General features: G+C 36.4%; 4 protein-coding genes and 2 pseudogenes across 8 annotated transcripts; 5 read left to right on the top strand and 1 right to left on the bottom strand.

Moving 5' to 3' along the window:
* Positions 1 to 4,704: 4,704 nt before the first annotated feature.
* Positions 4,705 to 5,575, bottom strand: LOC144295166 (olfactory receptor 51A4-like; annotated as a pseudogene).
* Positions 5,576 to 15,163: 9,588 nt separating this feature from the next.
* Positions 15,164 to 27,047, top strand: MMP26 (matrix metallopeptidase 26). 5 transcript variants are annotated; one of them, XM_077866765.1, is made up of 7 exons: positions 15,164 to 15,300; positions 22,344 to 22,415; positions 24,465 to 24,685; positions 25,226 to 25,374; positions 25,967 to 26,092; positions 26,592 to 26,753; positions 26,832 to 27,047. In XM_077866765.1, the coding sequence occupies exons 3-7, from the start codon at positions 24,582 to 24,584 to the stop codon at positions 26,930 to 26,932; spliced, it is 642 nt and encodes a 213-aa protein (XP_077722891.1). In that variant the 5' UTR covers positions 15,164 to 15,300; positions 22,344 to 22,415; positions 24,465 to 24,581; the 3' UTR covers positions 26,933 to 27,047. The 5 variants fall into 5 exon arrangements, with proteins under 5 accessions (XP_077722891.1, XP_077722892.1, XP_077722889.1 ...); XM_077866766.1 differs by lacking the exon at positions 22,344 to 22,415 and having other exon boundaries at positions 15,171 to 15,300; XM_077866763.1 differs by lacking the exons at positions 15,164 to 15,300; positions 22,344 to 22,415 and adding an exon at positions 22,699 to 22,937 and having other exon boundaries at positions 24,480 to 24,685.
* Positions 27,048 to 33,791: 6,744 nt separating this feature from the next.
* On the top strand, positions 33,792 to 35,541 carry LOC144294803 (olfactory receptor 51L1). Its single transcript, XM_077866760.1, has one exon. It carries the CDS (start codon positions 34,290 to 34,292, stop codon positions 35,250 to 35,252), a length of 963 nt encoding a protein of 320 aa, XP_077722886.1. The 5' UTR covers positions 33,792 to 34,289; the 3' UTR covers positions 35,253 to 35,541.
* An 11,983-nt stretch (positions 35,542 to 47,524) lies between these two features.
* On the top strand, positions 47,525 to 48,469 carry LOC144295436 (olfactory receptor 51G2-like). The gene has a single exon (XM_077867837.1). The coding sequence runs from the start codon at positions 47,528 to 47,530 to the stop codon at positions 48,467 to 48,469; it is 942 nt and encodes a 313-aa protein (XP_077723963.1). The 5' UTR covers positions 47,525 to 47,527.
* A 9,715-nt stretch (positions 48,470 to 58,184) lies between these two features.
* Positions 58,185 to 59,126, top strand: LOC144295165 (olfactory receptor 51A7-like). The gene has a single exon (XM_077867617.1). It carries the CDS (start codon positions 58,185 to 58,187, stop codon positions 59,124 to 59,126), a length of 942 nt encoding a protein of 313 aa, XP_077723743.1.
* A 6,427-nt stretch (positions 59,127 to 65,553) lies between these two features.
* LOC144295164 (olfactory receptor 51A4-like) lies at positions 65,554 to 68,801 on the top strand (annotated as a pseudogene).
* Positions 68,802 to 72,089: the final 3,288 nt, after the last annotated feature.

The following is a 72,089-nucleotide window of genomic DNA, read 5'->3' as shown; positions in this document are numbered from 1 at the left end:
TCTACCCCTCCCTCACCATTCACACATGTGTGCTCTCTCCCCCCCCAAAAAAAATAATGATAATAATAATGTAATAACGCTATATAGTGACAGATGGTGACTACACTTACTGTGGTAAACACTGAGTAATGGATAGAAATGTCAAATTATTATGTTGTTGTACAGCAATTTTTTTTTAAGGATAGTCCTGCCTTTAAGTTTGAAGACTGTTTTAAGAAATATAGAATCAAAGAAGGACACCACTTAATACAATTGCATTTGTAGTCATTTAAGAATATTAACTTTTTAAAAACAGTATTATTTTAAAAAATGGGGCTATCAAGGCTTAATACCCACAACTAAAAGAATGGAGGTAGACTTGTATCTCACATCTTATGCAAAAACTATCTCAAAATACAGTATAGAGCTAAAACAAACAAACAAAAAAATTGCTAAAACCGTAAGAGTCTTAGAAGGATACTTAAGTGGTAAGTTTTTGTCACATGTGGTTGTGTGCTCTGTGATATCATTGTTACTCCTTGTCCTCCCTCTGGCTTCACAGGATCTCATATAAGCAGATATCATTTGATTATACTGACATAACTAAATGAATGAAAAGTTATACCCTCAATTTGGGGGCCATTATATACAAATTAAATGATTAAATGAAATTTGTGAAAAGTCACCTTCACATCATTACTTAAGATCTGTAAACTCATAGTTTTTTGTTAGAATCATAAGACTGCTTTCTATTCATCATGAGAGAGAAAATGTAAAACAGATATTTAAACCTATGAAGAAGCATGCTGAATTAGGACAGACTATGGAAAAATAGCTCCTCATGGTCTTAATCATCTTCTTACCAATGCCCTCTGCAAACTCAGAGGTCTCATATTTATGCACAGCAATAACTCGACCATTCGGCAAACATGCCACCTCAGAGCCAGCCAGGTTCAAGTACCTGGCTTTAAATTTCTCTCTGTGCTCGGTCATTGATTCTGGCCTAGCACTTGATTGAATGCTATCATTTAGGAGTCTGGACTTCTACTATGCATTACAGAATTGTTGGACTTTTTTAGAGGGTTAGGGTAATGGCATCCATCCTAATCACTCAGCAAACACACATAAATACTATGTGAATTTTTTTGCTTGAGCTGGTGCAAAGGCAAGTGGTAGCTATGAACATCAGGAAGCTTACCCGTAAGTTGGTAAGTCATTGGACCCACATGTCAGAGTAAAGAAGAAATGGAGGTGGCATGCAGTCACCAGAATTTCACTGCTATATAGGCACCACAGTCTAGCCTGTCCTGCAGAGTCTAGTCCTGCCTCCTGCTGCTTTCCTATTGGCCCAGAAAACACTGGGGATTCCAGCTCATCAGGGGGTACACAGAGAAAAAGAAAACTCCCTGTAGGTGAAACCTCAAAGGCGACTGGACCCCAGGAGAGTCATCCAACCCCCCTGTAAATGAGAATTAATCTTTTGAGCAAAACACCCCTTAAGCCTCCTCTGCTTCTTCTGGCAGAGTATACTGCTGTCTTCAAAGATCAAGGGCATCATGTGAATAATCAGAACAGCTGCAGAGTGTAGGATAACTATGCCTTTTATATGTCTGTCTCCTCCAGTGAACTTTATTCCCTTAAACTTATATGTGTTTCCTTCTACAAACTGATAAGGTTTTGAAAATTTAATTTTCATTTAGCATTTTCAAAGATGGTAGTTTTCAACTGCACTCAGGCTTCACTGTGGAATTCTATAAATGTAGAGATTTCTAGTCCTACTCCAGATTCACCGAATCCCTTTCCTTGATATTCATGAGATAGTGTTGATGTTACCTTGGTATATTATGTATATTATTTTCCATGATTATTATGTTATATATCTGTATTGTTTTCATTGTAAAAACTTTGTTTATTGATTTATATACAATAGATATAACATTCACTGTCCTTATGTATAGGCTATACCATCATCCTTAGAGACATTTTTTTAATTTATTTTTTTATTTTTTTGAGACTTTTTTAATACTTTTGTTTTTATAATAACTTTATTATCTTGTTTTGCTTTTCATGGAAACAACCAAATTTACTTGTCAGTTTTATTATATGTATTATGAACTCTCATCACATAAGTAAAATTAACAGTGGCCATTTTAAAATAAATGTAACACTCTTACATTAGCTTAAATATCTTAAAACAATACATAGTTTTTGTTGGATGCATTCCTAAAAGCTCTGCAATTAGCAACAGGCCAGAGTTTTGTCTTCAGTAGAGAAGGACCCAGCCAAAGCTTGTGGAAAAGGCATTAACCAAATACTTCAAACTTCAAAGAACAGACTCTTGGGAAACTTTCAGACTATTCCAGTAGGTCTAGTGGCAGTTTCCAGGAATCTTTTCAAATCAGTAGATGATAGCTTCATGAGACTGTTAACCAAGATCCAAGAGAACAAGAATTAACTGCATAGGACTGAACGAACTGATGGATAACATCCTATTATGTTTGTTTGGAATATTGTTGATATTGCTTATGTTCTATTTTCTAGATATAGAGGAGGATTTTTCTTTCTCTTAAGCTATTTCCAACCAATAAGAAATCAGTAGACTCTGCTTTTATAAAATGAAATGAAACATTTTGAGGTTGTAGCTGATTGTCATTGAATCTTCAGGGTTCAGAAACTTTCATTGACATGTCAAGTCATTTCTTTTCATGACAATGTGTATTTGCATAGGTGCAATAAGAACCTATTCTCTTTTTACCTAGGATAACTTTGAAGACTTGTTTATGCAACCAAGGACTTCACTAGAATGTCATACTTAAAAATGTTGCTCATTTAATCAAGTATGACTAGTGACTTTTAAATAACTATAATTGACTGTATAAAATCGGTGCTGACAAAGCCCTCTCAAGTAAATTAGTCTTTTACTTGACATATAGGCATAGAACTTAAAGCTGGTAAGGAAGGTCACTTCTATGACAGACCAGGATCCTGGGATGTTTTGGGGAGTCCAAGAAAAGAAACTATTGCCTAAGGGATGTCTGGGTGGCTTAGTGGTTGAGTGGAGCCTGGTTTGGCTCAGGTTATGATACCAGAATCCTGGGATCGAGTTTCACATCAGATTGCATGGGGAGCCTGTTTCTCCCTCTGCCTAGGTCTCTGGCTCTTTCTCTGTGTCTCTCATGAATAAATAAATAAAATCTTTAAAAAAAGGAAAAAAAAAAAGAAAATATTGCCCAAGAGTAGATACTCAATGGAGTAGTTTGATGAAGACAATTTTTTGGTTGTAGTTCCCTATCCTAGATATAGAATATGATAGCAGCTTTTGAACATCCAATATGATTCTATGTAGAAATCTCCAGCCCTGCAAACTTAAGAAGACCTATTTGGTATGTTACCATTCTTTCTGCATCTGTGTAAATAGTGGGATAAAATCAAATGAAAGCCTTATTTTGTGACAAAGAATCATCTCACTTTGAAATTATACTTTATTTTAAATGGGAGAGATTATATATAGTGCTTCAGTGGAAAGCTACATTGTCTAGAGCACATTCTTATGGGTTATCTGATTCTGATTATGTGGACTTAGGTGTTTTCAATGCCTTTGAGCTATTTTCCAACTCTGCAAGTTGTAGATAAATACCAACAGCAACCAAAGTATTTCATGTAGGTAGACCCACAAATAAATTCTGTCTGGTAGAAGATCAATAGACATGTGTCTCACAAAGTGGAAGAAACTATTTGTACTCATTTGCAAATTAATGTCAATATTCCTATCTATAAATGAAATTTTTATATGGGGGCCTCTTTGAACTGGTTGTATCATTTGCCTGGTACTTTCATTAAAAGAGAGTTAAATCTGGGGTACCTGGGTGAGTCAGTTAGTTGAGAATCTGACTGCTGATCTCAGTTCAGGTCTTGATCTCAGGATCATGAGTTCAAGTCTTACTTTGGGCTCCATGCTGGGTGTGGAGCCTACCAAAAAAAAATAATTAAATTAAAATTTTAATGGGTATTCATTTATGTCTTTACGAGAGCTATAATTTTATCTTTTTTTAAAATTAGTCTTTTTTCTTTTTAAAGATTTTATTTATCTATTCATGAGACACACACAGAGAGAGGCAGAGACACAGGCAGAGGGAGAAGCAGGCTCCCTGCAGGGAGCCCGATGTGGGACTCAATCCTGGAACTCCGGGATCACACCCTGAGCCTAAGGCAGGTGCTCAATCCCTGAGCCACCCAGGCATCAATGAAAATTAGTCTTTTTTAAAAAAATTGTTTTTATTTATTCACAGGAGACACAGAGAAATGAGAGCATAAGCATATTTCATAAAGTGGAAATTATGAGTTAAAGAGGGCTATTTTAAATGAAGAGGCAATCCTCTGTCACTTCTGATCACTATGCATATAAATGTATCCTGTTAATTCTGAAATGAATGTATAGAGTATTAGTTTAAGTATAATGTTAATGGCAAGCATATGTTGTGCTCATAAGGCTGGTTAAAGCAAGCTGGGTGAAAATGGAAACTTAGAATAGATGTATGTTTACATATGAGCCCTAATCCTAAATCCTAAACGAACATATTTGCAAGGCTGATTCTTTAATCTTAATAAACGTGTTGAAAGATGATATTGTAAAGCAATTAATATACGGTCTGATTCCTTAATGATTTGTTCTTCTTGTTCTGTGTCATTTGCTGATTGGGTTTTCAATGTGATTAAACATTCCTGTTAGCTGTGTTTCTGACACAGCTTCCTTAAAACTATACTTTTTATCTGTTGGCTTTTCACACAGTATATAATGGGGTTCATCAATGGAGGTACCAACAGGAAAACATCAGCCATGAGGATCTTGATGACTGGGGAACTGTGTTTGGCAAACCAGTAGATAACAGCTAGAGAGAATATGGGCACATAGAATATGAGCACAGCACAGATGTGAGAAACACAGGTGTCGAGGACTTTGAGCCTTTGCTCCTGTGTTGCTATGCTCAATCCTACTTTCAGTATCATAATGTAGGACACGAAAATAAATGTTAAGTCTAGGATGCCTGTGACAGCCACAAATAAGCCATAGATGACATTTACTTGTTGTCAGAGCAGGCCAGCTTTATGATACCCTGATGGAGGCAATAGGAATGGGAAAGGAGGTTCTTCTTAGAGTTTCTTAGATGTTTTACAGTGAAAGGGAAAGGGAGAATCAACAAAGCATTTTTGAAAGAAAAAGCAATGCTGGTGACTGGCACTGGTCAGAGGTGTATCTCAGAGGGTGGCAGATGGCAATAAAGCAATTGAAGGGCATGATGAGACGAATTGATTACTCCATAGCTGAGAGTCTGTGAATACTTGGGCAAAGCAAGCATCAGAAGAAATTCTTGGAGCATTGAACAAGATTATCCTTAGCATGGTAGCGAGAGAAGAGATGGACAGTCCTAGGTCAGAGAGAGCCAACATAGAAAGAAAGTAATTCATGGATGCATGCAGAGATGACTGATTTTATGAAAAACAGAATGGTACAGTTCCCGAGGATGGCAACGAGGTACATGAAGCAAATGATGATGGAGACCCAAATGTTGGCATGATCCAGCCCTGGGATCCGAAACAAGAAGAAGGTAGAGATTTTAATTTCAGGGGTGTTGAAGGTGGACGTGCCAGGTAAATGAGAGAATCAAGATGAAAGAGGCTGGGGAGAGGCTTCTGGCAGTGCTGCAAATATACTAGTTCAGACACTTGACTCTACCTATTGCAATCATTGAGGTCTTGTTAGTCTAAGTGATATTCATGTAATTCTTAGATATAAACCTTAATGGAGAAATATAGGAAGAGTAGTCATCAATATCCAACTGAAAACAAAAACTGAGAGAAAAGGAAAACAAATTTATATCAAAATTGAATCTTACTAACAGATATTAGGTTATAACAGGTATAAGTTCTATACAAGGACTGATTGATAAATTAAGATAATTTTATAGCTGCTTCTTTTCCCATTTGAGAATTTGATACTTTCACTTTTAAATATAAACATTATAACTTAAATACTGTTAAAATTTTAATTACTTTACGTAAAATTCAGAGACTAATATATCTTTACACAATGTCTTCTAATGTAGACATGGATTTTTTTTTTCCTTTCTTCAAGTCTTCTCTTATGTCTCTCAGACATATTTGGTCATTTTCTCCAGAAAGATTTTACATCTTTTGTAAAAAAAAAAAAAAAATTAGAATCCTTATGCAATTGTTGCAATAATTTATAGGATCATTTATTCTCTCTTATTTTTCTATTTTTTGTGATGATTACTGGTCATGTAGAATACTGCAGATTTTTGTTGTGGAAGCCTGTGATAAGCCTGTCTTTGCTGGTCATTCTATTTTTTTTTATCTTCCCTTCCTACCTTATATGTCTGAGTGCCTCCTCATCTTCTTTTGCCCCCTAACTGTGTATACACTTCTGTAAAGAAATCCCTCAGCAAACACTCCTCAATTGACTTCCTCATGTGCTTCTGTTTCTTGCTGGCACATGATCTTTCATTTCTTTTATTTAGGAATTTCATCTCTTCTAGTCTTTTTTCTTCACTTGAGAGACAGAGAAAGAGAGAGAACGAGTATGTGGGGAGGAGTCAGGGAGAAGTAGATGCAGCACTGAGCATGAAGCCCAAGGAAGGGCTCAATCCCAGGACTTGAGCTGAAGGCAGATGCTTAACCAACTGTACCACTCATGTGCCCTTCCTCCTCTAGTCTTTAGGCTGTTCTTTTTGTCACTGATGTTCTGCAGTGCAACATGCAGTACACAGGTGGAGATTTACAATTAACTTATTTTGCTAGTAATTTAGTATTTTCAACCTAAAAAGTCATGTATTTTTTCAATTTTGAATTCCTTCTGCCATTATAACTTTCAACATTGATATATTGCTTATATATAAGCAATGTTGATCTTATATATGATCTTATATCTTTGTTGATATATAAACAATATATATCATTGCATATTGAAACTTCTCAATCTAACTTCCTAGTTAGATTGCTTCATATCTTCAAACTCTTTATTTGTTTTTGTTGCATTTTGATGCATTCTTTAATACTACTTTCTTACTTACTAATTCTATTTTCTTCGGTGTCTTTAGATCTGGACTATGTAGGCCATTTCTTAGTACCTTCATTCTTATCCTTATATACATCTTCAACTAGTTTGTCACAATAATTCTGTTGCCATGATGAAGAATTTTTAAAAGCTCATGTTTCCTTTTTTCTTAACTATTTATTTTCTACAATTCATGTCTCCTACAATTTCAAACTCAGGTCACTATAATCCACCCCCAGTTTTTTCCAGGCTGCTGTTACTTCTTGAACTTTCATTGCCTTCAGAATGGAGTTACTGGACTGAACCCCACATCCAACTTCTTATATTTATTTCCTTCTGCCCAAACTACTTCCATCTCTGGGTTGTCTGTAAACATTTTAGTGACATTTATTCCCCTTAAAAAGAGGTGTTTAGGAGACAATTAGAAAGAAATGCTTAGGAAGTTTTGAATTATATAATAAATTATATATATATATATATATATATATATATATATATATATATATTTTTTTTTTTTTTTTTTTAAAGGAAAAATCCTGGCAAGTGTTTGGATATTGTTCACTTTAGAGTTTGGCAAGCTCTCATACAAGTTGACAGTAAGGCAATGAATAGAATGCAGTTTGGGTGACTAATACTATTGTGATATCCATCTGCCTAAATATTCATCCAATTGTGTTGACACAACTGGAGGGCTACTGAAATGTTGCTACTAGTGGAGGGCTATGCCTTAGACTTAGCGTCTTCAAGTTCCCCAAACTTGCTTCTAACACTAATCTGATGCAATGAAATGCCAGGACACCTGCACCCGATGTTTATAGCAGCAGTGTCCACAATAGCTAAACTATGGAAGGAACCTCGGTGTCCATCGAAAGATGAATGGATAAAGAACATGTGGTCTATGTATACAATGGAATATTACTCCATTAGAAACAACAAATACCCACCATTTGCTTCGACATGGATGGAACTGGAGAGTATTACGCTGAGTGAAGTAAGTCAATCAGAGTAGGACAATCGTTATATGGTTTCACTCATACAGGGAATATAAAAATAGTGAAAGGGATTATAGGGGAAAGGAGAGAAAATGAGTGGGAAAAATCAGAGAGGGTGACAAAACATGAGAGACTCCTAACTCTGGGAAATGAACAAGGGGTAGTGGAAGGAGAGGTGGGTGGGGGATGGGGTGACTAGGTGATGGGCACTGAGCGGGGCACTTGACCAGATGAGCACTGGGTGTTATACTATATGTTGGCAAATTGAACACCAATAAAACATAAATTTATATATAAAAAAACACTAATCTGAAAGGAGTAAGACAAATATTTAATGAAAAGCTGAAGTTTTAGTCCAATAGGGGTTGTGCAAAATTTTCTTGTTTGGTCTGTGCAACCACACAGTAAATGCAGTTATTAAATTATTCCCTCCAGGACAGATGGCATCAAAGCATATTTACTGTCAAATTTGCTGAGCTAAATGGGATGTTTGAGAAATGTTGCTTTGCTGCTGCCTGGAGCCCCTCTTCTGCTTGTCTTGTCTTTTAACTCACCCACTTCTGTTTTTACTTCATCAGCCTTACTTATCAATGTCTCCACCTCATTCCAAGCACTTCTTCCTTGATTGTATGGAGATTTACTCCTCTTTCAGGTTCCTCCTGGATAGTATCTAGCAGTTTCTAGCCTGTTGTTGCTTCTTAAACTTTCATTGCTTTCTAAATGGATTTTCGAACTAAATCCCACCTCCAACTTCCTATATTTATTTTCCTCTGCCCAAACTACTTCCATCTCTGGATTGTCCCTAAACATTTTAGTGACATTTATTCCTCTTAAAAATGAGATGTTTAGGAGACAGAAAGAAATGCCTAGGAAGTTTGGATTATATAATAGATTATATTGTGTTTCTCCCAAACTTCATAGGTTGTCAATAACTTGGCATTATTTTTGACATATAGTTCTCATAATGTAATAAAAAAAACTTGTTTACTGATAAATCAAGAAAAATGGAGTATGAAAGTTTTTAACAAGCATGTTATTTATTCTTCACTATCAACCTCTACTTCTCCAAAACTAATATATACATACATACGTATATATCTTTAGAAAATTATATATATATACACACACATATATTTTATATATGTATAAAGATATATACATATCTTTATGCTATTCCTCTCTGGAAGGGCTATTTTATTTGCTTTTTTATTTATTCATTCATGAGAGACACAGAGAGAGGGACAAAGACATAGGCAGAGGGAGAAGCAGGATCCTCCCAGGGAGCACCATGTGGGGCTCAATCCCGGATCCCGGGATCATGCCCAGAGCCAAAGGCAGACACAACCACTGAGCCACCCAGGCGACCCTATTTTATTTGCTTTAAAGTGTTACACTTTTAGAGTCTACAGGAGAGTAAAACACTGTACGAAAAAGTTTCCAGTATGTAGTTTCCAACCCAATTCTGTACTTTGTAAAAACATTAAAAAATGCAGTTTAAGTAATAGACACAGAATGTCCTTAAAGGATGTAGTTGAAGTAAAGTTTACTATTTATATGGAAGTTGTTTAAATATGGTTGTTTATCATTCTCTTTAAGTTAAAGGTAGAGTGATGTTTAATGTAGTCAGGATGGTGTCATCCAGAACGCTTCAGGTGTTGAGCATATGCAGAGACTGAAGTAGGCATTAAGCAACAAAGTCATGATAGCTTTACCAGGCGAAAAGGTACACATCTTAATGTTATTGACTGATAAGATCATGAAGGTTATCAGGTATTTACCAAGGTGTTGGCCATTGCATTTATACTGTGGAGGCCGAGAAAAATCAAGGCCATTCCACCTCAAGTTTAGCATTAGCACAAGTACAGCCATCTTAGGCCCCTGTGAATAAGAGCTGAACTTTATAGGAAAAACAGCAGAATGTCCTCAATGTCCTCGGCAGGGAATCCCATATCAGAAAGACAACAGAGCCCACACCTGTGGTAGAAAGTCCCATATTAGAATGAGAACAGAGCTCAATGCCCTTGAAAGCCCCATATCAAAATGTAAACAGAACTTGAGAAATTCTTCCATCCCTTCTGAAAATCCCCTAGACCAGCCTATAAAAAACCCAGCTGTAACCCACTTCGGGGTCCAACTCTCTGCTCTGTTGTGTCCGGTATACTTGGACCCAAGCTCGAGCTTGCTAATAAACGCTCATGCGCTTGCATTGGTGTCAGCTCCTTGGTGGTTTCTTGGATTCGCAATCTTGGGCACAACAATATTTTTAGTTTAAAAAAGAGATGAATGCAGGATGAAGCCACCCCAATCCAGTTGTTAAGGTTGATCAGGTAGTAAGGGTTGATCATGACAGTAGGATTCTAGTCCTTCTTCCTGGATATCTTTTAGCATAACAAAAGCCTCTGGGGATGAGAACTCAAATTATCCAGAAGGACTAAAAAGACCCACAAGTAAGTCCTTAAATGAATGAATGCAAGGAATGTTTAGCTAAATTCCCATTATGCATATGAATTAACCATTTATGTTCAATGCCCAAGGAGACCTTCCCTAGGCAGCTTCACCCATTGCATCAAGCAGAATTGATTCCTTTGTCACCTGAAATTTTGGAGTGTGTATGTGGTTCCTCTGGAGGAGTGCCACATTTTGTTTTCCAAGACCATTATGTTTTTCCCTATAATTTGTTTCTCATATTCAGTTTTGCTACTGCTGACAAATACAATTTTTACCTTAACAAATGATGTTAGTCTTCTTATTCAAGAGCATTTGATTTTATTTTTAGAGGCCAGTCTAGCATACTCTTTTAAAAAATTTTCATTAGTTTGTGAGAATGCTTTTTATATTAAAGAATATAGCCTTCTACTGTGATGTGTGTGCAAATAATTTTTCATCTTATGTCACTTGTATTTGTCTTTGTTAGTGATAGTATCACAAGGTAGGTTCTCTCTGAATCACTGAGGTGAATATTTGTGTCCAGAGTTTATTTGGAGAGTAATCTCAGATTAAAGACCTGTAGGGAAAGAATGAAAGAGAACTAATGGACAAAAAAGTTGAGCTCCATGCAATTTTAACAAAGACTACACCATCTTTGGGAATCACTACTTCTAATCCTGAAGAGTCCAAAGTTGTGAGGACAGAAGGCAAAAAACCCCGTGTCTGTCCCACATTTTCTTTTTTGGGAGGAGGTTGTCAAAGGCTTTGGTTTCAAGGTGTATATTGAATATATTAGAACATCTCCAGCAAAAACAAAACATGAGTATGGAAAACATAAAAAAGAAAAGAAAAAACAGAAAAAAACAAAAAACTTAATCCAGGAGGTCATATATTATCAGTTTAATGGGAGGTTTTTGATTAAGCGTTCTCAGGATTATGAATTTAAACAAAATTAAGCTATTGTGAAATTTTAAAATATTAGTAGTGATAAAGATAGAATAAGTGATTTTAAAGAAAGATGTATGAACATCTTAAATTTGACTGCAGAGCAAATAAAATTAGATGTGGGTAAAAAAATTGCAATAGTTTGACAGAATTTAGAAGACAAAGGAACTGATGTTTTCTAAGTACTTAGGTGTAATTAATTTAACCTAAGACCTTACTTGAGGATGGTTTCCAATAAACAAACCAATAAGGAAAGAATACAGGAGCCCTATTAAACAGTGCAAAACCATAAGGTAATTAAAGTAAGTCCCAGGAGTTCACTTGTGCAGTAAACTAGACGGTTTTAAGTCTAGTTTGGAAAAAGACCGGGGAGAGCTCTAATAGGGCAATATTTAGAGGAATAGGTGGAAGCCTAGGAATTGTACTATGTTTGCAAATTTAGAATAATGTAAGAAGGTGAATAAGGCAAAATAATTCAAACATTAAAATTAATTAAAAAACTGAAGAAAATTTAAGTCACTATGCAAATGGGTATGCAATAATTACATACTATCTATATTCCTATAGTCATAAAATTAAAACTATTTGTACATCTTCAACTTTTAAGGATAAAGTATGAAAGGTTTTTCTGTGGTGACAAAACAAAATTAACAATTTGGAAGTAAAAATATAGTCAGTGGAAGGAAACTTTGTGGATACAAATATCCTCATTTTTATTAGGTCAGAAGTCAAGATATATGCTTATATTTCTTTGAATAACAAAACAACCATAAGCATATCATTTAACTGTTTAGCATAGTCAATAAAGAATTCAAAATAATGATACAAACATATGAAGAAGAATAGGAACTTCTGGTTTCTGGCTCCATAGGTAGGAAGCTTGGAAATTGCTTTTCCTTCCTAAAGTGACTGAAAAATCAACAACTTTTGTAGAAGAACTAAGAGGTGAGAACAAACCCCTGCACCCAAGATTGCAGAGATGGAAAAATGAATACGGGGAGTCACGGTTTACTGGAATAGAGATTCATTAGCAGAAACCACTTTGGGAACTATTGCTGGGTTAGCAAAACCTGAAGTACTAAAGACTAGACTTGAGATAAGTGAAATGGAAAATGGAAAAATAATTTTATTTATTTATTTTTATTTTTTAAAAGATTTTATTTATTTATTCATTCATGAGAGAGAGAGAGAGAGAGAGAGAGGCAGAGATACAGGCAGAGGGAAAAGCAGGCTCCTTGCAGGGAGCCTGATGTGGGACTCGATCCAGGTCTCTGAAGGAGATACTAAACCGCTGAGTCACCGGGGCTGCCCAAAAAATAATTTTATAATTAACAAAACAAAGAATTGCTTTTTAAAAAATATAAACAAAATTGATAAACCCTTGGCTAGACTAAGAAAAAAGAGAGAAGCCTAAAATCAAATCAATGTCAGACACTAAGCCACAGACTGAAGAAGCTCAGAGTACATCTAGCAGGATAAATATTTTTTAAAAAATACACTTAGGCTTATCATTTTCAAATTACAGGAAATTAAAGACTTTTTAAAAATTGTAAAAGAATTCAAAGGGACAAAACATCCTACCTATATGGGAACAGAGATAAGAATTATATCTGACTCAGAAATTATCTGCTAACTTTGGGCTTTTTTTTTTTTTTTATTTGTTTGGTTGGTTGGTTGGTTGGTTGGTTTTATTTTTTTTTGTTGTTGTTGTTTTTTTTGCTTTGTTATCGTTTGCTTGTTTTTCTGGTTCCTTGGGTTATAAGGTTAGGTTATTTATTTGACAGCTTTCTTCTTTTTTAATATAGGTGTTTATTTCTACAAACTTACTGCTTAGCACTTCTTTTATTGAATTCCATATGTTATGTATGTTATATATGTTTTTGTTTCCTTTTGGAGATATTTTGTAACTTTTTAAATTTATTCTTTTACCTAATAATTGTTTAAGAGTGTCCTTAACTTCCATGTATTTGTGAATTTTTCTGTTCTTTCTGTTATTGATTTCTAGTTTCACTGTGTTTAGAAAAGATACTTGGAATGATTTTTATCTTCCTAAATTTGTTAAGATTTTTTTGTGACTTAGCATGTGATCTCTTGAAGAATGTGACATGTGCACATGAGAAGAAAGAGTTGGGTGGAATGCTCTGTATTTATCTATTAGGTCCTTTTTTTCTATTATGGCATTTACTTCTCCTGTTTCTTTATTGACCTTTTATCCACTGCAGTGGGTAGGGTATTGAAGCCTCCTTTTATTCCTATATTACTGTCAATTTTTTCCCTTCAAATCTATCAATATTTGTTTTATATATTTAGGTGATTTATGGTGCTTTATATTTATGTAATTGTTATATCTTCCTGTTGAACTGAATCTTTTATTATTATATGATAACCTTTTATGTTTCTTATGATAATCTGGAAGTAAAAATCTATTTTGTCCGATGTAAGTATAGCCATCTCTGCCCTCTTTTAGTTAGCATTCACAAGAAGTATCTTTCAACACTACTTCATATTCTGTGGAGGCCGAGGAAAATTAAGGCCATCCCACCTAAATTTTAGCATTAGCACAAGTACAGCCATCTTAGGCCCCTGTGAATAAGAGCTGAACTTTATGGGAAAAACTGTAGAATGTCCTCAATGTCCTCGGCAGGTAATCCCATATCAGAAAGACAACAGAGTTCAGAATTGCCCTCGGGCAGAGAATCCCATATCAGAAAGACAACAGAGCCCACACTTGTGGTAGAAAGTCCCATATTAGAATGATTACAGAGCTCAATGCCCTTGAAAGCCCCATATCAAAATGTAAACAGAACTTGAGAAATCCCTCCATCCCTTCTGAAAATCCCCTAGACCAGCCTATAAAAAACCCAGCAGTAACCCACTTCGGGGTCCAAGTCCCTGCTCTGCTGTGTCCGGCACACTTGGACCCAAGCTCGAGCTTGCTAATAAACCCTCGTGCGCTTGCATCGCTGTTGGCTCCTTAGTGGTTTCTCGGATTCGCAATCTAGGGCACAACAATTCATCATATATGTGTCCTTAAATCTAATGTGTGTCTCTTATAGATAGCATACATTTGGATATTGCTTATCGATTCAACCACTTTGTAGCATTTGGTTGAGGAATTTAGTCCACTTACATTTAGTAAGGTAAGGATTTACTCTTTCCATTTTTAATTGTTTTCTGTCAGTTTAATATTTTTTAATTTCTCTTTATTTTTTGTGTATCTACCGTATGGTGTGTGTGTGTGTGCACACGCGCGCGCGTGTGTATTTATCATGGGGCTTACACCTAGCAGGCATAGATACAGCAGTCTGTTTTAAGCTGATAACTGTTTAATTAACTGTTTAATCATATTTCTATAACCTACATTTACTTTTCCCTGTGTATTTTATGTAATTGATGCCAATTTTTTATTCTTTCTACATTAGCTCTCCATTAGCAAATTTCTGTGGCTATAGTTATTCCTACTATTTTTGTCTTTAAATTTATATACTAGTGTGAAAAGTGATTTGCACCTTGTCATTACAATATTCTATTTCTCTTTATCTTAAGCAGTGAGATTTTTATTTTCATATATAAGATTAGTGAGATTTTTTACTTTTTACTTTGTTTAATGTCTTTTTTTTCAAACTGCAGAACTTTTTTAAGTTCTTCTACTTGAACTTCAACTTGAATAACTTGTTTTTCAAGTTTAAGTTCTTCAACCTGAACAACTTGAAATGATTCTTATAAGGCAAGTCTAGGTGACAAATACCCTCAGTTCTTGTTGGGAAAGTCTTTATCTCTCATTCTTAAAAGACAGATTGCTGGACAAAGCATTCTAGCTTGCAGCTTTGCTTTGTCTCTCTCAGTACTTAGAATATAACCTCCTATTCTCTCCTAGACTGCAAGGTGAGAAATCTACTGATAGATTTACAGGGGCTCTCTTGTATAATAATTCACTGTTTTCCTGCTGTTTTAAAATTTACTTTGTGTTTGACTTTTGATAATTTAATTATATATCTCAGTATAAACTTCTTTGGGTTTAACATACTTATGTTTCCTTGGGATTCATGAATGTCAGTAACCTTTTTAGATTTGAGAAGTTCAGCCATTATACCTTTAAATAAGTTTTCTGCCTCTTTCTTTCCTTCTAGGACTTCCATAATATGTATATTAGTTCTCTTCATGGTATTGTATAACTCTTTCAGAACTTCTTCACCATTTTCATCTTTCTTTTCTTCGTTAGTCTAATTGCATAATTTCAAATAATCTTTCTTTGAGTATCCTCAACTTTCTTTTGTTTATCAAGTTTGCTGTTGAAATTCTTTATTGAATTTTCAGCTCAGTAATTGTATTCTTCAGCCACAGGGTTTCTTTTTGATTCTTTTCTTATGGTTTCTATTTCTTTAGTGAATTTCTTTTTGTTCTGGTATTGTTTTCCTGGTTTTGTTTAGTTGTCTGTGTTCTATCATTGCTCATTGAGTTTCTTTAAGATGATTATTTTTTAATTTCTTATCAAGCAATTCATGAGTCTCCATTTCTTTATGGTTGGTTACTGGTGTTTTATTATTTTCTGATGTTGATGACGTTTTCTTGATTCTTCATGATCCTTATAGCCTTGCATTGGTGTCTGTATATTTTAAGGGGCTGTCACCTCCTCCAGTCCTTACAGACTAGTTTGGGCAGGTAAAGGCCTTCTCCTGCCAGGTCCCTGGACATATAGGACTGCCTCTGGGATTTGGGTTGAGTGGGGCTGGAGCCAGATCACAGGCTGCTTCTGAGTCCAGTCATGCTTAAGGTGGTGAGCCTTTTACTAGTTGTGTGGACAGGCATAATTCCTCCTAGATCCCCACCCAGTCAGGGCTGCCTGAGACTATGGTTGAACGAGGTTGGAGCCAGGCCATGGAGCTGCCTCAGGATCAGTGGTCAGTTGGTTTGGTGAAGCATGTACAATTTTTATAACACATACATAAGTGTGTGATATAGGTAAAAATTGCAGGTTTTGCCAATTAAAGCTCTCTAACTCTGAATAAATTGCTTAACTGTCTTGAGTTTGAATTCCCTAATCAATAAAATAGGATTAAATGAGATAATTCATATAAATAGCTTGTGATACTTAACAATCAGTACAAGCTAGGTGCTCTTATTATTATTTTTTTAACAATTATTATTATACTTATCTGAATAAACACTGATAATTTAAATGTATATTTATAAAATGTAAATAGTATAAATATTTTACATGACTTTTTTTTTAAGTTTTTTTATTTATTTATGATAGTCACAGAGAGAGAGAGAGAGAGAGAGAGAGAGAGAAAGGGAGGCAGAGAGAGAAGCAGGCTCCATGCACCGGGAGCCCGATGTGGGATTCGATCCCAGGTCTCCAGGATCGCGCTCTGGGCCAAAGGCAGGCGCTAAACCGCTGCGCCACCCAGGGATCCCTTTTACATGACTTTTAAAGCCCTGTATAATGTTTCCTATTTCTCTCTATATTCTTATATCCATGAAAGAGGTTTGATCAGTATAAATCTACACTCCAACCAAAAGGATTTGACATAATACCCTGAGTTCCTATAATACTTTTTATTTTTAATTTAATTATTTAATTTAATTTATTTTTTTTTCCTACAATACTTTTTAAATACAAGACCTAAGCTATTCCTCTATTCCTTCTGACCATCTTACCTTTCCATCACAAATGACATGGTATTCACAGACAGAAAAGATAAATGTGAATGCAAAATAGTTTTGGGATAGAAAACATACATTGATAATAGTTAAATAACATGATGATAAACATTTTTGTTGCTCTATTTTGCCATAGGGATACTGATAACTCTTTAGAGCTTGTACAATCCCCTTGTTCCCATCTCTGATTGTCCCCTATGTTCTCTACTAGTAATTCTTTTCTCAGTCTAAGTCCAAAGTCTAGTTCTGTTGTGGAAACATTTCTTCTACATCAAGATGAATAAGATAATGAGTTGCTCTTTCCCAAAAGAGTTGCCAGGTCATAACAAAGGCAACAATTTCCCAGCTCTGGAAAACGCCCTCTATCCCCCTACCCTACCTCATTCCCTTAATCACAGAAATGGAAGTCATGCATTCCCATACTTTCAAAATGCTTTTACTCCTCACACTAAGATGGTGTACCCAGAAGGAGTTGGAAAACAATCCGTACTTTTCTGAGAAAAGTTTTGGGCATAAGCCAGATTTTTCAGCTCCAGGCATCAGATGCTATTGGAATGATGAATAATAGGATGAAAGTATGGGTAGGAAGGGGAGGAGAAATGGGTTTCTGTTTCTCATAGCTTCTAGTTTTAAAAATAAAATGTAAAATCTACCATTCATTCTCAAAGCTTTCTGGTTGAATTCACAGGTTCTACACTCCTTATATTTTCAAAATCTCTTACCTTCTAACTAGTCAAAAAGTATGATCCTTAGATAAGCACCATTGGCATTAGCTAAGAGCTTGTTAAAATTAAAAATATTAGGACCTCATTGATTGATAAATGGATAAAGAAGGTGGAGTTTATGTGTATACACACACACACACGCATGCACACACACACTGGACTATTACTCAGCCATGAAAAAAAAAGAATAAAATCTTGCCATTTGCAACAACATGGATGGAGCTAGAGAGAATAATCCTAAGTGAAATAAGTCAGTCAGAGAAAGACAAATATCATATGATTTCATTCATATGTGGAATTTAAGAAACACAACAAATGAGCAAAGGGAGAAAGAGAGAGAGGCAAACCAAGAAACAGACACTTAACTATAGAGAACAAACTTTTGGTTACCAGAAGGGAGGTTAGGGGGAAGATGGATTAAATAGGTGATGGGGATTAAGGAGTGCACTTGTCTTGATGAAGACCAGGTGATGTATGGAATTGTTGACTCACTATATTATATCCTTGAAACTATTATAAAACTGTAAACTAATCGGAATTAAAATAAAAACTTACAAACATATTAGGACCATCTAAGACCTAGTTAATCAGAATCTTTATCTTTAACAACATTTTCAAATGGTCCATATTTATGTCACATTTTGAGAAACACTGCTATACTTCCTTGTCTTTGGCTGAATTGTTAATAAGTCACTCATTTGCTTTCTTAGGTAAGTGAGGCCTCAGCATCCAGCACTCATTTACTTGAGTACTGGGTCAGTCTTACAGATGGCTACTCATCTGAGTCTGCCCTGTCAGATTGTATGTTACACACTGGGCATGCCAGAAACAGCATTGCAATGACATGTAGCACAAGTGAGGGAATGATCTCTCCAAAATTGGCATTCCACTTCAGTGATTAACTGTTCTGCCTTCAGAGTAAGGTTCTCTCTCTCTCTCTCTTTTTAGAACTTCCATACATCACTTTGAGAATTATGACTGCTCAAATGATGGTCAAATGATGAGAAGGCCTTACTTCCTTAACTCTAAGAAGAAAGTAATAAAACTCCTACTTCAAAAGTGGTTGCATCAATGAAGCAAGATAGTACATGCTTGACATAGCATATGTGCTCAATAAATTATTGTAATTTTTATCTGCCCTAGGTCAAGAAACTTGAGTTATGTGCTCCCATTTACTGCTAGCAAAACAGATACAACTTACTTCTAATCTCATTAGTAGCTATGAGTTTCTTTCACTGAACACATTTATTCATCTAACAAACAGTAAGTTCCTTCTAGGTTCCAAAGATTGTGCTACATACATCAATGCAAATTGGGAAAGTCCATCCTTAATGAATCTATGGTGTAGTTTAATGATCTAAACACAGGAGGATTCCATTTATTAAGAATTCTACACCAGAATTTTAAGAACAAGTCAGAGTAACTGAAGAACTACCTTTTATGGGGGACTCTAATCATGTCCTATCAAGGGTTGGAGAGGACTTGACTTCTCACTTCTTGGAGATGGAGAAGCCAAACTCTGGGGGACAGGAAAGTAATGAAAAACGAGGGCTGAAGAACATATAAGGAATATATGGAGGAGCATTTTGGGAATTGATGAGTGGGAGGGATTAAAAAAGAGGTATTTCAGAGAACTGAGGAGACATAAGAGATTCAAAAAGTTTTGTGCTTCTTTTTTCAGTGTTGCAATGTATTTTGGAAAACTAGTAATTTTTGACAGTTAGGCATTATTTCCATCATTGTGACTCCCCTGAGCTTTGGCCCCAAGGTTGTGAATTTATTCTGGTTGAAGAAACGAGTCTGTGTTGATTGTATAATGATGGATATCTGCCAGTAAAGAAAAGCTGCATGTCCATTCGATAGAATTTGCTTTAGAGTTAACCATATAGAGATGCAAACCTTATGAATTTTACTATTTCTATGGAGAGGTTTGTATTATTTCCTAAACTATAGTTTATTCATCTTGGAAATGAAGATTAAGACTTATGTCACTGGGAGCTTTCAGTGAACAGTCATATTTTACAATTTGAAAGAGGCCATAAGAAATAATCTGTCTTTACTTTATACCTACCTAACAATAAACACCTCTGGTCCATAGACAGTCTTAACTCCACCTTGCCTTTCCAGATTTAGAGTATTCTCTTTTCCAAATTTACCACAAATATCTTCAATCTTATTAATTCTTATATTGGATTATTCATTATTTTTACTCATATCTTTAGAATATAGCTTCCTTTTTTTAGAATGTAAACTAGTTTTAACATTTCCACATTAAAAAAATCAACATAATTATATATGTCCTCATATAACCACAGATATTGCCATTTATAATATAGTCCTGTATCATTCATTTCTCTTATTTATTTAAAAAATAATTATTTTTTAAGATTTTATTTATTTATTTATTTAAGAGGGAGAGAGAGAGAGAGAAAGAGAGAGAAAGAGAGAGAACAAGCAGGGGGAAGGACAGAGGGAGAAGCAGAATCCCTGCTGAGCAGAGAGCCCCAGGCAGGACTCTATCCCAGGACCCTGAGATCGACCTGAGCCAAAGGCAGACACTTAGCCAACTGAGCTAAGGCACCCCAGGCACCTCAATAATACTTATTTTTAGGAAGGTATAATTAGCATGTGCACAGATAACTAAATATACTTTAGCAAGTTTGAAAAGTGAATCCACCTGTATTACCCAGATTCTAGTTAAGAAATAGGTGTCATCACTTGAGAAAGTTCCCTTGTATGTGTGTTTTACCATCAATCCTCCCTCCCTTCCACAAAAGAAATCTCTGCTCAGCTTTTCCTCCATAAATTAGTTTTGCCTTTTCTTGAACTTCACATAAATGTAGCTATAATCACACATCTTTAGCTCAAGGTAATGTTTTTGATGTTGCCTGTTTTGTTACATGTGTCAGTAATTGGTTTCCTGTTGTTCCTGGGTAGTGGTCTGCTATCTATGTATCCAACTGTCTATTATCTATCTATCTATCTATCTATCTATCTATCTATCTATCTATCATCTATTTATTTATTATCTATCTATCATCTATTATCTATGTACCTATCTTCTATCTACCTATTATCAATCAATCAATTGATTATCTGTCATCTATATATAATTTTGTTCACCCTTGTTGATGGAACATTTCAGTGTTGAATTTGAAACTAACTTTATTCCTTAACTGCATGATATTAGTATGTTATCTCTTATTTTCAAGTCCCATCTTTTACCTATAAAATTGTAGTAATCCTCATCAAAAGCATAAAATATAGACTTATTTTATAATAGATACTCAATAATTGTTTTATAAGTTCTTATATGATCCTCAACTTCCATCCTTAAAACCCGTTATTTGATTTTTGTTTTAACTGTAGGCCCAAGGCCCAGAACTCTGGCTTCTATCACATTTTGCCATCAAGTTAACATTTAATGAAATTGTGGACCTGGTCTTATGCCAAGATCATGGTTGGCACAGTCCTCACACCTCTCTCTCACCACTCCTCAGTGCCAAATATTTCCAAGGCAGAGAAACCTCAATCAAATATGGTATCTTTCCTAGCCATGAAGAAGATAGGGATGGGGATATGGAGCAGAAGGCTATAATCCTACAAAGGAGCATCAATGGAAGTTTCATTACCCTAGAAGGGCATGTTTTCAGGCCACAGGAGAAGGCAAACCAATTTGATTTATTGAGCCTGCGTTTGCAGGGACAATGACTGGATAATATCACGTTTAGGGAGTAGACACTCCCCATAAGAAGAAAGAAATTTGATTAAAATCAGCTGCCTGAAGGAATTGATATAGAGGTAGGGACCTAGAGTTTTGGAGGTGAACACCTCTACTTGCCCAATCCATTCTCTATCCTATTTGCAGAACCATTTTGTCCCTTTGGTTTATCTGGGGAAACTGTCAGGAATAGGAGGGAGAGAGGTGCAATCCTTGGAGGAGCAAGTATAGCAGGAATTCCTGTGATTGTCAAAGGATGAGCTCCTGAGGCCAAGAAATGGAAACGCATCCATTCACTTTGTCTTCCTCATTGGAAGCAGTTTCAGGTCTGGGCACTCAGAAGGTACTCCATAGAGCGTGGTGTTTGAATCATTCTCTCCGTGTCTCCAGGCCTTTGTTTCTGCTTCAATTTTTTTTTTTTTTTTTTTTTTTTGTGTGTGTGTGTGTGTGTGAATGTAATAGTAATTGTAAAACAGCTTTTATCAATTGTGGTTTACTGTTACCAAGCTCAGTGCTAAGTTTCTGTAATATTTTTAGTTTCCTTAATTTACAGATAAAAAGACAGGAGCTTCACAGTATTAAATAACTTGTTAAAGCAGATCAGCTTGTAGGTAGAAGAGTTAATATTCATACTCATATTTGTGGATTTCAAAGGCTATCAATAGAAATGTTTTGCTGTGTTTGTAAATCTCTGAGTTGGTCTCAATTTATTATTAATTGAATTATTTTCTTAAACGTATTTTTAGCAACTTTATCATTCTGTGTGTTCCTATAACTCTTCTATATCGGTCTCAGAGATTTTTCATATTCTGATCTAGATTTTCACTACAGTGGACACTACCATCTTCCACAATTTCACAATCTTCTCTCTCTTCAGCTTCTGGAGCAAGGTAATATTTGTCTGTGACTAGTAAAGAAATTATTCTATGTGTAAAGCTGTAATAAATTGTTCTTTTGTTTCCTGTTTCTTGGAGGTTTTTTTTCCTCCCTTTTAAATGTCAATGTCCCCTATAACCTGATATATGTCAGTATTTCCTCTGCCAGGGCTGTGACCAGGTATCCCGAGGGCCATCAAGCATGAAATGAATGGGAAAATAAATCCTATGGCTGCTGTCGTCATGCTGACCACTATGCCTTCAGTTCAGAAAGGACAATGACAACACTAACCAGAAAGGACAATGACAACACTAACCAGTGCAAAGAAAGGGCAGACTAGTATCATGAGTCACTGGATGTGGCTGGCATGGCTATAAAGGCTCCATGATCAATGTTAGGTACATGAATTCAGGCAAGGGGAGAAATGAGCATTCGCCATGCAGGCTGCCATCTTAAAGGTTACTGTTTTCCTGCCTTGGTGCCTGGCCTTTCCAGTGCCCCCTGCTACAGACCTTAAAGGACTGGACTTTGTTAAGGTAGGTGTGTTAACTGGACCATCTTATCACATTATTACTATTATGGACTCTTCTTCCATTATGTGTTATATCTAAACAGTTACCACATGGTAGAAACTCATACATTAAAATTACATATTAAACCATTTTTCATTTTCTTCAAACTATAAGTGTTTTTTCTTCTGATTTTAGAAATAATGAAATCATTTTTAGGCCCCTAAAGTACTGTGCTTATGGTGCCTAGTAGATAGTTTAACTGCAGTGCTCTCCTCCCTGACTCTTAGCCTTCTGGAATGGCATAGAATGAACACCCAGGGTCTCTATTTCTGAGTCTGGCAGGTGGTGAACAACCAGGAAAAGTGATTTAAATGGACTAATAAATTTGTCCTTCCTATGGACTGAGAAACTTCCCAAATTGTCTATTACACACTTTCAAATTCCTCAAGAAACCATGAATATGTTTCAGACCTTTTCAGCATCAAAATAACTGAAACTGCCATTAGTTGTGTGTTTCATAATTACTCAGGAACTGAGTAAAATTTACTGCTCATACTTAGCCCAGAAAAATGTGCTACATCATGTGCCTCTGAGTGCCCAGCCAATTCCACAATAAAATAAAGGCATAAAAATGCAATTTTTTACAAAAATGCAGAAATTAATCGTGAGTTCATATCAAGCACCAGCATAAGAACTGTGGTGTAGGTCAGGTAAAAATAGACATAAATACTGCTCTGAAAATACTGGAGTTCAAACATAGATACACATATAGCCTGACTAGAATATAAGGTCCCTTTTTCACCAGAAGTTGAAATTCAGTACCAGATGGTAAGAAAGTCAATAGAACTTGAATGAGTCAATGAACCACAGGGAGTGGCTAATGAATGAGCTTTAAAAGAATAGTTTAATGGAATGGAATGCATAAATGCAAATAAATGGGGTATGTAGAAACAGATGTTATGTCGTGGGAATCATTCATTCTGTCCTGACTGAAGACACCTCAATGGGTCAGAAAAACCAGATGTGGGCAGTCCTGGTGGTGCAGGGGTTTAGCGCCGCCTGAAGCCCAGGGTGTGATCCTGGAGACCTGGGATCGAGTCCCACGTAGGGCTCCCTGCATGGAGCCTGCTTCTCCCTCTGCTGTGTGTGTCTCTGTCTCTGTCTCTGTCTCTGTCTCTCTCTCTCTCTCTCTCTCTGTGTGTGTCTCTCTCTCATGAATAAATAAAATCTTAAAAAAAAAAAAAAAAGACCAGATGCCATCTTCCCTAGGCAAGTCTCACCTAATATCTTACGACCGTTCTTGGGCCTCTCTATCCTGACACTGGATGCTTTGTTTCTGAAGAATTTTTAACAGGCTCTCTAGGTTTTCTTTTATTGTCTCCCCATGACAGGAGAATCAGGGATACTTGCCATCATTCAACTGACAACAAGAGGTTGAGGAAGGCCAGAGACACAAAGCCCCATCCTTCCCAGAACCTCAAATAAGGCTCTGCCCCAGGTGCAAGTCTGTCCTTATCCTAAGTACACATCACTTCCCTGTCTCTCACCCAGAACTATTTCCATCAGCTTTTCCTGACCAAGAGGGAGTTGCCACTCTTCACCCAAGAGGACAAGATACAGCGCCTGAAGCAGTTCCATCTGAACGAGACAGTCCTACAGGATGAGCAGATGCTGGTTGTGTCACGTCAGCCCCACTGTGGAGGAAATGATGGGGCTAAGGACTCCACTTTCCCAGGAAGTTCTATGTGGGATAAGCACACTCTGACCTACAGGTGTTTGTTGTTAGGGCCTGGAGCAATGAGTGCTTCCTGGAGGCACTTCTACTGACTTCTGCCTAGTTAAATCCTTTTTTTGGAAATGTGTGTTTGTGGAGGGGACGGTGTTTATAGCACAGGATTTTCATATATTTTTTGCTCCTTCTCTCAGTTACTTCTTCTATGGGGGATCTGAAGTGTATTAGAGACATCCAAAGCCAAGCAATACTAACCTATGTAGAATGCTGTGTATTTTTCAATTGAATCCACATTGATTCTTTTTTCATAATTACTTTGTAAGGCTGTGGTTCTCACATTTCAATTTACATAAGAATGTGGGAAATTTGATAAAATTCTCAGAAATCTAATAAATATCTAAATTATTAGGAACCTATATTGTGCAGATTTAACTCTTTGGGAATTTACTCCATCTTACAGATGAGCAAAATGAGACCCCAAAATATTAAGTGTTTTGCTCTAAAGCAGAGTTATTCTTTTTTAGATGTAGTATAATTCCCATAACTCTGAGCTATTCCATTTAAAGATTTCTTCTTTCAGGATTATTAATTACCCAAGAGATATAAACCCATCCACAGTGAAAAATATCATGCAAAATGCAGTTTCCATCTGGAGTAATGTGACCCCTCTGATTTTCCAGCAAGTGAAAAGTCAAGATGCAGATATCAAGATTTCTTTTTGGGACTTAGGTAAGAAACAACAGAAGAGGGACGGTGTGGTGTCCCATGTAAAAGGAAAATGGTTTCAATCCATAAACAAAAATATAGTCCATCTAGTCTAGCTTTTGAAAAAAAAATCAGGCAAACCTAATGGAAATCAATAAGTGTATAATACAGAGAAGACATCTTTTAGTAAAATGCAGCAGGAGGTAGGAGAGGAGATGCACCATGGTGTGAACAGAGTAAAAAAGTAAAAAACTATACATTTGTCTGTCAAAGGTGGTTGTGTAGCCCTCAAATCTGTTTAAATCCTGTTCAGCCTGTTGATAAAACTGCAGAGTCTAAGTTTCCTTCTCCCTTTTCCTTCCATTTTGGGAAGAAGTTTTTGTGTTACATATAACCTTCACTCAATCTCTGCCTCTTCTCTTCTTTTCCACAGAAGATAGAGAGTGGCTAGATTTTTGCTGCCACACCATTCTCCTGCACAGATGGTGCCTTAGGCCTCTCATACCTCTAGCGGTATCCAGTTGCACAGTACTCTAAGGCACTAAGGCTTACCAAGACCACTCCCACCCTTTCCCTGATCTCTCATTGTGACAATAGCTTCTGTCATTATCCACAGCCCATGGAGATTGTTGGCCCTTTGATGGACCAGGTGGTGTCTTAGGTCATGCCTTTTTACCAAATTCTAGAGCTCCAGGAGTTATCCACTTTGACAGAGGAGAACATTGGTCAACTTCATACAGAGGTAAAGAAAGACCTTACCTGGTAGGAATGCTAGAACTCTCTGGGAGCACAGAGTTTTGGGAGTTTTGGTAATGATGGTTTTCCTTTAGGCTTAGAATGTAGTACAGAGAATAAAGGGAAGAACTCAGCATGGCCAGGGGAGGTGGGAAGATTTGGCTGAGGAATTGGTTCTCCTATTTGAGTGGGAGAAAGTGGGATCATTTCTGAACAAAGATGCTATATCATAAATACGTTGTCACATTTGCTTTTCTCTCTTTATATCTTTGCTTCCATTCATCAGTGTCTCAATTTTCTGCATGCTTCTTGCTCACTTCCAGTTTATCTGGCCATCTATTTTGCCATTCTATTTCCCATCTAGATTCCTTCCCTGTCTGCTTGCCTTTTCTTGTCTCTAACATTTGTTATTTCCTCCTTTTCTGTTCTCTCTTTTTTTTCTTCCCTCTTTTTTCTGCCTTATTTATTTATAGTTAATATTTATACTTTTGTCTGTACCTTTTCAGGGTTTAATCTGTTCCTGGTTGCCATTCATGAGCTAGGTCATTCTCTGGGCCTGCTGCACTCCAAGAGTCTGAACTCCATAATGTACCCTAGATATGTGAATCGGGACCCTAGAACCTTCCATCTTGATGGTGATGATATCAAAAGAATCCAGCAACTCTACGGTCTGTGCCTGCTGGAAGGGAGGGTATCTGGGCAGGAAATTCTACTTGGAGTTTACTGTTTTCTTCTGTCCTCATAAGGAGAAAGATGTTCATCTGAAATGCCCCAGTGCTGGCACAGAAGAATCATTCAACCTGGGTTTCAGTGGCTTCACTGGAAGACAAAGAACTCAAAGCCTTAACACATCCTTGGAGACTGCTTGAACAGACCCCTAAAGAATGGAACCTCATCAAGACAGCTGAGTCAAAGTTCAGAACATTCTGGGTCCCAATAAAGATGGTTTTTAGGGGTAAAAATTTGTTCTTACAATTTAGTATGTCTCAGCATTTCCTATATTAACTCACTGTGATCAAGATGAGAGAGAAGAGTATAATAGAATGAAGAACTTTAGCAGAGAACTTTGGCATGGAACTCTCAAATTAGCTGAAAAGATAAGAAAAAATAAGATTAGGAATAAACCTTTTATATGTTATTGCAAGGGTAGTGTTTGAGGAATGCAATTTATGCTGTATTGAAGATTGCAGCTATAGAAACCAAGTGTTAGGATGGTGACCTATCCACTTATTAGCTCTGAGACTTTCAGCAAATTATTTAACTTCCTTATAACTCAGTTTTGCATTTGTTAAATCATTGTAATTATCTATGGTCATAAGTCTAAGTGCTGTAATGAATGTAAACCATTTTAGTGCTTGGCAGCACAGTTTTCAGGTTTTATTGAGGAAGGACAATTTTTCTCAACTATTTAAACTTCTTCCATCTGGGGGCACCTGGGTGTTTCAGTGGTTGAGTATCTGCCTTTGGCTCAAGTTGTGATCTCAGGGTCCTGAGACCAAATTCCCCATCAGGCTCCCTGCAGGAGAGCTTCTCCCCTGCCTATGTCTCTGCCACTCTCTGTGTGTCTCTCAAGAATTAATAAATAAAATCTTAAAAAAAAATAAATTTATTCCATCTGGTCTAAGAATGAAATTGACATGAAACAGATTAACAGGAGACAGAAAACAAAGATTAAATACATGTACATGGAGGCACAATGATAAAATTGAAACCCAAAGAAATGCCCAAGCAGGTAGCTTTTACACTTTCTATACAAAAAAAAAAAAAAATATATATATATATATATATATATATATATATATATATATATATATATATCTGTGAGGAATTGACAGAACAAAGAAAACTTTTATGTTTGGGAGCTTCAAATTAGTGAAGAACTCTAAACAGAATTTGAGCTGAGGCAGTACATTAGTAAAAAGTAACAAGGATAGTTTATACATCTTTCTCAGCTCTGTGAGGAATTGACAGAACAAAGAAAACTTTTATGTTTGGGAGCTTCAAATTAGTGAAGAACTCTAAACAGAATTTGAGCTGAGGCAGTACATTAGTAAAAAGTAACAAGAATAGTTTATACATCTTTCTCAGCTCTAAATTCCCGGTTTCTGGTGATAAAGATGTCTCTTAACTTGGTATAGGAAAGGCACCCTTCACAAAGGAGAAGGGTATACTTCCTGCTTTCTAGGGACACAGGTAGAGGGTATTCAGAGAGCTCTTTTTGTACTGGTTGTTCCTTAAGTAACTTTTATTTAAAATAATTCATATGCTGGGGCACCTGAATGACTCAGTTGGTTGAGCATCCAGCTCTTGGTGTTGGCTCAGGTCATGATCTCAGGATTGTAAGACTGAGCCACATGTGGGGTTTTGAGATGAGTGTAGAGTCTGCTTGTCCTTCTCTCTCTGCTCTTACCCCATTCATGCTCTCTCTCAAAGATAAAATAAATAAATAAATAAATAAAAATAAATAAATAAATAAATAAATAAATAAATAAATAAATAAAATCTTTAAAAAATAAAATAATCAATATGCCAAAGTGGCACATTTTGGGGTGACCTTGCCTTGATGCCTACACTTTACATTTTACATCCCAAATATAATTTCTTAATATGTAAAAAAAAATTTATTTAAATTCAATTTGCCAACATATAGTATAACACCCAGTACTCATACATCAAGTGTCTTCCTTAGTGTCCTTCACCCAGTCACACCATCCCCCCACCCTCTTCCCCTTCTGCAATTCTTTGTTTCCCAGAGTTAGGAGTCTCTCATGGTTTATTTCCCCTCTAATTTTTCCCCCGCTCAGTTTCCCTCTTTTCCCTTTTAATCCCTTTCACTATTCTCTTAATATATGCTTTTGGAAGGGATGCCTGAGTGGCTCAGTGGTTGAGCATCTGCCTTTGGCTCAGGTGGTGATCCCGGGGTCCTGGGATCAAGTTCTGCATCAGGCTCCCCACAAGGAGGCTGCTTCTCCCTCTGCCTATTGTCTCTGCCTCTTCCTCTGTGTCTCTCATGCATAAACAAACAAAAAAAATCTTTAAAAAAATATTACTTTTGGAGAACTTAACCTCTGACAATTGATTTTTTTAAAGATCAATGAAATTATTTATCTGCTATATGGACTGGCAAGTATAAAAGAGAGAATGCATATAAAACCAACATCAGTATTGAGAAAAGACAATATATGGATGCTCCTGAAGACATTGAAATATCATAAAGATGCATAATGAATAACTTTTAGTTAATAGATATAAAAATATACACCTAAAACATACATTCTTAGTTAATCATAGCTTATGAAAATAGGCAAAGGGAGAAATAGAAAATCTAGGTAGCCCTGTAAATGTTTAAAAATATAACCTAAAATTATATTTCTTCACAAGGAGTTCCAAAACTGACAAAGAAAATCTGAACCTTCTTTTAACTGTTATCTATCAAAACTATATGTAAAATCTACCCCTGGATAGCCATTTAATAAAGACATCATGCCAACCATATGCAAAATCTCCCAATTGAAAAAAAAAATGACTTTCCTAGCTTATTCCTAAGCTCTGCATAATCTTATTGCAAAATATGACAAAAGCATTATAAGTAAGAAAAATTTCAGGGCATGCTTACTGATGAACATAGATGTAAAAATCCTAAACAGAACATTAACAAATTAAACCTGGCAATAAATTAGGGAAGGTAAAGTAACATGTCCAATTTGGGTTTATTCTAGAAATATGAAGTTGATATTTAAAAATCAATCAATATAATTAATCACTTTAATAGGATAATAAAAGAAAATAATATGAATCATATAAATCATATTTTAAAAGTATAAAACAATATTGAGAAAAAATGACTACCTTAATGAAGTCTGTGTTCTTGAATTGGTAACCTAAAAATTTTAATTCTCCCAAAATTCACAATGAAAATCCCAATATATAGCTTAGTGGAAATTGATAAGCTGTAGACAAATTTATAAGTAAATGCAAAAAGGTGGATAGCCAAGTAGTAAACTAAAAAAAGGGGTGCCTGGTTGGCTCAGTGGTCAAGCATCTGCCTTTGGTGCAAGGCATGATCCTAGGGTCCTGAGATCAAGTCCCACATCAGGGTCCCCTTGGGGAGCCTGCTTCTCCCTCTGCCTATGTCTCTGCCTCTCTCTGTTTCTCTCATGAATAAATAAATAAAATCTTAAAAAAAAAGAATGTAATAGGAAGCCATGCTCTATATTAAGCACAGTGGAAGTAGTGATGAATGGTTTTTGCCTTTACAGAATTTAGTATGAGGACTTGAATCCTATTGTTGTTTAATAAAAGAATATTAAGTACACAACCGATGAACATCCTATTTGGTGAGAAGTTGTAAATACCTTATAAAAGAGGGGCCTCTCTGCACTTAATTACCACAGTTCTATGTGGATGCCCCTAATGAAACTGAAGTTTCAGTATCCTTCTGGGTTGGAGTAGTTGTGCGTATGCTCATTCAAGAAGAGAAAACTGTAACATTTGAAAGAGAGGACTGGGAGTGGTAGAGAGAAGGAGGGATCCATTTATACAATTTTCAGGATCATAATCATATGTTCTTGGCACAGCTGTGATTAGGGTTGTTTATTTCATCTCTGGGGACCCATCAGATTCTGACATCACTCCCAGTTTCTATCCTAGGAGAAACCAGGAGTATTTATAGGGAGGTAGAATATTCAAGCCTCACTATTCATGGAATCAAAGTTTTTCAGGACCTGAGGTTCATGGAGAATCAAAACAGTAGCATCTGTTAGTTATCAGTACAGGAGTGACCTTCAGAAAGAGTAGGGAGTTCTTCTTAGGTGAGAGATAAACCAAAGACAGAACTAAAAGCAGATACATGAGAAGCAATAAAAGGACTGGAAAAAGATCTAGTTACATCTTTTTTTGTGAAACAACATAAATTTAGGTGAAGCAAAATAGAAGAAACTGGCAGCAGGGGGAAGATTAGAAAGGATAAAGATGCTTAGAAAGCAAATTAAATGGCAGAGAGAGAGAAAGCCCCAGAGATAGAAACAGAAAGAGAATATTCTTTTACCGCCAGCAGAGGAAAGTCTAGGCAGAGAAAAACCACAATGAAACTGGATCCTTTGGGAAACTGGCTCCTGATTGCATGATTAGACGTTATATTGATGTGATTACCTTATGTGTAAATTTCAGGTAAGTGTAATTTTTAAATTACCAATAAACAGTAGGTAGATTTTGGCACAGTGTGTGTTAACATACAAAGGCTGAAGAGAGTAATATCATCAGGAAAATGCACAATTTATGTAGGAGGGGAAAGTGAGTGTCATTTTCTTTAGAGGTAGACAATTTGAAATGTATGACATATCATAATATCTTCTTTCAATGATTTTAAGATAGGCTGGTCAGTGAGGAAAAGACAGTTTTGAAGACCCCAAGCAAGACCCCAGAGAGGCTGGGTTCTCACCCTCAGTGCCTCTCCCTTAATTACTTGGAATAGGTGAGTGTGTAATGCAAGTCTTCATGCTTTGCCCTTGAAATGTCTTGATATCAGTCTCCCCCTCTTATGACTATTTCTTTTTCAATTTACTGTGACTAAATTGTGTTCAAATAAGTCAAGAACCCCAAAGAATCATTGTTAATAACAGAAATAGAGTCATAAGAAAATGACAGAGAAAGGACAACCATATAGGGACTGAAAAAAAAAAAAGTGAAAGCCATGGCATGCTCAATGAGAGAGAAGGATGAGAAAGAGCACAAATAGGGATACTCCCATCTGTTCCAGCTTTAAATACATGCACAGGCCTGCAACTGAAGTTTTCTAAACCTTGCAGCCTGTGTTTAGAGGGCTCAGATCACAGAGAAAGGCATATGAAAATACCAGTGATCCACTTTATTTTCTGCAACTTCTCTAAGAATTAAAAAAATAAAGTGAAGAGAAAACATAGGATGATTTCCTGACATAGAGTAAAGTAAACTACTTTTGTGGCCACCATACAGTCTCTTTTTGTGTGTATGGGAGTAGATGTGTGCGTGTGTGCACATGCCCATGTGTGCTATACACTTCAGTGCTAATGCCTAGAGTGTTTTCATGAGCTGAGATTTAGAACAGAAATTTTAAAAAAAGTTTTCTGAGTGAAAAGAGGAAAAAGAAAGTCAGCTATGGACTTCAGTAGACTAGAGAGAAAAATGTTGCTTGGAGGTAAAGAAAGAGAAATGCATGGAACTGGTAGTCTACCTGGTAGATGCAGCCTGCTTTCTCTAAGACAAGGGCCCCAGTGAAAGCTCGGTTTGGACCACTTGGGGCTTAAGAAGAGGACCAGGGAGGTGTCTCCCTCCTAGACATATGGGATGCCTAGATCTGGGAGAAAAAGGAGAAAATGGCAAGTCTGTCCTACTGCAGGAAGAGGATGGCTTGGTATTTCCTTTTGTTCCCCAGCTTGTAGATGCCAAGCCAAAGTTTTCTTTGGAATTATAAATTGTTCAGGCTGAGGACTTTCAGTGTTTACACTATAAAATGCACATAAAAATCCATCAAGAGGTTAAAATTTGAGGCCTAAAAAGAATTTTTAAAAAAATTAAATAGAGGCAATAAAAGGTTAGTGCTGGACAAATGGAGCCAATGGACCAATCTGGGGCTACATTTAGAAAGATCTTCACTTCAGGCTGGACCTGAAATCTGTATAGAATTTTAAGAGTCCAGAGAATAAGAGTCTACAAGGAAGGATGAGGGAGATCCTGAGATGTTGCAGCAGAGATATCTGTCTTTAAGGGATGGGGTAAGTAAGGGCACTCAGGTGACTCAGTTGTTTAAGCCTATGACTCTTGATTTCGGCTCTGGTCATGATCTCAGAGTCATGAGACTGAGCCCTAAGTCAGGTTCAGCACTGGGCAAGGAGCCTGCTTAGGATTTTCTCTCTCCCTCTCTCCCTCTCCCTCTGTTCCTCCCCCTAGCTTCTCATGTACGTTCTCTCTCCTTCTCTCTCTCTCTCTTTCTCTTTATAAAGAGAGAGAGGAAAAAAAGGATGGGGTACATGAAGAATTTTCTCAAGGATAGTCAATGGCATTAGACAAGGCTAAAATAAGGAAGCAGAGAACTGAAGGGGCAGAGAACCCCATAGGGCTTAGCTGCTGTACCCAATGCCATCAGCCCCAGGAATAGCAAGGCCAGCATCAGTGGAGGCTAACACAGTGAAGATTGCTCAGGGAAAGTAAAACCAGATATTAGAATTTTATTTTGCAAAGGGACAAAGAATTTGGTTGTTTCTAAGAGGCATTGATGATGGATGTTAAAGATTACATCTCCGGTATTGCTAAGGATTCATGGATGTGCAAATGGATCATAAAATTGGGAAAATATTTAATATTTAGTTTGAGTGTTTTAAAAAATGAGATTATAAACATAATTTTGAGAAGAAAAAAATGCAAGAAAAGATCAACAGAAATGAAGTAGGTATTACTCATTATTACCAACAAATATCTGATTTAAATATATTGTTTTATTTTGTGGGAAGGCATATAGAAAGAGTTTAATAGTTACATTGTGGTCTTTCAATATATTTATCATAATATGTATTTTCTTCCTACTGTGAGGAATTTGAATTAAGGAAGAACAGCTATATTAAAAAGCTAAAAAATATGCAAGTGTGCCAGGATTATGGACTTTACTCTTTTACATGTCCCCTTTTAATATAACGTGTTATTTATTTTTTATTATTAAAATATTAAATATTCTCAATTTTAAAATATGGTAAAGTGTTGAATGAAAGCAAATATGAAGGGAAATTATGTTGAGTCCTTGGCAATAGCCCAATTATGAATTAAGAGATAGCCCAGAAGCCACAAATGATGAACTCAAGAGCATCACTAACAGGAAACTTATGCAAATCCATAGACATTTATTCAGACTTTTCTCTGTTTTAATTTGTATAAGGTTTGGTAAATATTTCTTTATCTACTCTTCTGTTGCTTCAATTTTTAGTGTCCTCAGTGCAAATTCATCAGCATTATTGTCAGAGATGACCAGATTTGTGTGGTACACACTTTTTGTTCTGGAAGTTAGTGCTCTTTGCTACTGGGAACTGTTTCTCATATAAGAACCATAAGAGGTACCTCCTTCCTTTCTCTGTGAGGTTGGAGGAAAGATATACTGTATCCTGATTGCACTGCTTATGTTCACAAGGGATAACTTTGAGGGATAAAAAGGGAAAACAGAAAACATTCTTCACTATATGCCAAGGGTCACCATGGTGGTCTGGAATAACAATAACACTCTGGAGCCCATATTTATTCTGAAGGGATTTCCTGGGTTGGAGTGTGTTCATTCTTGGTTCTCAATCCCTTTCTGTCTTGCATACTTGGTAGCATTTATTGGTAATGTCACCATCCTCTCTGTCATCTGGATAGAGTCCTCACTCCACCAGCCCATGTATTACTTTCTTTCCATCTTGGCACTGACTGACCTAGGCATGTCCATGTCCACACTTCCCACCATGCTTGCTGTGTTATGGCTGGATGCTAGAGAGATCCAGGCAAGTGCTTGCTATGCTCAGCTCTTCTTCATCCACACATTCACATTCCTGGAGTCTTCGGTGCTATTGGCCATGGCCTTCGATCGTTTTGTTGCTATCTGCCGTCCACTGCACTACACCACCATCCTTAACAACAGTGTAATAGGCAAGATTGGCTTGGCCTGCTTGCTAAGAAGCATGGGAGTTGTACTTCCTACACCTTTGCTACTGAGACATTATCACTACTGCCATGTCAATGCCCTTTCCCATGCCTTCTGTTTGCACCAAGACGTTCTTAAATTGTCCTGTTCAGATGCCAGGATCAGCAGTGTCTATGGACTGTGTGTAGTCATCACCACACTGGGCATGGATTCAGTCTTCATACTTCTTTCTTATGTCCTGATTTTGAATGCTGTGCTGGGCATAGCATCTCATGAAGAGCGGCTAAAGGCACTCAACACATGTGTGTCCCATATCTGCGTGGTGCTCATTTTCTTTGTGCCAGTTATTGGGGTGTCAATGGTCCATCGCTTTGGGAAACATCTGTCTCCCATAGTTCACATCATCATGGCTGATATTTACTTGCTTTTCCCCCCAGTACTTAACCCTATTGTCTACAGTGTCAGGACAAAGCAGATTCGTATAAGAATTTTCCACAAGTTAAGACTAGGGAGGAGACTTTAAATAACCTCTTTCCTCAGGTTTTCCCACTGAAAAATCTCGAGGCAGCTGTCTGAGTAGATGAGAAGTAAAATATTTGGGACTTGATCATCTGCTTAAATTTATAATTCTTTTACTTCCTACATATGTGATCTCAGTTCATTAACAACTCTTAGGAGATTCACATTTTTCATAGCCAAATTGTGGTATGTTCTTTTCTATCCCCAAAATAATTATGAGACTTATAAAAGACAATGTGTGTCAAAAAATATTACTTTTGAGCAGCCCGGGTGGCTCAGTGGTTTAGCGCCCCCTTTGGCCCAGGGTGTGATCCTGGAGACCCAGGATTGAGTCCCACATCAGGCTCCCTGCATTGGAGCCTGCTTCTCCCTCTCTCTGTGTCTTTCATGAATAAATAAATAAAATCTTAAAAAAAATTACTTTGGATGTTATTTGTTGATGTTATTATATTATTAATATGAATTCCAATAATAGCAATAACTTTCTTCATAAAATACAACTGTTTATATAATTTCTCACATTGATGATCCAGAAATCAATCTGTCTCTCATTTGCTCATATTGTGTCTCTCATGACAAAAGGTCATATTTTTATGAAGAGATCCTGAGGATGCCAGGGTGGCTCATTAGTTGAGCGTTTGCATTCAGCTCAGGGCGTGATCCTAGAATCCCAGGATCGAGTCCTGCATACACCTTCCTGCATGGAGCCTGTTTCTCCCTCTGCCTATGTCTCTCTCTCTCTCTCTCTCTCTCTCTGTCTCTCTCTGTGTGTGTCTCTCAAAAATAAATAAATAAATAAATAAATAAATAAATAAATAAATAAATAAAATCTTTTTTTATAAAAGAAAAGATTTCTGACTTCTTGGGGCAGGTTTGGAGTTTGAGTTCTTTTTTTTTTTTAAGATTGTATTTATTTATTATTTGACACACACACACACAGAGAAAGAGAACATGAGAGAGCGCACAAGCAGGCAGAGCAGCAGGCAGAGGGAGAGGAAGAAGCAGACTCCCCACTGAGCAGGGAACCCAAGGTGGGGCTCAATCCCAAGACTCAGGAATCATGACCTGAGCTGAAGGCAGGCTGCTTAACCAGCTGAGCCACTCAGATGTCCTAGAATTTGAGTTCTTTTTTTTTTTTTAAGTTTTTATTTAGTTATTCATGATAGTCACAGAGAGAGAGAGGCAGAGACACAGGCAGAGGGAGAAGTAGGCTCCATGCGGGGAGCCCGACGTAGGATTCGATTCTGGGTCTCCAGGATTGCGCCCTGGGCCAAAGGCAGGCGCTAAACCGCTGTGCCACCCAGGGATCCCCTAGAATTTGAGTTCTTTACAAGACTTTGAACTTCTACTGTGACTGTTGGCTACCGACTGTTTTAACTTCACCATTGCACAATGGTGTGTCTTTTCTCCCCTAGCCACCTTAGATCTATCAGCTTCTTCAATTTATAACCAATACTGAGGCAGACATATGGGAGTTGCTCTAGAAAGCCTGACAGTCTAAATACCTAGGCAAATGTGTAGATTCCCTATTCAATAGCACAGAATTTCATGCCTTCATCAGTGACTGGGTTGGGAACTGTGCAAAGTAAATATCCTTATCTTTTAATAAAATGTTCTCTTATTCTACATATCTGTATAGATCTTCAATATAATCTTTATCAATTTCTTTATTGCCAATAACCTGTTATTTTTCTTCTTCACTAAGATGATTTACACATATGCTTTCATTGGTGATATTTTATTATTTAATATATATTCACTTTCTTCTTAGGTGTACTGAAAAGTTTTTGAGCATGAGGTCATGACAGCTACACTAATACAGCACCCTGGGGCTGGCCTTGTCCAAACATCATAAGTACTCATAAAATAGTTGTAAGTGTAAATGATATGGCCTATTCACTCATCCAAGAAAAATATACAAAGAAACATGAAATACCTCTTGTAGCACTTACTGCTTTCAACACTGTGGATATATAAAATACAGAATGAATAGTCTTAATGTTAAATAATTAATGCTTAATAGTAGAGACACATATAAATGGATTAGTAAAGATAACAGATGCTATCATTGAAATAAGTAAATAGTACAATATTGTTATTTAAGATTGGGATTGAAGTAATTACACTTTGGCTGTGCCTTGTAGGTCAAATTCATTCCTGCCAGCTAGACTAAGTATGAAAGAAAGTGGTGTGCTGAAGCTAGCTTCTTTGGCTTATGAATGCCAATTGTGCAATATCTTGTTCCAAATCTATGTTCTATAAAACACTGGTAGTTTGAGATTGGTCATAATGGGAATATTTACACAACAGAAATAAGCAAACACTACATACCAGGGCTTTAAAATTTTTTCCTAGAGAGTTGATTGTTAAGCATTTACCAGCACACCACTGGGCAAGGTATTCTAGGAGGAGGAGGTGGCATGAAGAAAGAGAAAGACTATAGAAAGAGCATGTGCTAGAATATACCTCCATCTCAGTAGAAACTTGAGACTTGCCCAAACATTACCTCAAAAGAGACATGGTTCTGAAATGAGTTGTAATGACATGAGCATGCCCAGATCTCACTTCAGTATAGGATTTGTAGCCTCAGCTGCTGGAAGTGTGTCAGTACAGAGCCTTTGACTTTCAGTCCCTTCAAAGATTCCCTCAGCTGCAGACAAGAGTCTCGCCCAAGGTCATGACCTAACCAATCACTGAGCTAGAAGGCATAAAGGGCCTCATTATTATTAATATTATTATTATTATTACTATTATTATTATTATTTGGCTTTTGGCTCAATCTAATGTAAAACAATTCATTTGGGCAATTTTAACTGGAGAACTTTCTGTGGTATTCACCAAAACTGGCATCAGACCTGACTCACAGCTCAGTTTGTCCTTCTGGCAATCTGACTTTATCCCTTTTCATTTTAGAATGCTTACCCCAAGGACTCTCCACCGGAAGTATATTGCATAATAAATTTTACCTTGAAGTCTTCTTTCTTAGAGAACCCTGAGATGAGAAGTTCCAGAAAACCTTTGACAAAGATGAAAGATGAAATGAGATTCTCACAAAAACATCCTTTTGCAGGAAGATGGAACAATATAGAGAAGAGAGCCATGATTTTTTATTCTAAGTTTTAAGAAAAGGCCAAAGTCTGTGTATGAGCCTAGGAGAAGGATAATAATTCTTATTCCTATACTTTCTAGTATTGTGTGTAACCAAAGACAGAAAAGGGTTGTGGAGGCTCTCATGTGGCTAGGTTGAGAATAGGAATTTCATATATACAGGGGACGAAATTCTTGCTGCTTATTAAGCTTACTTGTGTCAAAGATTTAAATGGCATTAGGTCAAATTACCTTATTCAAATTATAATTTCTTAAAAAGTCAGCCTCTACTGTTTCTCCTAGCCTCTGTTATTTGGGTTACAAAAATCATTAGGTTTTGACCTGTGGATTTTGGAATACCTAATCTACTCTGCCAGAAGAGGTGAGGTGTATTCTATGTAAATATTGAACCAGAAGACCTCTGGACTCAGAGACATCAAAAGAAGTCACAAAAGCAGAAAAATAATGTTTTCCTTTCCTGTATTATTGATTTTATTTAATTATTACCTTTCTATATTAATTTTTCCAAATATTAGCTTCCTATATTATTAATTTTAACTTTTCTTATTATTAATTTTCTATATAGCTGATTTATTTTAAATGCTGAATTGTCACTTGTCTGGATTTACCATAGAATATTTGTCTGTTTTTGTGCCAGTACGATACTGTCTTGATGACCACAGCTTTTTAGTACAACCTGAAATCTGGCATTGTGATGCCCCCAGCTATGGTTTTCTTTTTTAATATTCCCCTGGCTATTCGGGGTCTTTTCTGATTCCACACAAACCTTAAGATGATTTGTTCCAACTCTCTTAAGAAAGTCCATGGTATTTTGATAGGGATTGCATTAAATGTGTAAATTGCCCTGGGTAGCATTGACATTTTCACAATATTAATTCTTCCAATCCATAAGCATGGAATATTTTTCCATCTCTTTGTGTCTTCCTCAATTTCTTTCAGAAGTGTTCTGTAGTTTTTAGGGTATAGATCCTTTACCTCTTTGGTTAGGATTATTCCTAGGTATCTTATGCTTTTGGGTGCAATTGTAAATGGGATAGACTCCTTAATTTCTCTTTCTTCAGTCTCATTGTTAGTGTATAGAAATGCCACTGAATTCTGGGCATTGGTTTTGTATCCTGCCACACTGCCGAATTGCTGTATAAGTTCTAGCAATCTTGGGGTGGAGTCTTTTGGGTTTCCTATATATAGTATCATGTCATCTGCAAAGAGGGAGAGTTTGACTTCTTCCTTGCCAATTTACACATTTAATGCAATCCCTATCAAAATACCATGTACTTTCTTCAGACTGTTGGAACAAATCATCTTAAGATTTGTATGGAATCAGAAAAGACCCCGAATAGCCAGGGAATATTAAAAAAGAAAACCATAGCTGGGGGCATCATAATGCCAGATTTCAGGTTGTACTACAAAGCTGTGGTCATCAAGACAGTGTGGTACTGGCACAAAAACAGACACATAGATCAATGGAACAGAATAGAGAATCCAGAAGTGGTCCCTCAACTTTATGATTTACTAATATCCAACAAAGCAGGAAAGACTATCCACTGGAAAAAAGACAGTCTCTCCAATAAATGGTGCTGAGAAAATTGGACATCCACATGGAAGAATGAAACTAGACCATTCTCTTACACCATACACAAAGATAAACTCAAAATAGATGAAAGATCTAAATGTGAGACAAGATTCCATCAAAATCCTAGAGAAGAACACAGGCAACACCCTTTTTGAACTTGGCCACAGCAACTTCTTGCAAGATACATCATGAAGGCAAGAGAAACAAAAGCAAAAAAGAACTATTGGGACTTCGTCAAGATAAGAAGCTTCTGCACAGCAAAAGAAACAGTCAACAAAACTAAAAGACAACCTACAGAATGGGAGAAGATATTTGCAAATGACCTATCAGATAAAGGGCTAGTATCCAAGATCTATAAAGAACTTATTAAACTCAACACCAAAGAAACAAACAATCCAGTCATGAAATGAGCAAAAGACATGAACAGAAATCTCACAGAGGAAGACACAGACACGGCCAACATGCACATGAGAAAATGCTCCACATCACTGGCCATCAGGGAAATACAAATCAAAACCACAATGAGATATCACCTCACACCAGTGAAAATGGGGGAAAATTAACAAGGCAGGAAACCACAAATGTTGGAGAGGATGCGGAGAAAGGGGAACCCTCTTGCACTGTTGGTGGGAATGCGAACTGATGCAGCCACTCTGGAAAACTGTGTGGAGGTTCCTCAAAGGGTTAAAAATAGGCCTGCCCTACGACCCAGCAATTTCACTGCTGGGGATTTACCCCCAAAATACAGATGCAGTGAAACGCCAGGACACCTGCACCCCGATGTTTCTAGCAGCAATGTCCACAATAGCCAAAATGTGGAAGGAACCTCGGTGTCCATCGAAAGATGAATGGATAAAGAAGATGTGGTCTATGTATACAATGGAATATTACTCAGCCATTAGAAACAAGAAATACCCACCATTTGCTTCGACGTGGATGGAACTGGAGGGTATGATGCTGAGTGAAATAAGTGAATCAGAGAAGGACAAACATTATATGTTCTCATTCATTTGGGGAATATAAAAAATAGTGAAAAGGAATAAAGGGAAAGGGGAAAAATGAGTGGGAAATATCAGAAAGGGAGACAGACCATGAGAGACTCCTAACTCTGGGAAACGAACAAGTGGTGGTGGAAAGGGAGGTGGGTGGGAGGTGGGAGTGACTGAGTGACAGGCACTGAGGGGGGCACTTGATGGGATGAGCACTGGGTGTTATGGTATATGTTGGCAAATTGAACTCCTATTAAAAAATATGTAAAAAAAGAAATAAAAATAAAAAATTGAAGTGAAAAAAAAAAGAATATTTGTCTGTTCACCTACTGAAGGACATCTTAGTTGGTTCCAAAGTTTTGGCAATTAATAAAGTTGCTGTAAAATCTGTGTGCGGGTTTTGTATGGACATAATATTAAACTTATTTGGGTAAATACCAAAGAGCATGATTGTTGGATTGTATGGTAAGAGAATATTTAGTTTTATAAGAAACTGCTAATGTCTTCCAAAGTGGCTATACCATTTTGCATTTTCAATGGCAGTGAATGATAGTTCTTATTGCTTCATATCCTTGGCAACATTTGCTGTTGTCAGCATTCCAGATTTTGGCCTTTCTTATAGATGTGTAGTGGTATCTAATTGTTATTTTAATTTTAATTTCCCTGATAACATGATGTAGAGCATGTCACATATACTTATTTGCCATCTGCATATCTTACTTGATGAGCTGTCTCTTGAGGTCTTGCCTCATTTTCTAATTGGGTTGTTTGTTTTCTTATTGTTGCATTTTAAGAGTTTTTTATATTGTTGGCTATCAGTTCTTTACCAGATGCATCTTTGCAAATATTCTCTCTGTCTGTGGCTTCTCATTCTCTGGACACTATCTTTCATAAAGCAGAAAATTTCAATTTCAATAAAGTTCAATTTGTCAAATATTTCTTTCATGGATTTTTAATTTTGATCTCATCTTTAAAAAGTCATCACCATAGCCGAGGTCTTGTACGTTTTCTCTTATATTATCTTCTACTAGTTTCGGCCATGTCTGGTGTACTAAGAAGCACTTCAAGTCATCTATTTTCGTGTCACAGTGCTTTTGATCTATAGCATTTCCTTTTGGTTCTTTCTTAGTATTTCCATTTCTCTGCTTATCTTTCCAATTTGTTCTTGCATATTTTCTACTTTATCCATTAGAGCCTTTTTTACTAATTTTTTATTTATTTTTTAAAAAAGATTTTATTTATTTATTCATGAGAGACACAGAGAGAGGCAGACACAGGCAGAGGGAGAAGCAGGCTCCAAGCAGGGAGCCAGATGTGGGATTAGATCCCGGAACTCCAGAATCATGCCCAGAGTCAAAGGCAGATGCTCAACTACTGAGCAACCCAGGTGTCCCTATCCATTAGCGCCTTTAGCATATTGATTATCATAGGGGTTTTAAGTTCCTGGTCTGATAATTCCACCATCCCTGTCATGCCTAATTCTGATGCTTGCTCAATTTCTTCAAATTGTATTTTCAGCCTTTTAGCATGTTCTTCTCCACTCCCACAGCTGGACATGATATCCCAGGTAAAAGGAACTGCTCTAAATGGGCCTTTATTAATATGTGGTAAGATATGGGGGAGGGGAAGTATCCTATAGTCCTATGATTAAATTTCAGTCTTTCTGTGAGGCTATTCCCTGGAATTTGAACTTCACAAGTGTTTCTCAGTTTTGTTTTATTTGTTTTAATTCTCCCCCCTCAGATGAAATAGGATGACTAGGATGGACTGGAGTTGGGTGTTTTCTTCTCCCACATGGAAAGCTAGAGGGGGTTGGAGTTGGGTAGTCTTCTTTCCCAAGGTTGGTCAGGTGCTAAAAAATCCTAGCAGGTTAGGCTCTGGTTGACTAGTTTCCCTTATTAAAAGGAACAGAGTGTCATGATATAGTTCAAAAGGAACAGAGTGTCATGATATAGTTCAAAAATGTTTCCTTTTCCCCTCTACCTGCTTGGAGCATGAGAATATTTTTCTCTCATGTTTCTGTGGGAGCTTTGAAAAGCTCTTGGAGGCAAATATCATTTAGATTATTTTATCCCAAATTCCCTGCCATTGTTGGGTGCTCCTATGGTTTTTAACTCCCAGACTTGTCCACACTGAGCCTCCAGCAACCTTTTAATTTAGTTCTGATTTTTCTACCTTAGTTATGGTTTCTGAAGCTATCTTTCTTGTGAGCCTCTACTCTGTAAGAGTAGAGGAATTCCCTGTATTCCCAGTCTCGCCATTCTTGGTGGGGGTAATTTGCTCTGTGTCCTCTCCTCTCTCATGGATTCAAGAAGAGATGTTGATTTTCAGTCTATTTTTTCCTAATTCTTAGGACAGAGTGGTGACTCTGGGCTTCTCACATGAGGAACCAGAAGAAACTGGACATCAAATTTATTGTTGTTTTAAAAATCAGATCGAGAAAGTTCTCATTTTTTTAGTTTAATATGTTTTATTAAAATAATCAATATTAAATTTAGTCAAATATCTTTTCTTCATCAATCTAGATTTTCAAGTGATTTTCCCTTTTATTCAATATATTTCATGAATCTTATATTCATTAAATTATATATAACATCTTCACTATGATACATATTTACTGTATTTATTTTCTATATACGCTATTTTCACTATATCACATATAGTGAATTACATTGGGTGATTTTTGCATATAAAACAACTTTGGGGGTACCTGGGTGGCTCAGTCAGTTAAGGGTCTGCTTCAGCTCAGGTCAGGATCTCAGGGTCCTGGAATTGAACCCTGCATCGGGCACCCTGCTTCTCCCTCTACCTCTGCCTTTGCCTCCCTCCTTGTGCTCTATCTCTTTTTCTCTCATGCTCTCTCTCAAAAAAATTTTTTTAAATCTTAAAAAAAAAAAACAACCTTGATGTTTGAATTAAACACAGAAAAAGGAGGAAGTCATTTGTTTTTCCAGACTAATGAAGAAAAAAGTATTTGACTAAATTTAATATTTAGTATTATGTAAATATTTAGTATTATGTAAAAAATTTTAGTAAACTAAAATTATTTAGTATTATGTATTATCATAAAAATTCAAAAGAATCATAGTGTGTGTGTATGTGTACGTGTGTGTGTGCACGTCTGCATGCAATCACTGGATTAGATTTGCTAATATTTTCTTTTGGAAACCACAGGTAAGGGGAGACTACTATAATTTTACCAACATTCAATAGCTAGATAACTGCTGTCTTTGGCTATTCAGTGCACAGTCTTTTTTATAGTACATTATTCTGACTAAATCCACTGTTTTTCTCCATCAGATGATCCCAGGAGCACTGTTCAGTTGCTTCAAATCTGTACTCTCAGTTTGGGAATTTCACATAATCATCTTCTTTCTCTGAGCAGGGTAAAATCTCCAGTGGCATTTATCCTCTCTGAGATTTACATAAACAACAACAACAAAAATGGTCCTGAGGGGTTGGTTAGTCAAGAGGAGCAATGGAATTTAGAGAAGTTAAAGCCGAGAAGTGTAGTGTGGATAAAGTACCTAGCTGGATAGAGTCAAAGATGCTGAAAGCAAACATGTTATCTTGGCTCTGGAGTTGCTGAAGGAGAAATGAATGCCTTGCTCAGGACATCTATGCTTTCTTGAAGAGCTATCTGCCATTGTGATTTTTATTCTTCTCTTATGTCCATGTTCAGTGGCTTTCTCTACCTGTAACAGAGTCCCTAGGCCTGACAGGCTAGAACCCAGCAAATCTGTGGCATGGTGAATGGCTGTCTATACCTGAGGACTCAGGTATGCCTAAGGAAGGCTTCTGAAGAGAGAAAAATAGGCAAGAGATTAATATCTAATATATTTGAAGAATCCAGGAAGTAGAAGGATAAGTCAAGAGGTAAGACTGGCCATCGTTCATGTGAATTCACAGTTTGAAGATTAAGTTAGAGGTATAGAATGTCATTCCCCAAAAGTGAACCAGAGTATCATCTTCAAAGGCTGCTCAGAAGAGCTCTGGAATGGGATGCCATTGTAAATTTATCTCCAGATGTAGATAGTGCACATGATGGGAATTCATGTACTGATATCTCTATTCTCTGAAACATTGCTATCTGATATTAACTAAAAATTATATTGTTAAAAATAATGATGATGATGATGATGATGTTCATGGTGATTTGAGTACCATCTCTATTACACTCTCACATATATCCTACACATTTGGCAATATTATGAGCCAAAAAATGAATTAGGCAAGATAACTCTCAAGAGAAGCCCTCAGGAGTAATATCTTTATAAGTGATAACTGATAATCTAGGTCACACCCACCTTAGGATTACTATTGTATTTGGCTGATATGCTTAAGATTGTAGATACTTCAACATCTCCACTAACATTTTGCTTCACTTAAGCCCAAGATATTTCCCAAAGGTCTTAAGACTTTTTCTTCATTTAAGCCCCAAAGTCTCAGATTCTGTGCCAAGAACTTTAGATACATTTTCTTGAGTAATCTCTTAAGCAAGGTAATAAAGATCCCAGTTTTTTACTAAACTCAGAGTTTAGTAACCTGTCCAAAATGATAGAGGTAGTGAATGACAGTTGTCAACAGACTTCCTCTGGGTCTAGAGGAGTAGCCACTGAGAACAGTGTGCTGTGTCTAATAGATTCATTTATGGAAGATGGATTGTGAATATCCTAAGTCAGAGGAATCTTTAATATGAAATAGTAGGAGAAAGTGATCTAAGAGGGAAGACTTGGTATACCTGGGCAGGATGAAGTCTCTGAAGATATTGAAATATTTGAGGAAGGGTATCAAGGAAAAAGAAAATAAGCACACTCAAGTGCCAACATGAACAGTTATTGTTCAAGTGATGTTGAAACAGACCAGAAGTTTGTGACATAAAAAGCTAGGACAAGGAGGGAGGTATATAAAGACCAGAATTGCTTAATATGTTATGAATAGTATAGTATATACATCACAGGATGAAGGTATGTAAAGCAGCTCTTTTCTTCATCATTATTTCTCCTAAAATGGAAGGAAGATAGTATCAGAGTGGAAAAGCTCCTGTGAACACTATAGGGAGTGAGGGAATTGCTTATTTTTATTAAATATGCCAGAGAAAACTATGAAGTGTAATTGTAATAGTGGAGCAGGATATGTTGGGGGCCACATGAAATTTAGAGAAACTCTGATATCAAATATGCTAAGTGAAAAGAAAAATTTATGTTTAGTATCCAAAGTAACTGGGTGGCCATCATGTTGCTAAATAGTTAGTCTTTAGGGCTCTTACTATAAGGCCTCATTTTCTCTAGTTTCTGGTAAATTCTGCCCCTTTTGTTCCCTACAGTGCATTCCATCTATTGGGTACCCAAGCCCTGAGCACTAAAGTCTTACACTCTTCTTATAACATGCCATGTGTTCTTTTTTGTTATTATTGTTTTTATTTTTCTTTTAAGAATTTTTTCTCTCTTTTCTCTATTAGGCATCCTTCGAATTTTCTTGAGGATAATTTCCCCTTTTACAACTCTCTACTGAACCCAATAAACTACTGTCCCCTTGACACACATGCCTCAAATTTATCCTAATTAACCTAAGTTAATCTTATCTGCCAGTTTCACACACTTTTCATGATGTCCTTTTGAATGTTTGTTTGTTTGTTTCAATAGATGACACCAAAATCCACCAAATAACTGAATTTGTCATGGGTTATTTTCGTTTTCTCATTCCTACCAATGATCACCAACTAGTATTTTTTCCCCTGCATAACATTTATATCTATTTATCCTTTATCATCCCACATTTTTCTTTCATCCACTTTTTTTGAATTACTATGATAGTCTTCTAAAGCATTCCCCTGCCTTCTCTTTTGCCAAATCTTTAGTCTATTCTTAACATTAATTCTACTTTAACAGCAATATAATATAAATCTGGTCATACTGTTTACTTTTTATTAAAATGACTATGTTGTGTCCCCGAAGATTAAGTCTAAGCTCTTCATATTTTTATACAAGTTCCATCAGAAGTTCTAATCCATTTCTATTCAGTCTTCTCTCTAATAACCTAATAATCTGAAAAGCCACTCTATTCTATTGTTTTGCTCAACTGCATTCATTTACACTTGTAATGCTAATATTTTTCAGCATTTATCTGGGTGTCAATCAGCACAGAATGTTCAACACAGCCCCTTGTTCCCTCTATCTCATACTTCTCATTCGAGACCTACCTAATTCAAGAATCATCTTGAATAAATTTTCCCTGACATCTCTGGGTCAGGTTAGGTTCCTCTTTTTGTGTTTTGTAGGGATTTACATTAAACTACTACTTTAATTTTAGATCTCTCCATTTTCTAGGTTATAAGTACTTGAAGGTAGTTTTTAATTTTCCTACATTTTAGCACTACTAGTTTTCTTTTTATAAAATAAGTTTTCAATAAATGTACAATGATGAAATAGGTTAATTGGGCAAATAATAAATACAGATGGTAATTATATACAATGAGCAAAGGAGATATTAGAATCTATGCAGAGCAACATGCTTTGGAATACTGCTACTTCTTGCAATATTGACTGTACCCAAATTGTTCCAGGTTCTCGTCTTCCCACTTAGACTGAAAGTGCCTCCATCACTGTGATGTCTGTCTTCAATAGCTCTGTCCTATACCCTCGCTTCCTCCTAACAGGCCTCTCAGGCCTTGAAAGCAGATATAGCTTGATTTCTATCCCCATCTTCTTGGTCTATGCCACCTCAATTGTAGGAAACATTACCATCCTAGTTATCATCAGAACTGAGTCTTCCCTCCACCAACCAATGTACTACTTTCTATCAATGCTGGCACTGACTGATCTGGGCCTATCCACGACAACCTTGCCTACAATGTTCAGTGTCTTCTGGTTCCATGCCCGGGAGATCTCCTTTAATGCTTGCCTGGTCCAAATGTACTTCATTCATGTTTTCTCAATTATTGAGTCAGCTGTGCTGTTGGCCATGGCCTTTGACCGCTTTGTAGCAATCCGAGAGCCCCTGCGTTATGTGACCATTCTAACCAATGGTGTGATCATTGGGATTGGGTTGGCAATTGCTGGAAGGGCCTTGGCTCTGGTTTTTCCAGCTTCCTTCCTCCTAAAGAGGCTTCAATATCGTCCTGTCAATATTCTCTCCTACCCATTCTGCCTACACCAGGATCTGATAAAAACAACTGTATCCAGTCGTTGGGTCAGCAGCATCTATGGCCTCATGGTGGTCATTTGCTCCATGGGACTTGATTCAGTGCTTCTCCTCCTCTCCTATATCCTCATCCTTGGCACAGTGTTGAGTATAGCCTCCAAGACAGAGAGGATTAAAGCGCTCAACACCTGCATCTCCCACATATGTGCTGTACTCACTTTCTATACACCAATGATTGGGCTATCTATGATCCGTCGCTATGGGCAGAATGCTTCCCCAATTGTCCATGTGCTCATGGCCAATGTCTACTTGCTGGTTCCACCCCTCATGAATCCTATTGTCTACAGTGTCAAGACCAAGCAGATTCGTGACAGAATCCTCAGGAAATTCAAGCAACAGAAAGCTTAGGTGCAAGAGACTCTGAAACACATTTTTCATCATCTTCTCCTTTATAATTATGAAAGTATCTCATACTAGTGTAGAATTTTCAATTTAAATTTTACTGGGACACCTGGGTGGCTCAGTGGTTGAGTGCCTGCCTTTAGCCCAGGGTGTGATCCTGGAGTCCAGGGATCAAGTCCCACATCAGGCTCCCTGCATGGAGCCTGCTTCTCCCTCTGCCTGTGTCTTTGCCTCTTTCTCTCTCTGTCTCTCATGAATAAATAAATAAAATCTGTAAAAAAATAATTTAAAAAATAAAAAATAATATTAATAATAAAAAAAAGACTCCAAACCACTGCTGTCCTTCGGGGCTCTCTGGCTCAGACACTACCTTCCATGCTGCTGAAACATATTGTCAAGAAACACATGCCCTGGGCAGCCACGGGTGGCTCGGTGGTTTAGCACCACTGTCAGTCCGGGCATGATCCTGGAGACCCAGGATTGAGTCCCATATCAGGCTCCCTGCGTGGAGCCTGCTTTACCCTCTGCCTGTGTTTCTGCCTCTCTCTCTCTCTGTGTCTCATGAATAAACAATTAAAATATTAAAAAAAAGAAACACATGTCCTCTCTCCAATTGCCCTCTATATCAGAAGTTCCTTCATTCTTTTCCCCTTCGGTTGGTGGCCCTGACCACTACCCCTGGAAGGTCTGCTGTATAGGACTTCCCCTATTTCTCCTACCTCACTGTGCTACTGCCATCTCATGGTCAAGCCTTTTCCTTAGTTACTCTGGATCCTCAAACTCACTGGAACGTATATCATACATTTTGTTTCTCATTCAGACCATTGATGAACATTCAGTTTGTTGTCACCTCTGTCTATTATGAATAATGCCAGTATGTATATTCTTGTACATATTTTTGTGTGGTCAGAGAACATTGCTTATGTTATTTCTATCATTTAAAATCTATATCTATATCTATCTATTTTATGATCTAGTATATGGTCTATGCTGGAGAATGTTCCATAAGCACTGGAGAAAAATGCATATTATGGTTGAGTGGAGTGGTTTATAGTATTAAGTCTTCTATCTCCTTGTTGATCTTCTGTCCAGTTGTTCTATCAACTATTGATAGTGAGAAAGTGGGGTAGTAAAGTCTTCACCTTTTATTTTATTTTAATTATTTTATTTTATTTTATTTCATTTTTTAAAGTTTTAATTTATTTATTCATGAGACATACACAGAGAGAGGCAGAGACATAGGAAGAGGGAGAAGGGAGAAGCAGACTCCCTTCAGAGAGCCTCATGTGGGACTCCATCCCAGGACCCCGGGATCTTGCCTTGAACCAAAGGCAGACGCTCAATTATTGAGCCACCCAGGTGCCCCTAGCTTTTATTCTTGAACTGTTTATTCTTCCCTTTGTTTCTGTCAATTTTTTGCTTCAGATTTTTTGCTGGTCTGTTATTATGTGAGTATATGCTTATCATTGTTATACTTTCCCTTTTATCATTATAAAGTGACCCTCTTTATGTATAGTATATTTTATTTTATTTTTTGGTATCAAAGTCTATTTTTTCCTGATATAGTACAGCCAGCTTTGTTGTAGTTGCATTTTGTATGGTACCTTGTTTTCCATTCTTTTACTTTCAATCCATTTGTATATGTAACCTGAAGAAAGCACATAGTTGGGGCATGTTTTATCATCTAGTCTGACAAACTTTTCTGTTTGATTCGATTGCTCAGTCCACTACCTTCAATGGTACTATTGATAATGATGAGTTGGATTTATATCTGCCATTTAATTTTTTGTTTTTTTCTATCTCATTTTATTTTTAAATTTCTCTGTTCTCTCTTTACTACTTTCTTTTGCTTTAAATTAATATTTGTCCTACATAGCATCTTAATTTTTTCAATGACTTTTTCACTAGATATTTTTTATAATTTTCCTTAGCAATTATAATAGAGCTTACCACAATCACCTTACCAAAATCATCTTCTGATGTATACTAGCTTAATTACAGTGATATATAGGAACATTTAAACTGCTATTCCCATATAACTCTATTCCATTTTCCTTAATTTGTGGTAGTGTATGAAATTGCTTTTTAAGGAAGTTAAGAGAAGAGAGGATATGCACTTAACTATTTCTCATAATTATGAAATTACCTTTACCGATGTTTGCCTTTTTTTGTATAGATTCAAATTTAAATCTGGACCACTTACTTTTAGCCTGCATTTGACTATAATCTTAAACTGTTATCTAAGAAGAAGCAATTCATAGGTTAGATTTAATGAAATTAAAATATCCTGTGCATCAAACATAGTACTAGAAAATAGAAAAGCCAAAAACTGGGAGAAAATAATTGTAAAATACATGACAAATTATTTGTGTCGAATAAAGTTCTACAACTTAATTAAAAGATAAACATCTTAGGGAAGCCTGGGTGGCTCAGTCGGTTAAGTGTCTGCCTTCAGCTCAGGCCATGATTCCAGAGTTCTGGGATCGAGTACCACATTGAGCTCCCTGCTCAGTGGGAGTCTGCTTTTCCCTTTCCATCTTTGCTCTCTCTCTCTCTCAAGTAAATAAATAAAATCTTTTTAAAAAGAGACAAACATCCTAGTATAAAATGGACAGAATTGAATGGCCACTTCACCAAGGAAGATATATGAATAGCCAATAAACGTAAAAATGTGTTCCAAAATTAGAGGAATACAAATTAAAATCACGAAGAAATACATAGGGCTACTCAGGCAGGCTAACATAAAAAAAAGCTGAAATAATAATCAAGGCTGTGGACGAAATTTTCTGAAATTTCATACATTGCTCAGAGTGTATAAAATAGCACAACACTTAGAAAAGTTTGGCAATATGTGTTCTCTGGAAATAGACCTTGAGAAGGTATTTGGGATATAATGCATTTATAAGATCTTTAATGCTACTGAAAGGAAAAGATAAGGCATTAGGGTTGGACAGAGAGAAATGGAATTGCAATGTAGCCCTGACAAAGCTGTGTCCAACCCTGAAGAGAGCTCTGGAGTGAGCATTGTCTATTAATAAAGATCTTCAGACAGACCTCAATGAACTGGCATTTTTATTTGAGTAACTGCAACCTTAACTTTTCCTGAGGATTAGAGTTAATTACACCTGCTAATATGGTATGCTTTCTTGCTTCCTAGTTCTTGTGCCCAAGAGCCCCAAATTCCCAGATGGTAGTCATAGCTTATAATTAAATGTAAATCTTGCTGGAAAAAGTACACTCCATCTCCACCACCAGGACCTCTGAGCACACAGTCATTGTTTGGACAGAAGGCACAATATCTCCTATGACCCAAGTTCTCTTCCCATTGTGATTCTGGCACATATGAAGGTCTTTGATTCAGTGCATAAATTGACTCCAAGAGGATGCCATCACCTAGAATGCTGTTTGAGCTGATATGTGCCTTTTGTAAGCTGTGTGAGTGCTCTGTTAGGCCAATAACTTGTGGTATATGATATAACCAATGGATTGAATAGTCATGAACCTACTCTCACTTCGTTAGTTTTACCCTGGTCTGATACAATGTTTGATGAAATCCTGTGCCAGGGGATGAAACATTTTGTGATGCTGCTGAGGCTCTGCAGACCGAGACAATCTCACACACAGAATGCATGTCTGTTTTGTGAGATCAAACTGCCCCCTGTTGCAGGATTGAAAGGACAGATGTAGCCAACTTGTCATGAAGTGGTTAGTTGGTGACCATGAGAAATGGCACCATATCAAATTCCGGACATTAGTTAGTCTCTGTTGCTAGAAGGTCTGACATTTAGCAGTGGCAGTAGCTAGATCAGTCTTGGTTATGTGGGATTCCATAGCGTTTGACCCTTGGGCAACTGTATAGCATCCTCTGTGGCCTCCAATTTCACATGCCATTGTGCAAGCACTGTGGTGGCTGAAGCCAGAGGATGACTGATAACTGATTATGCTCTTCTGTCAGCTTGGCTCCTCTTCCATGGTGGCTAATCTCTGTTGAGCAGTAACATGTGGTGCAAAGATCTTCACAACATATGCCCACATCATTCTGCCACCCCAGACTTCCTGAACTCTGGTCTTTCATCCTTTTCTGTCAATCTCCTGACCAGCCCTAATTCACCACTGCCAATGGTTCTGTTTATGTTCCGGTCTCAGGACACTTCCTTTTCTACACAAAGTGATCCCTAGGTGCATCACCTAAACCTCAGTATAGGAGATCCACACTTAAAATAAAAGTAAAATCTGTTTGTGGAATATATTACCATTCAACCAAAGGGAATAATGTGGCTGCATATGTATGCAATGATATACTTTCTACATATGATTTATTGAAAAAGATAGCTGAATAACAGTGCATGTAGAAATATATCCATTCTAAATAAATTACTTCAAACAAAATTTGTGTGTGTGGTGTATGTGTGTGTCTATGTTGAGAGAGATTCATGGAATCAATCATTTTAAATAGTCAATGGATATTACCCTTGGTTATAGGTGTAGAGGGAAGAGAGAGGTCAACAGTCAACAGAAGTCTCTCAATCAGCCATTTATAAGCTGGAGGTCTTAGGAAGTTGGTGGCATATTCAGTCTGAGTCTGAAGACCTGAGCACCAGGGTGCTTAAAAAAAAATTTATTTATTCATGAGAGACACACATAGAGAGGCAGAGACACAGGAAGAGGGAGAAGCAGGCTCCATGCAAGGAGCCTGATATGGGACTCGATCCCGGGACTCCAGGATCACACCTTGAGCCAAAGGCATATGCTCAACCACTGAGCCACCCAGGCATTCCTCACTTTTGTATTAAACATGTCAATATTATTTATTTTCAATATCAGGAAGTATTTTAAAAGTAAATACTATTCCCTTATCTTTTAAAAGTAACAGTTTGTTCCTTTCAGAATTAAAACCCAGGGATGAAAAAAATAATAATAAAATAAAACCCAGGGATGTCTGGGTGGCTTAGCTGGTTGAGCAACTGCCTTTGGCTCAAGTCATGATCTTAAGGTCCTGGGACTGAGCTCCACCCTGCTCAGTGGGGAGTCTACTCCTCCCTCTCCTCTGTCTCTCAAATAAATAAATAAAATCTTTTTAAAAAAAGAATTAAAAAACTCAATAACCTAACTGTACTATCAATAACGTAATGACATAGAATATACAATGTGACAACTGCTGGGAAAAAGCCAAGAACAGAATGCTCTGAAACTACAGGCAAGGGAGCAATTAATTCAGCATAATGGATCTGGGACTGGTACACTCTCATAATCTCTTTTTTTTTTCCTAAAAAAATGACTAAAGCATTTGCATTATGGGAATTCACCTGACTCTCCTTGAATCCAGTTAAGCATTCATTAAAGTATTCAGCTGGGCTTTTTATTCCCTCTGAGGGTAGCCTTCTGTATTATCATCCCAAGAGGCCACTCACAAAGCATCAGGGAGGAAGGACTAGTATTGGGGTGTTATGATAATCCTGTGTACCTGACACTGGGATTGGAGTGGCTTCATTCTTGGTTTATATTTCTGAGCCTGAAGTGTAGATCTAATAGCCCACATCTTGGTAAGTACCCAAAAACCCTAGTGTTCCAATTAGATTTCATCAATCAAGAGCATTAAGATGGATAAAATGTGTCCTTGATAAAATGTTAATATTTTACTGTTTAACGCCAGCTTAAATCTTAGAATATACTTAAGACTTTGTTAATATTATTGTATTGGTTAGAGTTTTCCAGAGAAACAGAAGCAATAGGATATATATTGGCCACTGAGGATTATATATGGAGACTGAGAAGTCTCTCAGTCAGCCTTTTATAAACTTAGGAGGTTGATGGCATAATTCAATCTGAGTCTGAAGACCTGAGCACCAGGGTGCTAAGGCAGGAAAAGATAAGACTGATGTCCTGGCTCAAGTATTCAGGCAGGAAGGACTGAATTCTTCTTCCCTCTACCTTTTTGCTCTTTTCAGGCCCTAAACTGATTGGATCATGCCATCTCATACTGCAAAGGGCAAACTGTTTTATCTATGAGTTCATAGATTTTAATTAATCATGTGCGAGTGGGTTTTGTACAAATTCCATTTAATCATTTAATTTTAATATAGAAGCCTCCAAGTTGAGGATAAGATTTTTAATTCATTCATTGAATATCAGTATATATCAAAATGATTATATGGGATACCATCAGCTAGAGGAAGGAAGAAAAGCAGAAATATTATCAGCAAGAGAACACTAATAGCCCTAAGTTACTATTACTGTCATTACTCAGCGCTGGACCTCAAGTTTGGGTTAATTTGGGTTCACTCGGTAGGCAGGATGAAAACAAATAAACGACAACAACAAAACAACCCCTATTCAAGCAGGAGAAAAACAAGTGTTGCAATATTGAAAATGTCAAGTTCTGCCCTAGGTTGCTCTATGTAAAATAAAAATGTTATACTATTATATAAAAATATGGATCCTTTAAAGAAATGAAGGCTTTGCATAGATCACTGCACTCTTTCACTTCAGATCATCTTCTGAAGCAATTATATGTATTCAGGGAGCTTTATGATATGTGTGTTTAGGGGCTAAATCAGCCCACTCATACCAACAGAGGACTTGAGTGGGGGTGTAAGGCAGTCCAAGAGAATGGAAGTGTGAGTATGTATACCTAATAGGGGAGAATATAGGGCTTTGCATTTCAGTCAAGGTATTGGACTTGGGGAGGTTGGGTTATTCTGATTTTCTTAAGGGAAGTAGAATGACTGACATTACAGAAAGACAAATCTGGTGCTGACACAAAGGCATTTTGTGACATCCGTGCAACACCTATAGCCTCCTTGGAACTGCTGATGAGTACCTTCCAAATGTAAATGTAGTAACTGTTAAACCAGTTGTTTATACGGTTTTTATTATACTTTCATATGCTAATTGCATTTAGAACTTCCTGTGTATTCTCCATTAGTGTATGATTCCACATTCATATTCTTCAAAACTATATTTTTCTGTGGATACATTTATCACTAAATTGCTGACTGGTGACATAAAGACAGAAGTTAAACTAAACAAGGCATTCTAACTAAAAAGATGGGATTAAACCTAGGGGAAAAAATTTAAAAGGTCAACAAAAGTGGTCACAGAAACACACCAGGCATGTGCAGCAATTTATGAACTGTGAGGTAGAGATAAGAAAATGGTACAGGAGATAGATGTGGACACACACATAACAATATGTGCAAGAGAAAGAGAGGACTGCATGGTGCCTGTGTGGTTCAGTCATTGAGTGTCAGACTTTTGGCTTTGTTCAGCTCAGGTCATGATGTCAGGGTCCTGGGATGGAGCACTATATGGGGCTCTGCGCTGCTTGAGATCCTTTCTCCCCATCTTGCTCCTACCCTGGCTCGCACTCACTCTTAAATCAATCAATCAATCTTAAAAAGAGGAATGGAGAAAAATATAAAAGCAAGTATGAGGGTATAAGCATGTTTAGAAAAGAGAGGCAACATAACAGAACTTGATACTGATTATCTACAAAAGAAATCTACAAGACTTTTGCAACATATGTGTGAACAAGAGAGGACAAGAAAGAATGAGGCAGCATAATAAACAATTGACCTATGTACCACTTTAAGGGATAGCATTAATTCCCTAGTGATCAGGAATTGGTATAAAAGCAAATCATGTGCGTTAAATTTATGTTTATCTGCAATGTACCTTTAAAGCTTTGAAATATTTACAGTTTCTTTAAATAATGTCAATAAGTTATCTTCCATAAAATTGCTTTCATGCCAGCACAGAGGTAACCAGGCACCTATTAAATGTTCTATTAAAATGTATCTCTCTTACTTAAATGTTCCCTTTTAGTTAGTGTCTTTCCACTTGTAATTAACATTGACTTTCCAGAATTCCTCAGGTATGCAGATTGGATAATAGCCAAGGTTTGCAGAGGAGTGGGGTAGGTGCTCCGTTTTACTTCATTCCTTCAGCCTCTAGCTAAGAACAATCATTTATATTTATCCAACAAATATTTACTGAGAACCAAATGCGTGAAAGCATCCAGGAACATCAAGATAAACATGAAATATACCCTGACCACAAAGACATCAGCAAAGTAGGAGGCAAAGATGTGAAATAAATGTCAAATAAATATTCATATGATAAACAGGCAAAAGGTCACAAAGAAAAGCACTCTGTCTGGAATGTAAGGTGAAGAAATGGTCCAAGAAAGGATTCTAAAGGACATGATATCTAACAGGATTTGGACAAATGCAGGCGAGGAAAAGAAGGACGTTTTTAGGATACATAAAAGCAAAATACTTGAAACAACATGGTATTCTGGAAATTGAAAGAAGTTGACATAAGGAAGAGATTAGTCATGGAAAGATAGGAGACAGGTAATTAACACCTGTCTCTAGCCAGGATTATACTGTGATCACTACTAGAAATGTTTAGTCTCACTTTTTCACTTTTCTGTTCACTATGTAGAAAAAAAATACATTGCTTTCCTAGCAACATTTCTCATGATCTAAAACTCTTACACCCTTATCATATCACAGGATGAATTTTATAATCAGTATGGATTTTAAAATTCCAATTTGTGGCCTCATTAAGTATGATTATGGAAAGCATCATGTTCAGCTTCTAGATGTAAAAATAATCAACAAATGACACCTAACTCTGGGAAACAAACAATGGGTTGCACAAGAGGAGGTGGGTGGGGGGATGGGGTAGCTGGGTGATGGGCACTGGGGAGGGCACTTGATGGGATGATATAATGGGTGTTTATTATACTATATGTTGGCAAATTGAGTTTAAATTAAAAAAATAAAATATTGACAATGGTTCTACTATAACTTTCCAATCCTTTGACTTGCATTTTCCTGATGATGCATGGTGTGGAAGATCATTTACATCTTCATTATTGAATTGTTAAGTTTCTTCCTAAATTCTGGATGCATGTCCAGATATAGGATTTGCAAATATATTCTTATTCTATGGTTAGTCTGTTGACTTTCTTGACAGTGTACTTTGAATCACAAACTTTTAAAAAAATCTGATTAAGTCCAATTTATATATTTTTTTGTTTATACTTTTTGTGCCATACGAATCCATTTTCTAACCCAAGTTCAGAAAGATTTACTCCTTTGTTTTCTTCAAATGGTTTTACTATTACAGCTCTTGTATAGAAGTCTTATATTTTGATATAATTTGTTTGTATATAGTGTGAGGTAGGGATCTAAGTTCATTATTTTGCATATTGATATGCAATTGTCTTACCATCATTTTTAAAACAATACAATTTCTTAAAGGTTAAATATTAAATAATTGCCCATGCATTTGTAGTGTTATGTTCCTGATTTGTACCTATGTTAATCCATATAATTTCCAAATTTGTACAGTGTCACAATCTAACAAAATATGCTATTGGAATAGAGGCTGATAAATTTTCTGTTTCCTTCTTACGTGCTGAGTCTAAGGAAAACACTTTGAATATTTATATCCATCTACTGATGAGGGATAGGTACATTTTCATGTTTTTCCTGTATCCTGCTTACATGTGTCATGATATTATTCCTATCTGTATCTTACAAAATGCTTTCTTTTCATCCTAAGAATTATTGCAGAATAAGTGGAATCATAAGATTTCCATTGACCTGAATGACTAGACAAATGACTACACAAATATACATTTAAGCAAACTCGTTTTTGCCATTGTAGGATGTCTCTTCTGAGACCCACATCCTGATCTCACTTTACTGCAATGTCAGCCTTTAACACTTCTGAAGTGGAAATCTCTACCTTCTTCCTCATTGGGATCCCAGGGATGAAGCATGCTCACATTTGGGTCTCCATCCCCATTTGCCTCATGTACCTCCTTGCCATCCTGGGGAACTGCACTATCCTCTTTTTCATAAAAACAGAGACCTCTCTGCATGAGCCTATGTATTATTTCCTCTCCATGCTGGCCTTTTCTGACCTGGGACTGTCCATCTCCTCCCTTCCAACCATGCTGAGAATCTTCTTGTTCAATGCCACTGGAATCTCCCCTGATGCTTGCTTTGCCCAGGAGTTCTTCATTCATGGATTCTCAGCCATGGAGTCATCAGTACTTTTCATCATGTCTATCGATCGCTTGATAGCCATCTGCAACCCTCTGAAATACACCTCCATTCTGAATAGTGTAAGAGTCTTTAAAATTGGCCTTGTATCTGCTATAAAAAGTCTCTTATTGGTCTTCCCTTTCCCCTTTATTCTGAAGAGGCTGAGATTCTGTAAGAAAAGCCTTCTATCTCACTCCTACTGTCTCCATCAGGATGTCATGAAACTGGCCTGTTCTGACAACAGAGTCAATGTCATCTACGGACTGCTTGTGGCTCTAACAGCTATGTTAGACTTGGTATGCATTGCTGTGTCTTACATGCTGATCATGAAGATTGTTCTGGGCATCACCTCACACAAGGGCTGTCTCAAGGTCCTCAACACTTGCATCTCCCACATCTGTGCTGTGCTGATCTTTTACGTGCCTATTATTACCTTGGCTATTATTCACCGCTTTGCCAAAAACGTTTCTCCAGTTGTTAGGGTCGTCATAGCTGATACCTTCCTTCTGGTTCCCCCTCTAATGAATCCCCTTGTGTACTCTGTGAAGAGTCATCAGATTAGAAATCTGATTCTCATGAAATTATGTGAGATAAAAGGTTGATGGGAAGCTTCAGCTGCAATGAATGCCCAACTCACTTTGCACAAATGCGGGGATCCAAGAATGACAGTGAAGTAAAAGAGATTGACAAAAATATGTATTTCATATATAGGCTCATCAAATTTCAAATTATTGATTTCATTTAGCAGCAACAACATCCTACATGGCTTAGGGTTATAATACATTAACCATTGCATTTTCTATGTCCTTTGACTCTTTTACCTCTCCACATAACCAGCTATATGATTATATCCACAATAGCCACAAAAGTGCCATTTTAATTTGATTAAAATGTTAGATTTATTATTCTTAAAAAAAGAAAATTAGTATGTCCCTTTGGGAAAAAAGCAAACATAACTCTAACTCAGGCATGATCAGTTCTAACTAAAGTAAACTGAAAGATGAATCACTCACACAGACACACACACACACGTGCGCGCACATGCACTGCATCAGCATCCCCTAAGCACCTATTTTGTGTGTATATGTGTGTGTTTATGTGTTGGGAAAGTGATATATGTATGCCTAGTTGTGTGTTTCATCAGCAATTCAAATAAATCATAAAAATGCTCCTATCTTCAAGTACCGTGAAAAATGTACTAAATGTAAATGCAGTGGTAGATGAGCAAATATGTTATCAACTTGTATTTTAAATTTTCTGCAATATATTTAATAAACCATCTTCTTTAGTATGCATATTGAGTGCATATTCCTTATTAGTTTGTATAGCACTGTCTTTTTGCCAGTTTCACATCTTAACAGCAGTATTATTTCTTAATTGTCTAAATCCTGCATCAATGTGTATGTGACCGAAGTAGAGCATTTTAATTTCTATCTCTGTCAGTATCTAGAAAAGTACCTGGGACATATGAACTATTTATTGTATGTTTGTTAAAACATAGCAATCCTAGAACATTTTGAAGACATGACTATAAAGCATGATAAGAAAGCCACAGATCCATTAAAGTATGCCTGAAAATCCTCGTTTAATACAAAGTTCACTTCTACAAATTAATTACTTGGGTATAAGTTAAAATAAAAGCGAACATGAATATACTTAGCAATCCTAAAAATAAGTGGAGTAGTGGAGTAATCTCATTATATAGATAAGATCTAGCCAGGTCTTCACTAAAAGTTATCTAAGTGAATTTACTCTCACATGTAATAAGCATTACTATTTAATCCACACTAAATCCTAAAATTTAGAAAGCCTATATTAGTAAGATAAACACTCCATGCTAGAGACAGTATTATATCATATTATCCTAAACAACACAACATTTTTTTTTTTAAGATTTTACTTATTTATTCATGAGAGACACACAGAGAGAGGCAGAGACATAGGCAGAGGGAGAAGCAGAGTCCCTGCAGGGAGCCTTACCTGAGACTAGATCCCCAGACCCTAAGATTACGACTTGAGCCAAAGGCAGAAGCTCAATCACTGAGCCACCCAGGTGCCCCAAAACAACATTCTAGGGTAAGACATTGCAATGGCTCACAGATATGAAATAGAAGTTGTGGGAACTTGGGGGAGCTTCATCATCCTTAAGTTGTAGAAGTCATTGTTAGCATTACCAACTCTTGCTCTTACAGTTATCAAACCTTTCTTTGCTTCAATCACTATTCTGAATGAAGCCCCCTATATAATGAGTAAATGGTCACACATTGGAGGAATGGATAGTGGGGACATGTTTTACACCTCCACTAACAAAGAAGAGCATGGACTTTCATTATGAATTTCACTTACAGACTTAAGGAAAGGGCTGAAAAATATGAATTGCTTGATACTCTTAAACCAGGACTGGTCATACTACCCATGGATATGAACTCAATGTGATTGGCAAAACTTAGTCATGACATGACTATAATCACTGTGACTGGAATAAACAAAGGAAGTAGTTTCTTCTTCTAGGAAGGTTGGAGAAATAGTATTTGGAAAAAATAGAACAAAACAAATTAAATAAAGTAAAGGAAAACCAAATAAAACCAGTAGCTGTCTCATAGACCCGCCAAAGATGGCAGACTGACATCATTGAGAAAAAATAGGGAAAAAAAAGCGATTTAAGGAATAAATTATTAAAGAATACATAAGAAATGAACTCAAATGGTGGCCTGTAGTAGTTTTATTGGGATTTCTTAGAAAATACATCCATTATACTTCTACACAAAGAATTAGGAATTAGTGTATTTACTAGAGAGTGCAATTCATCATTAAAGTGGTAAGTTATCTTTAGAATGCTACATTTAAGAAGACAGACAAGTTTGCTGATATATATATATAGATAGATAGATAGATAGATAGATATAGATATATATATATATATATATATATATATATATATATATATAATTTTAACTGATAGCACCTATCAGCCATGAAAAGCCATGGAAAGCCCACCTTTCAATCTTTGCAAGGCATTAGAATCACTTGGGAGGTTTTTAAAGTCTGGTAATAAATGTAACATCGCAGGCCAATTAAATCAGACTACAAAATTATTTGTAACCTAATATTCTATTGATGGATATTAGAGTTGCTTCCAAATTTTTCCTGTTATAAATAAAATTCCTATAGATAATCTTAAAGATGTGTTTTCTTATCGCAGCTATAGAATTTATGAATGGTATCATTATGATACTAATTTTAATTTTCCTAAATGCAAATTGAACTGTGAGTGTTTAAGTATATTTATTCCTCGTGGATGGTTTGTCTTTTCATCTTAAAAGTGTCTTTCAGTGAACAAAATTCTCCTCTTTTGTTTGTTATAAGTGATTATTTTTACTTCAGGGCTAGTCTTTTTATGTCCTTGATTATTTCAAAGTCATGAACACTTTTTTTCTTCTACTTGTTTTCTTTCCTTTTATATTTAATGGTTAGATCTATGATCTAGCTGAAATTTCTGATAAAGCTATTTATTCATTTATTTATATATACAAATTGCTCCATTTCTTGAAAAGATCTTCCTTTCCCTATTGAATTTTGTCACTGTCACTCTGTCTCTTCTTGTGTGTTGGTTTTGAACCTCAGGAATTTCTCAGGTAAAATAGAAACTGCTCCCCATACACAGAGGGCAAGCAAAGAACAAAGAAAAAGACATACCCCTCCAGATTGGTACGTGGCAGGTTTAATAAGCACGAAAACATATGAGACTTGTTTTTGGTAGTCATAAGACAAGTAAATCTCCATACATGCCTGCCAGAACCTTAAAATTATATATAGAAGCTTGAATGGGGTTCAGTCATATATACCATCCACATGGTCTCAATAATATAATCCTTCCTTGAAAATTTCAGGGCTCCCACTGTGAAAAGAGTATACAGAATGTACATTTGAGGGTCAATGGGGGTGCTGAGGGGCCTCCAATTACCCAGGTTTAGCTCATGGACCAGTCAGTAACATCCTTTTGATGAATTCCTCCAACATTGTATCAATACCACACTCTTAAATAAATGCAACTTTAGAATTAATCATGAGATCTTATGGTATTATGGTATTATGATGTGGTTCATTCAATGTTTTTCTTGTCTTGCCTGTTCTAGGTCTTTTTGCATTTCCACATAAAGTTTACAATCAACTTGTCAATTTCCACAATAAAATCTACTAGGATTCGATTAGAATTGTGCTGAGTCAATGCTACTTTCTGAATAATTGTTAGCAACACAGTTTTCTAATCAATAAACCTGATCTCTCTTTTTATATAGGTCTTCTTGAAATCTTCTGCAATGTTTTGAATTTATTGGTGCAGGTATCTTAAAAGTATTTATTTTATTTATTTTTACACATTTGACTTTACTGATTAAATACCTTGATTGACATAAATGTTATTTAAATTTATACAAATTGTTTTTTCAAGTGTGTAGGAACACAGTTTCGTATATTGCTGGATGGCTTTTTAAAACTAATTATTGTCGATGCGTGAATAAAAAATATGTGGTATATACATACAATGGAATATTAGCCTTAAAAAAGAATGAAATCTTGCCATTTACAATGACAGACGATCTAGAGAATATAATGCTCAGCAAAATAAGTCAGAGGAAGACAAATGCCATATGATTTCACTTATATATGGGATATAAGAAACAAAACAAACCCAAAGGGGAAAAAAAAAGAGAAAAAGACAAACCAAGAAACAGACTCTTAACTATAGAGTACAAAGTGATGGTTACTAGATTGGAAATGAATAGGGGAATGGGTGCAATCAGTGATGAGGACTAAGGAGGGCACTTGTGATAAGCGTTAGGTGTTGTATGGAAGTGCTGAATCACTATATTGTACACTTGAAACTAATATTACACTATATGTTAACTGGAATTTAAATAGAAACTTAAAAAAATAAAGCTTAAATTAAAAAAATTAAAAATAATAAAAACTTATTCTTAATATTTATAGATTTCTATTTTTTAAAAAAGATTTTATGTATTTATTTGAGAGGGAGAGCACAAGCAGGAGGAGTGGCAGAGGGAGAGGGAGAAGCTGGCTCCCTGCTGAGCAGGGAGCCGGACTTGGGGCTCAATCCCAGAACCCTGGGATCATGACCTGAACTGAAGGCAGGCACTTAACCGACTGAGCCACCCAGGTGCCCCTATTTATAGATTTCTAAACAATCATATCATTTGTGAGTACAGGCATTTTTACTTTATCCTTTCAAATTTTTATTTTTTTCATTCCTTTCTTCTTTCCACATTACACAATCCTGGATATCTAGTGCAATTTTGAACAGAATACTGATAGGACATCATAAACTTTACATGTCATTGAGAGAAAATGCCCAACATTATTTAATCACTGTAATGTCAGCTCTAGCATTTTTACATATGTCTATCAATTCAAGGTAGTACCCTTTATTTCTAGTTTACTCAGGTTTGTGAAGACAATGTATTAGGATTTTATCTATTGAGGTGGAATGCAGTTTTTCCTCTATGTCAGTGTGAAATATATTCATGATTATAGAAAAGTATGTATTTCTATGATCAGCTCCACTTGTTCACAATGTATTATTTTTTTATATATATCACTGTATTCTACCTCTACTTTTGTTATGTTTGTAGATATCCATATTCACAGAATATATTAACCGTCAATTACTGTTTCTTGTACTGTAATTGTCTGGTTAGGTATCACACATTAAACTAGTGGAGAAGTGTTTAATCTCTATCCAACAGAGTATGTATAATATTGGTATTATTTTTTGTTGTTGTTAAATGCCTAATATAAATAAGAAGAGTGGCCTCTTAGCCTGGAGTTGATTTGAGGGCTTTTAAAAAAAAATTATGAAGTAAGTGCTATTAACAGACAAAGAACTATCCAGCTTTTTGTTTTCTTGTTTTAGAGATTAGTATTTTTCAAAGAATTTGTTCATTTCATCTGAGTTATCTACTCTATTGTAAAAAATATTTAAAAAATCATATTCATTGTATTCTCTGAATATCCTTTATATTGTTAGTAAAATCTGTTTCTTGTTTTTATTATTAATACACTTTTCTTGTTTTCTCTCTTCTCTCTTGTTTAGAGTTGCTAAGTTTTTTATGGATATTCTTAAACTTTTCACAGAACCAGACTTCTGTTTTGATTTTATTTATGTCAGATACATATTTTATTGATTTCTGATCTTGCCATTATTAATCCTTTGTACTTTGGGCTTAATTTGTTCTTCTTTGTTATCATCCTGAAATAGAAGCTATATCTTTAGATTTTCATATATATATATATACATATATATGAAATTGTATGAATTTGTATATACAAATGAATTGTATATATATATATATATATATATATACACACACACACACACAATGGAATAATATCCAGCCATCAGAAAGGGTAAATACTTACTAGTATTACAATATATATTAACTAACTAGAATTTAAGTAAAATACTTGACACATTAAAAAAGGGGGTAATAAATAAATAAATAAATAAATAAATAAATAAAAATAAAAAAGGGGGTAACTGATGACTGGTTACTAAAATTTTACAGAAAAAAATGAATTCAGACCTCCATCTGAATGCCAAATAAAGATTCAGTTTCTCTATAGGGAAAATATGGCCAAAAGGAATTTTTCCAAGTAGGATATTTGAAGATACTAGCTCAAAGTGGCATGTATATTTCTTAATATGGCAGCCACATACATGCTTCATTCTGTCAAAAAAGTTGGAAGAAGCTTTTTAAAAACTACTATTTTTCTGTGATATTTCCAGATAATCATATTTTACTAATTCAGCATTTCTCTCTCTTTCACTGAAGAGCCCTCTAAATGTATCATTTTCATTATCAATAAGTCATATGTTGAAATCACCACCTTCCTCTTGGTTGGGGTGCCAGGGCTGGAATATACACACACTCTGGATCTCTATTTCCTTTTTTTTTTTTTTTTTTTTTTTTTTTATTTATTTTTTTTTTTTGGATCTCTATTTCCATCTGCAGCATGTATCTTTTTGTTATTCTGGGAAACTGCACCTTTTTGTCATCAAGACAAAGCTTTCCTTGAATGAGTGTATGTATTACTTCCTTTCCATGTTGGCCATGTCTGACTGGGCTTGTCCCTCTCTTCTCTACCTACCATGGGGAGGATCTTCTTATTCAATCTTCTGAAATTTCTGCCAAATGCCTGCTTTGCCCAGGAACTCTTCATCCATGGATTCACAGTATTTTAGTCCGCAATGCTCCTGATCATGTCGCTTGCCTGTTTCCTAGCCATCCACAACCCTCTGAGATACAGCTTCTTTCTGACTATTGTCAGAGTTGCCAAAATAGGAATGATCTTCTTTTTCAGAGTTTCCTCCTGGTTCTTCCCTTCCCTTTCACTTTGAGAAGTTTGAAATGTTGTAATAAAAACCAATTATCCAGGCAGCCTGGGTGGCTCAGCGGTTTAGTGCCACTTTCAGCCCAGGGTGTGATCCTGGAGACCCAGGATTGAGTCCCATGTCAGGCTCCCTGCATGGAGCCTGCTTCTCCCTCTGTCTATATCTCAGCCTCTCTCTGTGTGTCTCTCATGAATCAATAAACAAAATTTTTAAAAAGCAAAAAATAAATCCAATTATCCTATTCCTACTGTCTCCATCAGGATGTCATGAAGTTGGCCTGCTCTGATAACCGAATTGATGTCATCTATGGTGTTTTGAAGCACTCTGCCTTGTGGTAGACTTTATGCTTATTGCTATGTCTTACATCCTGATCCTCAAGACTGTGCTGGGAATTGCATCCTGAAAGGATCAGCTCAAGGTCCTCAATACTTGTGTTTCACATTTCTGTGCAGTGATCATCTTCTACTTGCCCATCATCAACCTTGCCATTGTCCATCACTTTGTCTGACATGTCTCACCTCTCTTCAATATGCTCATGGCAAGTGTTCTTTTACTTGTGCCTCCAATGATGAATCCCATCGTGTACTGTGTGAAAACTAGGCAAATTAGAGTGAGAATTGTAGTAAAATTATGTCAGAAGTAGATACAACAGTGATTTGTATTAGGAAACACAGCAGTCAGTTTAGGGAAAGATTTCCAAGATAAGTTTCAGAAAACCTAATATTTGACACAAAGATGAATCAGTATCGCTTTTTGTAATTATGTAAGATTTATTTCATTAATAAGTGATACTGGGCATGAGTATAGATAGGACTGGTAAAAGAAAATACTTATCTTGGGGTCCCTCCCTTAAGGGATATAAGAAAATCCATTATCAGTTTAAAAATAGATGTCTTATGATGTCATCTATCATAAAATCCAAAAATGCTAATACACAATAATTTTCATGTATATCCTTTCATGTATATATAGAAGTTGATTCCTCATCTCTCAAATGCAATCCATCTGTATTAATTTCTTTCAAGTCTAGACTAAAATGATAACTTAGTCTGTCTTCCTCTCATTACTTTAATTTTATTCATCCTAGTATATATAAGTCACCAGTATCTCTTTAATGAAATTCTATAATAACCTCACAAGTTTCTAAACATCTACTCTTGCTACTTTCTAATTGATTCTTTATTTTAAAGACAAGAGTCATATCTTTAAAATGGAAATTAGGTAATGTAATGTTTTTAAATGTAAAGTTTCTTATTTCTTTGAGAATAGAATTAAAGCAATGAAGTAGATACAAAAAGGCCATACATTGACTGGATCTTCTCCACTTCTCCAATATCATCAAACAGTCATCAAACTCCAGCCCTTTCCATCTTCTGCATATTTGTAGAATTTACAGAGCTCTCTGCTTCTTGTGAGTTATCACATCTGGCCTTCAGTTTTAGAATGTTCTTGGCACCAATTTCTTATAATTCATTTCTATTACCTTTTTTGTTACATTTTGACTGCAGTTCACTGTAGAATACTTCCCTAAACCCTCAGTTCAAAACATGACCTTCTTTTTGAAATCTCTTTTCCAGCTTCTTTTATCTTTTATTCTGTTTATTATTATTATTGACCACAAATGTAATTCTATCTTTTCTTTATACTTTCTGAATAAAGTGTGCTTTCAAAGAAAGGCAAACCATATCCATTTTATTTGTCTCTGTGTACCTAATATGCACCATATTTTCTGATGTGGAGTAAACCTCCAATAAATAATTGCTGTTGAATGAATGTGTAAGTGAGGCCACATTTGGGAAAAGGAAATTACTTGTTGAAGAGTTCAGTAAGACTCCACCCAGATGTGATTAATTGGCTTCAGTTGCATATTATAAGGTAGGTATATCACAGATGCTCAAGAGTGTTAAAAAATAATATAGGGTTATGGAGGAATATTTTGTTTTGGTTGTGAAAAATGACAAAAAGTACAATTTACCTTCTTAACATGACCTCAAAACTCATATCACAGAACAGAGTTTTCATCTTTTCTCATGCCCACTCATTAACTCAAGTCTTATCCACAAATCACAATTCTTGTCTCCTATATTTTTATCCTTAGATAATTCAAGAAACAAAGTCCATAAATGTCAAATACTTAGTGAGTAATAATGAGCCCATCCTTGGAAGGTACCTCAGAATTAATGAAAACTTTTCACAGACATAAACATTGTTTTTGAATCTCTAATATGTGCAACATGTTTTCATATATTTTCTTTGATTCTCATAATAAACTGGCTTTCAATAAAACATTCCTGTTTATTTTTTCAGTTGAAGATATTGAGGCTCTGAGAAATTGATTTCGTGAACTTCACATAAACAGGAAATTAAAAGCTTTAATTCAAACCTTATCATTTATACTTCAAGATAATACTAGCTTGGCTACATTTTAGCTTTCACGTATATTCAAAATTGCACCTGTTTCCAAAATGTATCCTAGAATAGGAAACCGCATCATCAGATCAAGAAGTTTTTCTATTTTTTGAGTATCTTAATCCATCCAAAAGTTTCACAGTGAACCTGTCAGAGCAGCCAGTATAGTATCTGCTTCAAAAATACAATAACAGGGCAGATATAGGATAGACAGTCCCATTCCAAGAAAGATAAATTGAAAAGTAAAGGATCACAGGTCCCAATCCAGAACTTTGTGGATCAAATTCCATTACACTTAAAATCTTGAGTATAATTCTCTTTTGCTTGATGTTCTCTCCCCCAGGTCTGCCAGGGTGAAATCCCTGCCTTTTTAGACCATCTGAGTTTTGGCCTTGCCCCATCAACTCTGAGTATTGGCAGTCTGTTCTACTGGAATCAAACTAGTGATCCTGTCCTTTGAAACCAAAGAGGAAATAGCCTTGTCCCCCAAAACTTTGGCTGTCTGGGCCCATGGTAGTCTTGGTAGCCCAGCTAACCTCTGAACCACCTTTGGGGGTCATTCCTCCCTTTTCTTAAAGGCTAATGAATCTTTGTAGCTTAAAAGCTGTATTGGCCAGTCCTGTGGCCTCTCAAAAATCTGACACCTTTCCTTTATTTCATCTCATTTATGTCTCCATCAGTATAAACTGCCAACATTTCTGCTGGTGTATAATTCTCAAAACTCTATTTGGCTTCCCATACAATTCACAAAGTCATCACAGATTTTTTTCAGATTGCTACCATAGGGGACAGAGACTTCAGTAGAGCTGAGCTCATTTGCATGTCTGTGTTGGGGCACCTGGATGGCTCAGTAAGATAAAGTCTGCCTTTGGTTCATGAAGGTCATGATCCCAGGGTCCTGGGATTGAGCCCTGTGTTGGGCTTCCACCTCAACAGGAAGTCTGCTTCTGCCTGTGCCCCATCCTCCACTTGTGTGCTCTCTCTCTCTCTTTCTCTCTCTCAAAAATAAATAAATAAATAAATAAATAAATAAATAAATAAATAAATAAAATATTTAAAAAAAAAAAAAGAAGGAAAGAAACCTCAGATTGAAAAGCTACTAATATTTGCTATAGGACAGTAGGAAGCTAGTCCAAGAAACTTTCTCCATCAGATTTCCCCTACAAGCCCTGTACACTTTGAACAAATTCTTCTCTTCTTGAAGTCATCAAAACATCTATAGGCTTCTGGCCTTCCACAGAAGTGACCTCTCTTAACTCTTTGAAGGCTGAACTTTGTAAGTTAACTGTCAGGCCAGTTCTTCTCAGAGGGCTTTGTCAGCACTGTCTGTGCTTTAGTTCCTTAATAGTGGTTGATAATACCTGATTATATGAACAATGTTCTCAAGTATGCCATTTCAGGCCATACCCTGGTTGCGTATTTAATTTTTCCAATTATTACTTGCTAAAAAGGAGAGCAAGCTTTTATTGCACCTATAGAAATAACTGCATTGCTGTGAAAAGCAAGGATACTCAACATGAATTTTTGAACTTGGAGAACTCAGAAACAGACATTTCAAAAGGTTTTACTTCAGTTTACAAAAGCAGAGTCTGCTAGATCATTATGGAATGCAGATAGTTTAAGAAGAAAAATGGGCCTTTTATATATCCACAAGATAGAACATTTTTAAAAATCATAATATTTAAAACAAACACAATAAAATGTATCTCATCAGTGCAACCAGAGTTGTTTAATTCCTCTGCTAGATCCAGGATTAGTACTCTGCTGAAGCTATCCATCTCTCAACTATGAAGAGTCCTAGCTATCATGACTCAGTCCACTGCCAGGGACTGATAGTTATCTTAGAATCTGTTTGTGAAATGTGGACTACTACTACAGTCTTTTTCCATGGGCTCTGAGACCATTTTACCTTGTTGAAGACCCAAAACTCTGGCCTTTCGAAGATTCCAGAGGTTTCAGATAAGCATCAGAAAAACAAAACAAAATAAAAACTACCTGTATTTTTAAAATAGTTAGGATAGTTAAAATTATCCTAAAATGACTATAATTAATCTCTTTCTAATAATTTTCATATGTCAAATTTCCAAGGAGAGTTGGTAACAAGAACAATGCATGTGACAAGAAAATTTTATTTAATTCTCTGGTATGCAAAACAAGATAATGAAGTCATTATGAAAAATAAAGTTCTTTTTGTTTTCTGAAAAATAAAGTTCTTGATAACCATCTCTAAGACTAACGATAAAGCTTATTTTCAAGGAAGGTGAATGTTACATTTGTGCATAAAAAATAGTAAGTAGAAAGTTTCCTGAGGGAAGTCCCTTGACTCACATTAGTCATGAGAAGGAATGTATATAATGTAACAAGCAAATATCAAGACTGCACTGAGAACATCAACTAAAGAGATTCCATGAGTCTAGAATAAGACCTAGACATCTGGATTTTTATAGAACTCCATGGTGAAGTTTATCTGTATCCCCATTTAAAAACTCTTGACCTTGGGGATCCCTGGGTGGCGCAGCGGTTTGGTGCCTGCCTTTGGCCCAGGGCGCGATCCTGCAGACCCGGGATCGAATCCCACGTCGGGCTCCCAGTGCATGGAGCCTGCTTCTCCCTCTGCCTATGTCTCTGCCTCTCTCTCTCTCTCTGTGACTATCATAGATAAAAAAAAAAAAAATAAAAAAAAAATAAAAAAAAAAAAGAATAAAAACTCTTGACCTTGAAGATGCTCAATGAAAATTAAAATTTCAAAATTCTCTCAACTTGTAGAAGAAAAATCCTGTAACTTTCAGGAAGTGAATCTAGTGGAGGAGGCAGACACAGAAAGGCATAGTTACACAATCTGAAACTGCTCTGTTATTCACATGGTGCTCTGGGATCATAGGTGAGGTGAGGATAATTATGCCAGAGAGAACAGAGGAGACTTCAGAGTGTTCTCTACAAATGGCTTATTCTTATGCTCTCCTGGTCTCTGGTCCCCTCTGAGGTTTCACCTACAGGGAATTTCCTTTTTTCTTCTGAGTACATCCTGTTAAGCTGGACTCTGCAGAGGTTTCTGGGCCACTGGGAAAACAAGGAGGGCTAGATTCTATAGGTCAGGATAAATCAGTGTGCCTATACATCAGCAAAACTCTAGTAACTATGTGCCATCTCTTGTTCCTCTTTATTCTGATGTATGGTACAACGAGACTCCTACCCACTTGCTGGTAAGTTTCCTGCTATTCACAGGCATCATTCCCTTTTTATCAATTTAGGAAAGCCATGACCTTATTATCTGAGTCAGTGTGGTTCCCCAGTGCTTAGCATGAATGCCAGTAGTCCAACTTTCTAAAAAGTTCAACAATGAGTGTAAACGCACAGGTGGAAATTCATAGTCCTGCCAACAATAGGAATCAAATTCAAATTCAAAGAAAAGAATATCGATCTGGATCTTGAGTGATGTGGTTTACTGTTGTCATAGTATAAGTTATTTCTGAGTGTGAGTATGTTAGAATCTACTGAGCATTAGAGAAAAAATGGTGGCCACTGACAGTCTTTCTCCATACCCTGTCCTAACCCTGCATGCTTCTGGTTAGATTTAAGCCCTTTCTTTACATTTCCCTCTTGATAAACAAGAAAGCAACCTTATGCTTCTAACAAAAATGGTACCTATTTCTCCCATTCCTCACCTACCTCCCTTCTTTTTTTTTTTTTTCTACCTCCCTTCTGTAACCATTGGTTTGTTCTGTATAGTTGAGTCTGTTTTCTGGTT

Source organism: Canis aureus, chromosome 23 (genome assembly GCF_053574225.1).
Source record: "Canis aureus isolate CA01 chromosome 23, VMU_Caureus_v.1.0, whole genome shotgun sequence".
NCBI lineage: Eukaryota > Metazoa > Chordata > Mammalia > Carnivora > Canidae > Canis > Canis aureus.
This window is presented reverse-complemented; position numbering and strand designations above follow the sequence as displayed.

What these genes read in the sequence shown, in the direction of transcription:
- MMP26 (XM_077866762.1), top strand. Translation starts at nt 22,839, where the DNA reads ATGCAGGCTGCCATCTTAAAGGTTACTGTTTTCCTGCCTTGGTGCCTG. An exon ending in GATTTCTTTTTGGGACTTAG is followed by an intron (nt 25,375 to 25,966) that starts GTAAGAAACAAC and finishes CATTATCCACAG; the next exon opens with CCCATGGAGATTGTTGGCCC. An exon ending in AAGAATCCAGCAACTCTACG is followed by an intron (nt 26,754 to 26,831) that starts GTCTGTGCCTGC and finishes TGTCCTCATAAG; the next exon opens with GAGAAAGATGTTCATCTGAA.
- LOC144294803 (XM_077866760.1), top strand. Translation starts at nt 34,290, where the DNA reads ATGCCAAGGGTCACCATGGTGGTCTGGAATAACAATAACACTCTGGAG.
- LOC144295436 (XM_077867837.1), top strand. Translation starts at nt 47,528, where the DNA reads ATGTCTGTCTTCAATAGCTCTGTCCTATACCCTCGCTTCCTCCTAACA.
- LOC144295165 (XM_077867617.1), top strand. Translation starts at nt 58,185, where the DNA reads ATGTCAGCCTTTAACACTTCTGAAGTGGAAATCTCTACCTTCTTCCTC.